Source organism: Contarinia nasturtii, unplaced genomic scaffold (assembly GCF_009176525.2).
Source record: "Contarinia nasturtii isolate CC-2019 unplaced genomic scaffold, AAFC_CNas_1.1 Cnas_scaffold_414, whole genome shotgun sequence".
Taxonomy (NCBI): domain Eukaryota; kingdom Metazoa; phylum Arthropoda; class Insecta; order Diptera; family Cecidomyiidae; genus Contarinia; species Contarinia nasturtii.
In genome coordinates, this window is record NW_022197768.1 from 186,933 (window position 1) to 250,960 (window position 64,028).

General features: G+C 33.9%; 6 protein-coding genes across 9 annotated transcripts; 3 read left to right on the forward strand and 3 right to left on the reverse strand.

The window, feature by feature from the left end:
- Nucleotides 1–2,274: 2,274 nt before the first annotated feature.
- Nucleotides 2,275–3,981, reverse strand: LOC116338832 (leucine-rich melanocyte differentiation-associated protein-like). Its single transcript, XM_031764340.1, has 5 exons — nucleotides 3,907–3,981; nucleotides 3,201–3,335; nucleotides 2,983–3,114; nucleotides 2,630–2,890; nucleotides 2,275–2,541 (listed from the first exon to the last, which is right to left on the reverse strand). Exons 2-5 carry the CDS (start codon nucleotides 3,242–3,244, stop codon nucleotides 2,289–2,291), a joined length of 690 nt encoding a protein of 229 aa, XP_031620200.1. The 5' UTR covers nucleotides 3,245–3,335; nucleotides 3,907–3,981; the 3' UTR covers nucleotides 2,275–2,288.
- A 1,304-nt stretch (nucleotides 3,982–5,285) lies between these two features.
- Nucleotides 5,286–7,143, reverse strand: LOC116338568 (ER membrane protein complex subunit 2-like). Its single transcript, XM_031763921.1, has 5 exons — nucleotides 6,975–7,143; nucleotides 6,408–6,816; nucleotides 6,174–6,330; nucleotides 5,979–6,074; nucleotides 5,286–5,904 (listed from the first exon to the last, which is right to left on the reverse strand). Exons 1-5 carry the CDS (start codon nucleotides 7,012–7,014, stop codon nucleotides 5,716–5,718), a joined length of 891 nt encoding a protein of 296 aa, XP_031619781.1. The 5' UTR covers nucleotides 7,015–7,143; the 3' UTR covers nucleotides 5,286–5,715.
- Nucleotides 7,144–7,464: 321 nt separating this feature from the next.
- On the forward strand, nucleotides 7,465–11,066 carry LOC116338805 (DNA replication licensing factor Mcm3). The gene is made up of 5 exons (XM_031764290.1): nucleotides 7,465–7,637; nucleotides 7,825–8,102; nucleotides 8,301–8,948; nucleotides 9,019–9,382; nucleotides 9,461–11,066. The coding sequence occupies exons 1-5, from the start codon at nucleotides 7,572–7,574 to the stop codon at nucleotides 10,592–10,594; spliced, it is 2,490 nt and encodes an 829-aa protein (XP_031620150.1). The 5' UTR covers nucleotides 7,465–7,571; the 3' UTR covers nucleotides 10,595–11,066.
- A 4,866-nt stretch (nucleotides 11,067–15,932) lies between these two features.
- LOC116338654 lies at nucleotides 15,933–24,021 on the forward strand. The gene is made up of 20 exons (XM_031764063.1): nucleotides 15,933–16,018; nucleotides 16,080–16,182; nucleotides 16,712–16,917; nucleotides 16,984–17,084; nucleotides 17,143–17,331; nucleotides 17,407–17,603; nucleotides 17,680–18,025; nucleotides 18,085–18,377; nucleotides 18,447–18,822; nucleotides 18,904–19,203; nucleotides 20,406–20,496; nucleotides 20,565–20,667; nucleotides 20,762–20,964; nucleotides 21,046–21,146; nucleotides 21,202–21,399; nucleotides 21,465–21,661; nucleotides 22,127–22,472; nucleotides 22,761–23,053; nucleotides 23,123–23,498; nucleotides 23,569–24,021. Exons 1-20 carry the CDS (start codon nucleotides 15,969–15,971, stop codon nucleotides 23,841–23,843), a joined length of 4,344 nt encoding a protein of 1,447 aa, XP_031619923.1. The 5' UTR covers nucleotides 15,933–15,968; the 3' UTR covers nucleotides 23,844–24,021.
- Nucleotides 24,022–25,274: 1,253 nt separating this feature from the next.
- Nucleotides 25,275–60,181, reverse strand: LOC116338691 (protein Wnt-1-like). Of its 4 annotated transcripts, XM_031764104.1 has the most exons (11): nucleotides 60,001–60,181; nucleotides 59,689–59,691; nucleotides 54,295–54,663; nucleotides 27,417–27,564; nucleotides 27,151–27,280; nucleotides 26,850–27,004; nucleotides 26,626–26,733; nucleotides 26,523–26,551; nucleotides 26,313–26,430; nucleotides 26,118–26,239; nucleotides 25,275–26,038 (listed from the first exon to the last, which is right to left on the reverse strand). In XM_031764104.1, the coding sequence occupies exons 3-11, from the start codon at nucleotides 54,387–54,389 to the stop codon at nucleotides 25,837–25,839; spliced, it is 1,107 nt and encodes a 368-aa protein (XP_031619964.1). In that variant the 5' UTR covers nucleotides 54,390–54,663; nucleotides 59,689–59,691; nucleotides 60,001–60,181; the 3' UTR covers nucleotides 25,275–25,836. The 4 variants fall into 4 exon arrangements, with proteins under 4 accessions (XP_031619964.1, XP_031619965.1, XP_031619963.1 ...); XM_031764105.1 differs by lacking the exon at nucleotides 59,689–59,691 and having other exon boundaries at nucleotides 54,295–54,632; XM_031764103.1 differs by lacking the exon at nucleotides 59,689–59,691.
- LOC116338692 lies at nucleotides 44,829–46,471 on the forward strand. The gene is made up of 3 exons (XM_031764106.1): nucleotides 44,829–45,933; nucleotides 46,013–46,229; nucleotides 46,392–46,471. The coding sequence occupies exons 1-2, from the start codon at nucleotides 45,336–45,338 to the stop codon at nucleotides 46,099–46,101; spliced, it is 687 nt and encodes a 228-aa protein (XP_031619966.1). The 5' UTR covers nucleotides 44,829–45,335; the 3' UTR covers nucleotides 46,102–46,229; nucleotides 46,392–46,471.
- Nucleotides 60,182–64,028: the final 3,847 nt, after the last annotated feature.

Sequence of the window (64,028 nt, forward strand, 5' to 3'; positions counted from 1 at the left end):
CGATAAAATTAATTTGTATGGGGAATATACGATACTAGTTCCCATCGATTTTAGGAGTGGCCTCATTTTAAACATTATTTGCTGGCGATAAACATCTGTTAGCAATTTTCGTATATTTTAATATTTTTATCGATTAGATATTGATGTTTTATTTTTCATACCAATTTTTGTGTCTATCTTTGTTTTTTTTTCGTATGTCAAATTTCCACGTAATACACAACCATCATGACTGATAGATGTCATATTGTAAAAACGCCATCTGGTGACGTGTGCGAATTAAAAACAACCGATATGAAAATTTAGTCAAAACACCATCCAACAATTCCATCTTTGTAATTACATATGTTGATAACACGTCAAAAGATGGCGCATTATTGTGCGACTTTTTTCTCACCTATGTTAATATACAGGGACTCATGGTGGTTGGTAATACATTGAACAAACAAAATTGAGAGCTTTAAGTTGAACCGATGCGAAATAGCATTGTTTGTACGTTTTAAATCTATATGTTGTACACGAAATTACTCCATGTGATTCAATCTGCTTACGAAAATAATAAGCCGAACGGTATGTTTTGAATGTGCGCAACATTTCCTTTCGACGAATATTTTTTAATGAGATGGTACTTAAGGTTTGTGAGATTGTAATTTTATACAGTGAATCAATTGTGAGATGAGCTTGTTATGTATAAAAGATGTCGTGCAAATGATTCATAGTCGAAATATATAGATATATTTTTCGGGCAGCATCATCAAATTTTTTGTTTCAAACAAAATGCTTTGCACGTTAGGCTTGCTGCGAGAGTTCTGTACCTCATTTTATAATTTAATGTAGAAGACATATCAATTTAGATCCTCTGCATGGTGCACATTAATGGCAAAGTGATTTCTTCTTTACACTCAATGTTTTCGCAATATATTAAATGTCCATATTTTATTTAAGACGATTTGTACATACATCACTCACATGCTCCGTGTTTCGTTTATTTATTTATTTAATTTTTCAATTATTCATTTATCTTGTTCAGTAAGCTATGCATGTTTAACCCAGGGCAAACGTTCTAATCAACTTCCACATTGCTAACGAATGAACACACGAGAACACACGATTGAAACGACAACATGATATCTCAACACTATGATGAATAGTGAAACTTTTACCAAAATTATAAACCTTTTTGAGTAAATTAAGGACTTTTTGATTTGAAATATGTTGTGAGGAGGTCGTATTTACAATTCACCACATTCTGTTATCTTGAAAAATGCGATAGTTTGTGTTTATTTAGACAGCATTCATCGTTTTTCATTGTAGCTAATTCAAATCTCTTTCAAAACGAGTCACACGAAAGGTATTCATATAGATTCAATCTTATATCTTGGGGCTTTCATCTATTCGTTCATTCAAATTTATACACAATATTCACGTCCTATTCATCATATATACGATTAAAATTTCTCGCCTATACCAGTGAATAAGGTGTATTTTAAACTGCAGTGTACACACACAGAGAATCGACGAAGATCCGAACAAAAGAGAATGAAAAAACATGCCATAGACGAAATATACACCAAATATACACCAAATATACACCAAATATATGCAGTTATGCACATTTATTTGCGCGTATTACAGATGATTTTGCAATATGTTATTACTATTTACAGTATAAATCGTATACATTTGAAGATAAAAGCCCCTAGTCTTATATATTACATAGACCCGCATGTGTAACACAATGCATTATATTTTAGAAGAGCCAATTTAGATTTAGCCATCTGAAGAAAGACCAAAACGAACCAAAATATTTATCATGATATGATATGTTATTGTTGGTAAAGTGCATTTATTTTAACTTCGGGGTGCCTAAGAATTGAACTAATGTTTTATATGTTTTTACTACAAAAAAATACATGTATGACATATGCAGTAAATTGAAAACAGCATGATATTCATGTGTATGACACTTACAAATGAATTCATACACCTTTCTTCCATAAATTGTTATAATCGAATCTTTGATAGAAAAATTGCCTTCACATAGACCATTTTCAGAGTAATTTTGTGTTTCAAGTCGATTTTCTTCGTACAAAACCCATTTTATTTTTAATCCAAAATTTTATCGTAAACCTTAACCTTAACCTTTGCTAAGTATGGAACAATAACATCTTACACTTTACCGTCCAAGATACATGTACGCTGCCATTGTTTTTGTCACTTTTTTTATACATGCTGAAATTTGTTCAAAATGTAGAAAGAAAGAAAAAATAAAAGGACGAAAAAAGTAACATTCAAGCTCCATCAAATTTGTAGGTACTTCGTTTGGGCACGAGTTGACCAAAATGTCGAATTGCTTTGGCATCATGTTTCAAAATAGTTGGCCGGTTTGTTATTTCACTCGTATAATGTTTGTGAAAATTAATGGATGCTGTTCCGTTGATTGCAAGCGAACTGACATTTGCTATGGCCACTTCACGTTGATCATCGGTTATTCTCGCATCGTCCAATACTTCCAAGTATGGTAAATTACCAATTACATACATCCTACAAATTAATTTGCTTTCTTAATTTAGTTTTGGGTGGGAAAAAAAATACCATGCAACCTCTGTGCACACTGAACGATAAAACTCACATGTAATCGTTATTTTCAAGCGATGAGCCACCATTGAATGTTGACCTTATACCAGGATTGCCCATTAGTGATAGTTGTTGTATGTTTGGTGTACAAATGTTTATTCGATGCACCCATTTTGCCAATTGTCTTATCCCGCATTTGTTCAGCCACAAAATGCGCACACTTGGCAAAAATGGTAATGTCTTTTCATTTAACGATATATTATTATCAAGAATTAGTGTGTGCAGTATTTTGAAATTTGATAAAAACATCAGATCTCTAAATTGTGTCGAACAAAGATGATTGTAGTTTTTTAAGCAATATCATTTAATGATGATAAACTTTGCTGCTTCGAATTTGTGTTTACATACTTGATATTATTGTGGCTCAAATCGAGTGTATGTGTTCGGAGTGCAAATTTGTCGGCTATCTTTCTCGGTATAGCGGGTAAATGTTCATATGCCAATGAAATTCGTCCGTCATCTTCTTTATATGTTAACTCACTGAATTTGGATGGATAACACGACAAAAACAAAATAATGATTATAATTGTCGTCAAGCGAAAAATATAGACAGAAAGGCATCATACAAATTCGGTTTGGATTTATAGGAATATGCCATTAAATCGTCCATGAAAATTTCATTATAATCGATCGTTGATTTGCAATCAATTCCATCAATATTAAAACTACTGTTGGCCAAAGTTATCTTCAACTGCAACAACCTTAAAATTGAAAATTGATGTACATACAAAATTACTAATCAATTGTGATACTTTAAAACCACAATACACAGTACGCACACAACAATTCTTCACTTATATCTTTGAATCAACGGAAATATTAATCCAATAAAATGATGCGGATTTTCAACCACAATGATTGTTGACGACAATATTGAAAATAGAATCTATTTTTATATAAATGAAATTCGTCGAATGGCATCTTTACATTATTTACACAGAATATGCATCGAATCGATATCGAATTGCAAGCACGCCAATTATCACCATCAGTTGCGTCTAATTAATCATCATTTGTGACCTTTTTTGTTTTGTATACTCTCCGTTTCCTTTAAAGTTGAAATTGTGGTGCCTATTGTTTACATCCACATCTCGACAGAATCAGTTTTTTTCTCGTTTCCGAGATAATCGATTGAATAAAATGAAAATAAATCAAATTATAATGAAGTGTACTTTGTTGATACCGATCCCAATATACGATTGAATTTCATTATGCGAATTTGAATTGTGTGTATGTGAGTGTGTGTACAAAATACAAATAACAACCACTTACTGCTGTGTCGTTTCACTGGAAATGAAATCGTTTTCAGTGTTTTCAGGTGGATTCGAACTATTTATACAAGTTTCATCCATCACGAAATCCATACGAGAATCAATATGTGAAACTGTAATAAACACAAACCAAACCAAGTCAACTCAAGTCAATAAACGACTAAAACTATGGGGACAATAGCTAAGAAAGTTTTGTCAATTTTGACTTTCAAACACGATTCCCTTTACATGCATTTCAGTTTACTTTATCACTTTCAAAACATTGATTGTCTATTCGGTTCTGCTTGCATTGATACTTGTTTTTATCGTTAATCAGTGGGCGTGTTATCATCATTTCAAAAAGCAAATAGAAATCCATTTGAAATAATTGCTTGAATTGCATAGAGAAAATCCACACATGAAATCCGTTTTTTTTATTACCTCGGATGCGGATGGTTATTGCAAACAATAAGCACACTCACATACCCACACACACATAATTTAATGAAACGATTTCGCAATACTTGAATCAAATCGAATGAATTGCATTAAAATAAATTGAAATCGCATTAATTGGCATATATGCTCCATTTTATTAGAATATTTTTCGAATTGAATTGGTTATTCGATTCAATTCGCTTTTTTCTCGCAATGATGTATATAACAGAAAATCTTATTAATAATGCATATATTTGGATTTAAATGTTATCTATTTTTTATTGAGATAAAAATCTGTAAATGGCACTTAGCGCCATCTGTTAATAGCATTTGGACATACATACAAAAATGTTCACAGACAATGTTTGTAATGCGTAACTGAGATTTGGATTTTCTGATGCATACATGAAAGATGTTTTTAATCTCTTTATTACTCATTTTATAAATTATTGAGCAATCATTAAATTTGCTATAGCAATTTCTGTACTTTCTTCAGAACTTTCACTATAATTGACGAAAAAAAAAATATTCGAATAAAATTTGAAGCGAACAAAAAATGTTTTTCTTTTCAAAAAAAATTAAATTTTCAAGACAATCAATCTGTTAAGATTTCTTAACGAAAAATATTCCATTACGGAAAAGTATTTTCCATAAAAGATTTATTTGTTCGATTTTAGCAATAAATTGTTCATTTTAAAAATTTGATTCGCCTGAATTTTGAAATCAATATTGATTTTCCAATCACTGATTAAGAATAATTACGCTAAACCAAATTTCCACACCCAATACATTTGCTGAAATATGTGCTTCATGACGTTCAGGTCGAGTCTTATATATTCAAAGCGATTTTTGATGTAAGTCAAATAAAACAGTTTTTAACCTTAATTGTATGTTGCACAGGAAAATCGTCGTAATTATTTTAATTGAAAATTCTTAAATAAAAATTAATGAATACAAAATGTCTGCGGCTCATAAATAATATTTAATTGAAAACGATTTTAAATTAAAAATTGTTGGAATTGTAGTAGTTTTGGTTGGAATTATTTCTAAACATTTCTATGTAATACTCAATGTATATTTTTGTGTTCATGGAAAATAAACTACACAATGTTGAAATGGATGTTCGACATCATCATTGATTATAAATGTATTCACAAAACTGAAACCACTTGTTCATTTATTATGTTGATATTCTAATAATTTTCTTTTGCTGAATGTTTTGGTCTCGAAATTAATTTTTGTTTATAAAATATTTGCAATTTAAATGACAATAAACTAGACGGTACTTCGTATAATATTTCTGTAATTGTTTTCGGGTGCTTGTGATTTATATGTGTCCCTCTCTGTGTGTGTTCGTAACTCGTTTGATCGTTCTGCCTCAATTCAAAAAAGGCTAGTTGGATTTAACGTCAAGATTTCCGAATGCATTCTCCAATGCTGACAGTGATACAGTGTTTTTTCCCTCCTCATCTGCTTCGCTATTGTACTTTGCTTGAATTTTTGTTAAAATCAATTGTGCCAATTTTTGAGCATCTTTTCGCTTATTCACCGATGATCTGGATCCACTTATTTGATTGCAACACTGTAAGATAATCAAAATATTATATTATTGAAGAAAATTCAAATGATTCGATTTGATTTCACAATAGAATATACCAAATATAGTCCATATAATGCACGCAAATTATTTGGATTCAATTTGACCGCCTGTGAATAGTATGTTTTGGCCAGCTCAATGTTTTCTAATCCACCCTGTGTATGCAGATAATAAAATGCATCGTTTCGTCAATAATTTAAATTAAAACAAAAAAGAAGTATAATTGAAATTGCTGAACAAAAAGACAAACTTACCATTGTGTAACGAATTTCTGCGATACGCTGATGGTACAAATGATTATGTGGATTATGTAGCAATAATTCTTCCATACAGAATGCTGCTTTGCCAAATTCACCTTCGGCCATATATAAATTGGATAATTCATGCCATGCTTCTTGGTCTGACATAAACCTGGGCCGAAGAAAATCAATGAACTTCATTAATGAAACAAGACTGTATAAAACATTTTGTCAAATTGATGTACATACAATTTTGTATAATCGCAAAGTTCCCGAATCGCCTCGGTATTTTTGCCTTTGGCTTTGTAAATGGCAATTTTTCGTTTTCGCGGCGCCGCATTCGTTTCATCTTGTGCAATAATTGCATTCAGTACATCTATGGCTTCATCAAACATTTCCAATGCTTCGAGTCGCATCGCTTTGAATTTTTGTACACGTAAACTGCCCGGAAATTCGTTTGATAGCTTTCGTATACAACTTTCAGCGATTGGGATTCGATTACAATCTAGTGCAGCAATGATCACTTGCTCAAGTACCAAATGACGTTCACCATCCAATTTATTTTGTTTTTCATCGAGAATCGTTTCCCACAAATGAATGATTTCATCACTTCGACGTTCATTGTCTTCGCGCCACTTACGGAACAGATCACGAACATCTGCAAGAAAATCAAACAAAAACAAATCGCATCTAATTAGCGTTTGTGGTACAAATCAAATGACACATCATAAATTATATTGCATTTGTTTAGCCTAAAAATGAGTGAAAAATGTCATGCAATCTATTTATATCGCATTTATTCCATTCATTACTCACCCGACCAACTCATATCATCGTGCATATAATCCATTTTCATTTAATACTGACTGTTTTAACAATTTCGATATTTCAATTGGAATTTTTCAACCAGTTTCAATCTAAAGGAAATTCACACGATAATTTATTAATAAAAAAAAATACAATGACAGAAATTGAACGACATGGAAACTGTCACGATGCTTGTCAAAACCAATACATCCATAAATACAATGCGATTCGCCAGAAAACCGCATCATATGACAGTTAATCGATGAAATTCTGGTCTAACATATCGAAAAAGGGTTTATTTTGCAATTTTATCATTTCAATTAATTATTCGCGCTGAAATAACGCAACAGAAGCATCTTTTTTGCATTTGTTTCGAAAATTCGACGTTTTTTCTGTATTCAGCAAATGTAACTCATTTATGGCAACACCAAATTTCGCGCTGCGTACACATCCAACTTCACCACGGTTTAAGTTTCCCGCTATTTTTGTATACATATGTCATATGCAACAAGCGTTCATTTGAATTGCGTTCGAATTGAATTCTTTTTAAAATTCACTCAACAAAATATACACATTTTACACATTCAACAACATTTTTTAACTACAATGGCTGATGAAGAACAAAGATTACGTGATATTCAACGCGAATATTTGGATTTTTTGGACGATGAGGTATGTATTTGATTCATTTAATGTATTCGATTATAGATTGGTTTACTTTTTGCTAATAGTGTGCGACACTGATTGAAGCGGAAATGTTTCATCAAATTCAAATTGATATTTATAAAATTATTTCAATCAACAATTTCAACGCAATGAATTTACTAATAAAATGTGATTGAAATGGTTATTAACATAGGAGGATCAAGGTACATACATGGTTTTAGTGAAAGATATGATTGCGGAGAAATCAAAGCGGTTAATTGTGAATATAAATGATTTGCGAAAGAAAAATCCAAGCCGTGCACAATCGTTGTTGACCAATGCATTCGATGAACAATTGGCATTCTCCAGAGCTCTCAAAGAATATGTATCGACACTTCAACCGAGCTTCGCCAAAACCTTTGAGGATTTCTTTGTTGGTTTTGAAGGTAGCTTTGGTGCTCGTCATGTTACACCACGTACATTAAATTCAAGGTAACATATTTTTTGCTAATTTTCAATGAGAACGATTTATATTTGAAAACAAAAAAAAAAGATTTTTCCTGCTAAGTAACTGCTGTGCTTATTTTTTTACAAAAGAGAATTCGATTTCCCCTAAAAAAAATTGTTTGGATTATAGTTACGTTACATTTCTCAATAAAATTTCATGTGTGTATTCCGTTTGATTTACAGATACCTTAGTAATTTGGTGTGCGTTGAAGGTATTGTAACAAAAGTGTCATTGGTTCGGCCGAAGGTAGTACGAAGCGTTCATTATTGTCAAGAAACAAAGAAAACGATTGAACGCAAATACACCGATTTAACATCATTTGAAGCTGTACCAAGCAGCTCTGTATATCCGACTAAAGATGAAGACGGCAATTTGCTTGAAACCGAATACGGTTTGTCTGTGTACAAAGATCATCAAACATTGACAATTCAAGAAATGCCCGAAAAGGCACCGGCTGGTCAATTGCCACGTTCCGTCGACATTGTCTGCGATGATGATTTAGTCGATCAATGCAAACCAGGTGATCGTGTACAAATCGTTGGCAATTTCCGATGTCTACCTGGTAAAAGTGGTGGTTATACAACGGGCACATTCCGTACTGTTGTCATTGCAAACAATATTTCGCAATTGAATAAGGAGAGTAATTTGAATATTTCACGCGAAGAAGTGGCTCAATGTAAAAAATTAGCCAAAAACAATGACATCTTTGAGTTGCTTGCAAAGAGTTTAGCACCATCCATTCATGGGCATGCATATGTTAAAAAGGCAATACTTTGTTTACTATTGGGAGGCGTTGAAAAGGTCTTGACAAATGGAACACGGTTGAGAGGGTAAGTGTTCACTTTCAATGCGATAAAAGAGAAAACGTATAATAATTTTAATGAATTTTGAATTTTATAGTGATATCAATGTTCTGTTGATCGGAGATCCTAGTGTTGCCAAATCGCAATTGTTGCGTTACGTTTTATACACAGCGCCACGTGCCATTCCAACAACCGGCCGTGGTTCCAGCGGTGTTGGTTTAACAGCAGCCGTTACAACTGATCAAGAAACTGGCGAACGACGCTTAGAAGCCGGTGCTATGGTTTTGGCCGATCGTGGTGTTGTTTGTATTGATGAATTTGACAAAATGAGCGACATCGATCGAACAGCCATTCACGAAGTCATGGAACAGGGTCGAGTTACCATTTCAAAGGCCGGTGTACATGCATCATTGAATGCACGTTGTTCCGTATTGGCTGCCGCCAATCCCGTTTATGGAAGAGTAAGAGTGTTTTTTTTATTTCTTTTTAATTTGTCGTTCGATCAATATTCAATGAAACCATTTTTTGTTCTTTAACAGTACGATCAATATAAGACGCCAATGGAAAATATCGGGCTACAAGATTCGCTATTGTCTCGTTTTGATTTATTATTTGTTATGTTGGATACCGTTGACAGTGACAATGATCAACGCATCGCTGATTTTGTCGTACGTATGCATCGCTATCGAAATCCAAAAGAACAAGACGGTGGTGTACTTCCAATGGGTGGCAATTATGCGGAATTTTTGACCACATTCAATCTACAAAACGAAACTGAAGGTACAAAAGAGATGCAAATTTATGAAAAATATGATGCACTTTTGCATGGTAGTTCGCGTACACGTTCGGAACAAGTGTTGTCGGTGCAATTTATGCGCAAGTACATTCATCTGGCCAAATGTTTGAAGCCACGCTTAACACAAGAGGCATCCGATGTAATTGCCAATGAATATTCACGTTTGCGATCACAAGATCTGGATGATTCACATATGGCAAGAACACAACCAGTTACAGCACGTACATTGGAAACGTTAATTCGATTGGCAACGGCTCATGCTAAAGCACGCATGGCAAAAACAATATCTGTTACGGATGCCAAAGCGGCCATTGAACTTGTTCAATTTGCCTACTTCAAAAAGGTTTTGGAAAAGGAAAAACGTAAGCGTCGTCGCAGCGACGATGGCGAAGATTCCGAAAATGACGATGATGATGATAACAATGACACCGAAAATACGGTGTCACAACCGTCTCAAGGAACACGCAAATCAAAACGTACCAAAACCACGGATGACACTGAAACAATGGACACCGAAGATATTGATGACACACCCATTGTACAACCAGTTGATGCTGGCGATTTGACAAAGCGTACAACACGAAAATCAATTGGTGGCCGATCAACGCAACAGTCAAGCGAAGGTACAACAACAACTGAATCAAGCACTGTTACACAAAATTACATCAGCCAAGATCGTCTAACGGTGTTCAAGCAAAAATTGAATCAAGCATTCCGCGATGTACGAGAACAAACATTGGCCATCGAAGCATTAACCGGAGCCATCAATCAAAATATCGAACAACCATTTAGTTTGGCTGAAGTTAATGCAGCCATCGATCACATGTCCGAAGCAAATCAAATTATGGTCGCCGATGGCATTGTATTTCTTATTTAATTTACATTTTCATATCGACCTTTTCACCTTTTTTATTATTTTTTTTAACTTTTGATTTGTTAGTGTTTCATTGTTTTAAGCATTTTTTCTCATTTTATCATCAAATTCACATTAAACATTAAGCAATAAAGGAACTACCGATGAACAAAATTATGTACTTAAGATTATCAATAGCATAAATTCAACAAATTGTATCATTATGGATTTTTTTTGAGCTGCATATGACAGGTCTGAAGGCTTGTGTTCACTTTACAAGAGAAGTTTTAATGATTCAAACTATCAAACCAACTCCAATCCACGATAGCAGTATATAAATGTGTGATTTGTAAACTTTTTGACATTCAAAAACCAAATGACACCGATGTATTTATTCCACTTTTTCGTATCTTAATCTCCGATTCAAATTAATCTGAAAATGAATGTTCATATAACCATTATCCGAATAAATAATTTTGTTATGAAGAAATGAAAAGAATTGTTTACATTTTTCTTTTTTAGACTAATTAATATCACAATTTACCAAAGTATTCAATTTGGGAATTTCTCTAATTAAAATCTTTCTCTATTATGCTATAGCCACTTGTGCATAATGATTTGGATTCTATTGGAGAAACTATGCGAATTTAAAAGTTTCGCATTCAAAAATATTTAACTTTTATCTACATTAATCAATTTATTTATATTTCATCACCAAACAATGTAGATCAATTGCATGCAATTAAATTGATGATATTTGCAAGACTTATTTGTATGGTGACCGATCTGAAAATAGTTCCAAAAAGCGGTTTCATTTCGATTTCAAAGAAAAATTCATACATCGAAAAGTAAGCGAGTTTCACGTTTCCAAAATAATGTGAATAATTATTTGAAATATAAAAATTCATTTCGAAAAAAAAAACAATAAAAGATAGCTTAATGAAATTCAATTACATTTTACATTAAGAAAATCACTTTCAAGCTGGTACATATCAAAATGTAGGTCATCCGTCAGTCCGTACAAGGTAATTGGCATTTTTTCGCATTACAGAAAACTAAGACGGCCTAAAAAATTATCTATAAATGGTAACATTTTTCTAAGCAACCAAAACAAGTATTTTTTAAGTATACATTTAAAATTTAACGAACTGCGCATTTCACAAAATATTCGAGTTTCACAGTCGCATTCTTACTCATCAGCTGTTCACATAATTTTGCAAGACTGAAAATGAACAAATATTTCACACCGTGTCTGAAAAATCTACATTATGGAGATTCCATATGTTGCCGCTGCTGTCTCAGTGCCTACTCAGTCCACTGATGGGTTCGTACAGTCAGCCTCAACAAAATCGTCGCAACTAAGCAACACAAATCACTCTCTCTCTCCTCCAACGACTTTGGTGTGCAATGATATTTATTATCAAAATGTTCGTGGCTTGCGCACCAAATCAAAACAATTTTTCTGCAATTCGTCGGCATTTGCACATTCGATTGTTGTTTTAACGGAAACATGGTTGAACCAGTCTCATTTTTCGTCAGAATTCTTTGACAATTCATACCATGTTTACCGTAAGGATCGTTTTGAGACTGGTTCATTGTTAAGTCGTGGTGGTGGTGTACTCATCGCAGTCACCTCAAAACTAACATCCACCAACATTGTATTCGATGACACAAGTGAATTGGAATATGTCTGCGTTAAAGTCAGCATTAATACAAAACTCAATGTATTTATTTATGCTGCGTATATTCCGCCTAACTCACAGCCGGAAATATACAAACGCCACTCGATTGCCATAAGCCATATTCCATCGAGCCCAATTGACACTATTATTGTATTGGGAGATTTTAATCTACCCCTTGTCAATTGGATTATGGATGACGATGAACATAATGTTCTCATTCCAACTTGCGTCACTCCACAGCATGCGGCGGTTTTTATCGAAGACATCACTGCCAATGGTGTCTATCAGATAAATTCTATTCGCAATGCCAGCAATAAACTGCTCGATTTAATATTTACGAACGATTTCACGAACGTCGAAGTTTCTTGTCCACCGCCTTTATCTGCCATTGATGAACAATATCATCCACCTATTCTCTTGACGTATGAATGGCACATAAATAACTTAACTCAAGAGCAAATTCCAACTAGAAACTTCCTTAAAGCCGACTACATTGCAATGAATAGGTACTTTGCCGAAATCGATTTTTCCGAACACTTTTCAAATAAGCCTCTTGACCATAAAGTCGACATTTTGCACCAAATTATTGACGAGGCGATTGAAAAGTTCGTACCTGTTCGAACGAAAAAGATTACATCGAAATGTCCGTGGAACAACAAGCAACTTCAGTCTCTCAAAAATAAAAAGAACAAGGAGTGGAAAAGATCGAAGTCAACTAACAATGACTCTGACTATTTGCTTGCGCTTGAAAATTACAGCAAACTTAACACGGAACTGTACAATTCGTATGTCGACAAAATGACTTCTTCATTGAAGTCCGACCCTACATCGTTCTGGCGTTTTGTCAACACGAAGAAAAACAGTGACTGTGACCCAAAATCGTTGCATTATGGTGACAAATCATCGGTTGATAAGATGGAGCAAGCTGAAATGTTTGCAACATTTTTCAAAAATAATTTTGCAAATCAACCGTCTCTAATTCAATCGACAGCACAAGCGTCAACTCAAACAAATTCTTCCGTTGACAATTTCATTCTTAACGAATTTTCTGTTTTTGACGAGTTACTAAAAATTAACTCTAAGAAAGGCGCAGGACCGGATGGAATTCATCCAATCCTTCTTAAAAATTGTGCTGGCTTATTATACGAACCGCTGTCAATGATTTTCAATGATTCGCTTTCCACTGGACACTTTCCTACGAGATGGAAACGTTACAGCGTTGGACCAATATTCAAAAAGGGATCACGTTCTAACGTTGAAAATTATCGGTGCATTGCCAAATTGCCAACGATCGCCAAGTTTTTCGAATATTTGATTAATTTGGAGATCAGCAAGATGGTAGCCGATAAAATAGTTCCACAACAACATGGTTTTATGAAAGGTCGCTCGACTTCGATGAATCTTTTAGAATTCCTGCACTATTCTATGAAGGCAGTGAACGAAGATAAGCAGGTAGAAGTACTTTATACTGACTTCAGTAAGGCATTCGACATTGTTGATCATTCGATTCTTATTTCAAAACTACGAAACTTTGATCTGCCTCCTAACTTAATCGAATGGATCAAATCGTATTTGTCAAATCGTCGTCAATTCGTGAAATATGGGCAAATGGAGTCAAGTGAGTTTGTCGTTAACTCAGGAGTTCCTCAGGGAAGTCACTTGGGCCCCACCCTATTTCTGCTTTTCATCAACGACATTGTTAATTCCATTAAGGATGACGACATTTTTATCTCTCTGTTTGCTGACGATTTGAAATTGGCAACTTCAATCGCTAACACCAATGACTGTATCAAACTTCAAGTTGCAATCAATAAATTAAAAAATTGGTGCGAAGCAAACAAACTTCATTTAAATCTTGACAAATGCTCTGTTATGTCAATATCAAAAAAGAGAGATCAAATCGTAAGTTCCTACTCTTATGGCAGTCACAAATTCAAGAGAGTGAGCGAACAAAGAGATTTGGGAGTTATCTTTGACAACAAACTTAACTTCATCAAACATATCGATTCAATCGTGGCTAAAGCAACATCAGCACTCGGATTCGTAAAGAGATTTTGCTACGATATTCCGGATGTCAATACTCTCAAGTCATTATATTGCGCCCTCGTACAATCAATCTTGGAGTATGGCTGTTTGGTATGGCTCCCGTACCATGATATACACAAGAACAAAATCGAATCGTGCCTGCGTCAATTCTCAATGTTTGCTCTCAAGGAGTATCCAAATATTTCAAATGACTACAGGATTTCATCGTACAGCACTCGCCTAGGCAAACTAAACATGCAATCACTCCAAAGGCGCCGTATCAACGCATCAATTCTATTCATTTTCGACTTGATGCAAAATAACGTTCACTGCCCATCACTGAAGACTGAAATTGCCCGCAATCAAAATGGACGTAACTTAAGATGTGTGGAGTACTTCAAAATCAATGACAAGAACTTCAAAATCAATCCATCAGTACCAATCAACCAAATGTGCAAAATGTCAAATAAGGTCCACGAACTATTTTCAACGCAATCAAAACGATCAACTTTCAAAACTCGACTTTTAGCCTTAAGCGATGACCATTTTTCTAACTTGTCATTGGTGTCTAACTATAACACTGTTTTCTTTAACGATCTAATGTGATACATTGTGATTTTTGTAAAGATGTAAATTATTTATTTATCCAATTATTTATTTAATTATTTATTTATTAATTATTTTCTGACTCATTGTAACCGCGTGCAATTTGAAAATGTTTAGTATTTATAAGTGTTTTTTGCTGTTTGACAGTAATTTGAACAGTTTACTATTAACTATTTAGCTATTACTGTAAGAAGTAGCTAATTAGTTATTAGAAATCTTTATTAAAAGATGTGGTTTTTAACGGTGATCAGATGTATACCAAATGTGTATCATTGATTCATACCTTTTTCCCACCAAACAAATGTATAAAAATTATGTACAAACTCAAAAGATTCAGCCAGTTTTGGCGGTGAATAAATATTATTATTATTATTATTATTGATTTACAAAAAAAATATATCAAAGGCTTCACACTGAATTTTAAGTCATGCCATTTTGAAATTGTTCAAGGCGCATTTATTCGCTAGGGGTTTTAATGTTCAAACTTTTACTATTATCACTACAAATAGTGAAACATAATGATAACAAATCTACAATGTGCGCAAATAAATGTGTATAAAGATGTATAACTGCATAAATTTGGTGAATATTTCTTGCATGTTCCATCTATGGCATGTTTTTTTCATTTCCTGTTGTGCGGACTTTCCTCGATACATTTTAAAATATACAATACGTCTTATTCACTGCTACAAACGAGAGATTTATGTCGTGTATGAATAAGACGTGAATATCATGTATAAAATTGTATGACCGAATACATAAAAGCCCCTAGTTTATTTGCTCAAGAAATTCGAAATCATTAATTCAATTTAAACAAATTAATTAAGAGCAATAATCGGCTCCGGTATTGCTTGTTCAGATGCGACCTGCGGCATCCAACCAAGTAAAAAAGTAAACATTGCTATATCTCTGTTGGTAACAATGGTTGGTAATAAACACAAAGGTGCATTCATTGTTAAACATTGCAACAATTCGATACCAGATATCATAAAAAATATTATCATATATATATATAAGTGATACGTCAATTGGCTCATGTCACAATCAAATTTCGTTTGTGAAGCTGTGTGAATCTCTCAGTAAAAATGTTGCCGGAGTTGCGAATTGTGTTGATTTTACTTTCCATTTTTTATTGGTACGTTGAATTAGACATTTATGCTCATTGAAGTGTTGTTAAAAAGAATTTCTATCCTTAGTTGTGCGGGAGATAAAATATACGATGAAGCAGTAAGAAATACGGATAAATATATGATTAAAGATAAAGAATTATACAAAACAAGGAATTGTCCACCCTCAAATGTAAGAGTAACAATTTAGCAATTGTCACATTTAATTAGTGTTGGATACATACATGGGCATGGTTGATATTTAAGCAGGCAATATATTGAATTAACTGGTCAGTTGAGCTGACAGTACGTTAGCCAGCTAAATGGGCTAAAACAATAGACGTTATTGTTTTAATGATGAATCACTTTTCTTGTTTTAATAGAAGTGATTGTTCATTATAACAATAACTTCTATTGTTTGAGTCCATTTAGCTGGCTAACGTACTGTCAGCTCAACTGACCAGTTAGTTCAATATATTGTCTGTAATTTAAGGAGACCCAAAAAAATTCGAAGAATTTTTCCATAGGAAGAAGGGGGTTTTCATTCGTCTCCAATCAAAATCGAAAGATTTTTTCTCATTAAAAAAACCCTAGAAATCAAAAGAAATGCTCAAGTGCCACCTGGGTAAAAGCTCAGACGATTTAGGGGGTTATCTGTGCCCATGTTTAATTGGATGATATAATCAGTTGTTAATTGTTTAAAAAAAAAATTGAAATTTCAGTATATGTATTCGTTTGCACTTGAAGTTTTTGGACCAACACCCGAAAATAGGGATGCAGAAATTTTGGTGGAGTACCAGCGATTACTGAAAAGATACGATCAATGCAAGAACGAAACATTTCAACATTGCTTGCGTAAATCGGGAAAAGACATTCCAAAAAAAGATAAATGTTTAATTTTCGATGGTGTTTGTGATTGCAATGAAAAGTATGATATTTTTACAAACATTCACTACCCTTGTACTTTTTTCACATTAAAATTTTTCTGATTCAGATACAGTAAACTCGATGGATCTTGTAATAATTTGCAAAATCCTAATATGGGACAGTCCAGAACGACATACAGTCGAATACTTGGACCAGTATATGCAAATGGTAAAAGTAATTTATTTTTAAGTAATTAATTATATTCACTAATAGAGATCTTTTAAAGGTATAAATGAAATTCGACGAACAGAGAGTGGTCATGAGTTACCAAATCCACGAATGATCGGAAATTTAATAGCAAAAGTACCATTGCAAAATGAGAATGATACTTATGAAATACCAAATGTTTGTGGCTTATTGTTGACACAACTGGCCGCACATGATACAAGCAGCCGAAAAGTTGTAACCATGGAAGGTTAGAGAATTTGAAATAATCTCTAATATATACATAATCCTGCATTTAATTAATCAAATAATATTGATTTTTTAGGCAATAACAGTTACGGAATAAGTTGCTGTAAAGCAGATTACAGTGGTCCTGAACCTCGGTCCAAACGTATTCGTGGTTGCATACCAATCGAGATACCGAAAAATGATCCATTTTATGGTCCATGTAAAATTCGTTGTCAAAATTATGCTCGAATGGAACCGACACTTCAAAACAATTGTGCAATGGGTTATGAACATGTAATTACGTGTTTACATCTTAATAACACTGAAATGTTCGAATTATATTAAATGTTCGCCCTTTTATAAATTCTAGGCAAATTATGCAACCTCATTCTTGGATTTGGATGTTATATATTCAACATCACATTCAGAAATGCAACAAATGCGTGCACATTGTGGTGGACGCATCAAGATGTGCTCGGATAATCTTCTGCCGGAAAAAGATGGTCAATTGTTTGCAGGAGACTTTCGTTATAATCAAACACCCTTTCTTGCTATCATACATTCACTTTTCTATCGTCTGCATAATAACATCGCCAAAGCATTAGAAAAACTCAACTCATGTTGGGATGATGATAAATTATTTTTCGAAAGTAGACGTATTACGATTGCATTCTATCAACATATTATCTATAACGAATGGTTGCCGCTGGTTTTAGGTGAACCATTTTTAAATATAAAATTAATTAAAAATCAATTAAAATACCGCTTTTCTCAGGCAAAGAACGATGGTTTTCTTACAAGCTGAACACTGCATCACATTGTGATAAATATAATCGTCACGTCAATCCAACGACACTGATCGAGTATGCGCACAATTCCATGAGATGGTTCCATATGAATGTTCCGTCAAAAATGGATTTAGTGAACTGTGATGGTAAACTGGAGGAGAGGATACCGTTATCTGATACATATTTAAAACTTGATTTATTTAAACACAAGTACAATGAATGTTTGGGCGGTATGTTGAAACAAAAGCAAAGAATGTATAAAGTGGGCTACACAAATCAGGTATAGAGAATTGAATTAAGTTTATTAAATTGCAAATCATTTATTTGATATTTGAAATTTATACTGCAGTTAAGGAACTTAGCCTTCAAGCGGCCATGGCATGGCAAAGAGGTTGGCGTTGATATATTCGCTATTGATGTTATGCGGGCTCGAGATTGTGGATCTGCTCCATATATCGCCTACTTTCCAAAGTGTGCGTCAGTGGAAATTACATGCTGGGACGATCTTAAAAAGTATTTTGATCCAAATAATTTGTTGACCCTGCAAACACTGTATGCTAAACCGTGTGATATTGAATTATATATTGGAATGCTTTGGGAGAAGAAAAACGGAAATGAAATGGGAACAATTGCGGGATGTCTTATTGCAGAGCAATTTAAGAACTTTAAGTCCGGTGATCGATTTTTCTACTCACACTGCGATAATCCGCACAAATTCTCAAAAGGTTTGCACACAATCAAATGTATTATTTAACGTTTTTTTTGGTTTAATCAATTTATTTATATTTTATCCCCAAATTATGTAGATCAATTGGACGCGATAAAAAAGATGACATTTTCTACGCTTATTCGCATGACAACAGATCTTAAAAAAGTTCCACAAAACGGTTTCATTTCAATTTCAAGAAAAAATCCATACATCGAATGCCACAAAATAAAACCAATCGATTTTTCGTCTTTCAAAGATCGATCATGTCATTCTTCGTCTCATTCAAAATGTCATTGTAGCTCACCATCATCATCGTCATCGTCATCATCATCATCATCATCATCATCGTCATCGTCATCATCATCATCATCGTCATCGTCATCGTCATCGTGTGGATGTGGTTCTTGAACAATCTACCAAATGTTCTATTTAAGCATTTGGATAAAAAAAAAATATCGTTAAAAAATATATATGTGTTTGAATTTCACTTTATTTATTGAACCCTTCTTTCTCAAGAATCTTATCGTTTTCCCTAAAGTAAAAACTATATTTCAATTCATATGTGGTTCTACGATACGGTGCAAAAAACTTATTACCATTCCTCGCGCCATCTCATTTCCTGAATATGGTAATCATTTGATTCCTGTGTATATCAAAAAGTCACACGAACAGTAGTGTATATCGATTCTAATGATATCATTCTCGGTTGGATAAGAGCTTGATTTGACGACTTATAATAAAGGCTAGAATAAAGGTCTCGATATTTGATGGCTGAGGCAGCTTTCTAACGATCAACGTGACATTCATCTCTGAGTCCTTGTGCTTAAATACATGAAACTTAAATCTTTTAACAAAATTATAATAAATAATGACTTAAATTAAATTAGTCAGTTCTCGTATATGCATTCAAACGTTGAAATGACTGCTCAAGTGGCACAAGCTCTGTAAGTTTAATATATACTGCAATGGTATTTATCAACAGATGTCTCAACGCTTTGTACTTCTACACGTTCAATTTGATACTCAAGTTGCAAACGCTTTTTAATGTCTGCAAGTGTGTGAAAATCTTGTGCATTGGTGATTTGTTCAAAATATAATGCTACCTATAGGCTATTAGCTATAGCTACAGGCTTTGTATATAGTCCAAATATTGAGCAAGAATAATGTGGTGAATAAGTTTGTATGCATAACCATTGGACACATCATTTTTGCAATTTATAAACAAGTATTTCCCGAAGTGGCGTAAAAATCTTCATGTATTAATTAACAAGAAAAAAAAATGATGAACGTTTCTCAACATTTTGAAACTCTTGACGCATTTAATTACTGAAAAGCAACGAAGTTATCGATTCAATTAAATAAAATGAGGGTGTATCCCAATGGTTTCGTTGAAGCAGATGTGCCGGGTATTGTGCCCTTGAGCAATAATCAATGTCAATTAATTTCTTAAAAAAAAAAAAACAAAATAATTAAATTTTTTTGAAACAGAAATAAATTTCAAGACTTGTGCAAACTGTTAAATATTGCAAGATTTTCGACGCAATAAAAAATGTCATCATCGATATGAATAAAAATGGTGAGCCAGTGTTGGTCGGTAAGACAATTCAACTTTAATTGTGATGCTGTATCTCTCAGTAAAAATGTTCTCCGTGTTAAAAATCATTTTGAGTTTATTCATAATTTGTTATTAGTAAGTTGAACTAGATATTTATGATCCAATAATTGTTTAGCTAAAATAATAAATAATGAATATCACAGTTGTTCCGGAGATGAGAACTTGGAAAAGGCAAAGAAAAATGTGGCAAATCAAAATGCAAAAAATGAAGAATTGTACAAAAAACATAATATTGGACCATCAGATGTAAGATAACTTATCATTATTATATGGTTACAATCACAATATTAAATTATCGTTGGTTAATAATCGAATGTATTTCAAAATGAAATTTTTTCAGTATATGTTTCTTTTTGCGCTAGAAGTTTTTGCACCAACTCCAGAAAATGAGAAAGCAAAAATTTTATTAGAATATCAACACATCGTAAAAAGGGACGGCCGATGCAAGAAACAAACATTTAAAGATTGTTTGCGTAAATTGGCAAAACACCTTCGAAGAAAAGATAAGTGTCCGATTCAGCATGAATGTGATCCAAAAGAAAAGTAAGATATTTTGATGAAGGAAAAAAACGCTATATTTCGCCACATTCTTCCGTTAAGCATATTCCATTTTGAATAATTCAGATACAGTCGAGTTGATGGGACTTGCAATAACTTGCAATTTCCGAATCGGGGAGGTGCTTCAACATCTTACAATCGTTTACTTACACCAATTTATCCCGACGGTAAATTTATTCTTCAAATCAAACAAGTTTTCCTTAATAGACATACACTTTTCAGGCATAAACGAAATTCCACGAGCTGTATCGGGTGAAGACTTGCCAAATCCGAGAATAATGGGAAATTTATTATCGAAAGCAGATAAATTCAAAGAAGACACTCATACTTGTGGTGATCATATAAATAATTTTTGTAGTGTCATATTTTGCCAATTAGTCGCACACGATATAGGCAGCCGAAAAGTGGTGACCATGTTAGGTTCGGATATTTAAAAAAATCTGTTAAACCATGTCTTGTTAATGATCCAATCTTTTAATTTTCAGGAAATAGTAGCAATGGCATTAGTTGCTGCAAAAAAGATTATAGTGATCGTCTACCGCCACATGAAAGTAATCCTAGTTGTATACCGTTTTCATTGCCAAAGAATGATCCATATTATGGTCCGAAAGATATCCGGTGTCAAAGTTTTGTGCGAATGCAAACGTCACCACATACTAATTGTACAGTTTCTTTTGAACAGGTAATATGGATACTTTTTAGCAGGGCACACTGCCAGATAAATTTATCGAATGTGATGAGTATCATATAATGATCTCATTTTGTTGTGATCTGCACTGCAGAGGCACAATAGGAAATACATGGGCATGTAAGTTGGAGTCTATATGCTCAGCAAGAACCAAATTGAAAATAAAAATTCTTGCCGATGCTAAAAAGGGGATTTTCCTTCCACCCGCATCAAAATTTAAGCGAATAGAACATTCAGATTTATACGCTATCTTCGCCCATGTATGCCACAGAAATATTAAAATACACACGAATATAATTATACGATTTATCCATCATCATTATTAAATTTATCTCATGGTATGCCCGAAATTTTTCAGGGGCCGCTCCTGAGAGCGTATAAGTACAAACGACAGAATCATCTAGGAGCGGTGCCCATAAAGCGCTCTGATTAAAATGTTAAACTTTTCACAAATACCAGGAAAATGAGTCCACGTCGTACTTGGATATGGATATTATTTATTCAGTAACTAATGAAGAACTGCAAAAAATGCGTGCTAATCATAGTGGTCTCTTCAATTTGAGTCCAGGGAATATTCTACCAATAGTAAATGGCAATTTAACTGCAGGAAATTTCCGTTTTAAACAAACCACCATTCTCGCTATCATTCATTCACTCTTATATCGTTTGCACAATTTCATTGCCGAATTATTGGCAGCAATCAATCCGTGTTGGAATGATGATAAATTATTTTTCGAAAGTAGGCGCATTTCAACTGCATGCTATCAGCATATAATCTACGTTGAATGGTTGCCACTGGTTTTAGGTGAGCTATTTTTAAAATTAAATCTAGTAACTTTTATGCTGGATAAAAATCAAAGGGAAAATTAGTACCAAAATACCGATGAGTATTTAAATATTGCGGAAAGTACCGAAAGTACAAAAAAAAACACCGATACCATCGTTTCATTCATTGTAATATCATTATATGTTTTCCGGTGCTCTTTTTGGTACTTTCGGCAATATTTTAACATTCGTTGGTATTTTTGGTATGTTGATACTAATTTGCCACTTGATAAAAATAAATTAAACCGTTGTATTACTCAAATTTCAGGTAAAGAACGTGCTCGCTCCTTCAAGCTGTATACTGAAATAAATTCCGATGAATATAATCCGCGCATCGACTCAACAACAACGAACGAGTTTACACACTGTGCTTTCAGATGGTTTCATATGAAAGTTCCGACAGACATTTTTGAAGTGGACGATAACGGTAAGCTAACGGGCAAGAGAAAGTTATCTGATACATATTTGAATCTTGATTTACTTGAACCCAATTACAATCCACTTTTGAGTGGTATGTTGAATCAAGAACAAAGAATGTATGAAGTTGGTTATACAGATGAGGTGAGAATTAAGACAATTGCTGGCATCCATTTACGCTCAAAACAATAAGCGTTGAATTTTTCTTTGCAGATCAGGAACAAATTCTTACAGAATACATTTCGCGGTGAAAAGGTTGGCTCCGACCTATTATCTTTTGATATTTTACGAAATCGAGATTGTGCCGTTGCTCCCTATATTGAGTATTTTCCGATGTGTTTGTCAAAAAAAATCAAATGTTGGGATGATCTTAAGCCATATTTTGAGGAAGAACATTTGAAATTGCTGATGGAAATATATGAAAATATCAAAGATATTGATTTATTGATTGGAATCCATTTGGAGAAACCATGCGGAAATGAAATGGGAGTGATTGGCGGATGTATTGCTGCAGAGCAGTTTAAACGCTATAAATTCGGCGATCGATTTTTCTACTCACATCGCAATAATCCATATAAATTCACAAAAGGTTTTCATTTTAATTATTTTGAATATTTTTTTTATTTTAACCGATTCATTTTATTTTCATCGCCGAATAGATCAACTACATGCTATAAAAAAGATGACATTTTCGAGACTGATTTGCATGCTGACTGACCTGAAAATAGTTCCAAAAAGCGGTTTCATTTCAATTTCAAAGAAAAATCCATACATCGAATGTCATAAAATAAAACCAATCGATTTGTCGTCTTTCAAAGATCGATCATGTCATCCTTCGTCTCATTCAAAATGTCATTGTTGCTCATCATCATCATCGTCATCGTCGTCATCGTCATCGTCATCGTCATCGTCATCGTCGTCATGTAAATGTTAGTGTCCGTGTAAAGGACAATTATGATTTCTGCTGATTAAACATTTTCTTATTTTCTACACAATAAAATCCCCAGAGTATTGCGCAGTGCTGCTGCCATCCACAGCATATTAAAATTACTGAGAATGCATCGTCCGTCGCATGCGAAGGTACGTAGCAGTTTTTACATCACCGCGAACAACAATACATGCATTGTTCTCTATACAATCGTTTGAATGTTTTGAGTGACATAATCGTGAAGAGAACAATGCATTCATTCTTGTTCGCTGTGATGTATAGACTGCTACGTACATTCGCATGCGACGGACGACGCATTCTCAGCCAGATATGCTGTGGATGGCAGCAGCATTGAGCAATACTTTGAAAATCCCATAAAAAAAGAAAACTCAATTCGTTTTTTTTTTTGTCTGTATACTTTATTGTGAAGTAGCATCGGGGTCATATCTTCATACGATAATTCTCGTTGAAAGCGATTAAATTTATTATTTTACATCATTTATTAAATAAGAGATTGAGTTTGTGTGTTGAAGCAAACTTAAATTTTTTTTTTACTTTTTCTTTTTCATCTTAAAATTTACTATATTAACAATTTATGACTGCATAATAGCGTCAGAGAATGAAAGTGAGAAATGAATATTGTTTTTATTTTTCATACGAAACCAGAGGGACAAACATATGGATAAAACTTTCTTTCCCAACAAATGTTTTTCAGTAACAGTAAAAACATTACCACTGTTGTTGATGTATTACGAACGAAATTGGGAATGGCTCATATTTAAATGAAACGTTTGTTTTGAATTCAAAATGAAATAATCCGTTGAAACTTAAAATAAAAGAAGATATTTCCGAATCGTTTCAGCAATATTGGCCATTCAAAACATGAGATAGACCTCCTCATTTTTGTATGAATCAAAATGAATTTTAATTTTACACCGCATGCAAAAATAGATCATATGGTTGTTATCGTATTTTTTTTTTACATTAAGCAGTCAATTACAATTTATGAATTGTATTCGTTTGATTTTAACCATAAATGTTATGTGTTTATATACATAAGAAAAATGTTTCATCAGTTGATCCTCTTTATTATTAATATTATAATTAAAATTACTATGTAAATTAAATTAAATTATAATAAATGCTATATCGAATTAAAAAGAAAACAAATTTAAACGAAACTAAAATTCATAAATTACAAAATTTCCATAGGAAATTTTCGGCTTTGTTTGGTCTACGATAAATGTTAAATGCAATGAAATTATCGAGTTTAAACGAAGATAGGTTGAATGTAATGAATGAAAAAAATAATAATTAGAAATTTAAAATGAAAAAGTCAGTCGATGATTTCAAATAGACAAAAATATGATTATCGTCGAAGCTGAATATGCATATTAAATAAATAAAACACTAACAAATTCTATCAATAAATATCCACGGTTATTTGCTGCATTCAAATGTTTCGCTTACAGCTTATTTGTTTTGTTTTGATTTTTTTTTGTATTTGTGTGTGCATGTGTATTTTTGTGTGAGTGAAAAAATGCTGTTTTTTGCTGTTTCTTTTATAAATAAACTATAGTTTTAGTTTAGTTAGACTTTGAGCTTATAATATGTACGGATAGTTGTAATAATAATTATTATTATTAATCGTTTCTTCACTGACTACGCTTATTGCTAGATTTCTATTCAGTAGAGTTTCTATTCGACGGAAGGGAAAAAGTCGTTGGCGGTAAAAATGGCTATGAATAAATACATTTATATATATATATATTAAAAGGTTCTCTTGGACACTCTCTACATTCATTGCTTTTCAATTTGGACTTGTTTACTTAGTTTAAAATATAAAAAAAGATTCGGTGTATGTGTGTATGCTTTTGTTGTTGAAGTTGTTGTTGTCGACATGCTCGAGCATGATCGTTTTCAATGTATAATTCGAGGAAATGAGGGGGCGGGGGCGGTTTGTATTCGCACTGTACTGGCTTACTGTTTCTAATGTGCTTTAATTGCAAATGTGCTCCTCCCTCCGATGATTGCACATCTCACATTTAACATCACAACACCAGACAAAACGGCATTTGCATTTCTCTTCCACATACCGTATTCGCGTTTGATGGCCTCGGCCGCAGCACATAATTTTACATCCATCGATACCGGGTGATGTTCGATTACACAATCGACCTTTTGTACCCAAAATGCCCAACCTTGATGAATATAACAATTTTCAAATGAGACTTTTTTTTCGCAATCATTAGAAAGAACATTCAACAATCAAACACTTACTCATCGTCACGATCGCAATAGTCGGGCGAATCTTCTAAGTAAACTAAATCGGATTTGATGAGCTTTTTATATTGTGGATCACGTCGACGCAACTTTGACACACGACCATCACGTTCGATCAACTGTTGAACAAAAAAAAATCGAACGAATTGAAGTTAATGGTTAATTATGCTTAAAGTGAATTTACATTATTACCTTCACATGAGAGGCACCATCGTACAATTGACCCAATACTTCACCAATAGCACGTAAAGCTGGTAAACGTCTCCAGCAAACTCGAATCGAACAAGAACCCGAAACACCATGACATTTACTGTTTTTTTAAAAACAAATATATCATTTTTTGAAGAAAAAATTATTATAAAAAATGCTTTTTGTTTGTGTTACAGTTTTACAAAATCTTACCAGATCCGTTGCATGCGCGATCTCAATGCCTATAATTTAATTGTTTAATTGAAATTAATTTCGATTTTAACGAGAAATTCTATTTATTTCTTGTAATACACACCCTACGACCAGCTTCGTTATTGTGTAAATTCATCAAACCGGAGGCAGTCTCATTACTTTCCTGTGAATCAATGAATTTTCTCGAAAATAATACGCCATAGTTAACATCCTACGTGAAAAAAAATAGAGAAGAGATTGAAATCAATTACATCCGCAAGCTTCTTTTCTTCAAGCATTCGGCATAAGATGAATAATCGCATAAATTGTGATTGATTTAGTTCAAACCTCTGAGCAACCACCCCATTGCCATTTGCGTTGCTTTCGTCGAATGGTGTTATCGCATGAGCATTCGGTTAGGTCGCCTCGAGAACATGCACGCGTAATGGACCATGCAAGTGATGCTGCATTGATGGCATGTATATAAGCTGTTTCACGACTCTCTAAACAGCCGCACAGAAACAGCAAAAGAAAACACAACGCAAAACGAGATTAGAAAAATATATATATGTAAAGATATTAGATTTTTTCCGTTATTCACGGTCGATCGGTGTGCTTATCGAAACTAATTTGATCTGTGTGTACTTACTGATGCGCATAACATCGCCATAGATGTCTTGAAGATCAGACGATGGTTGGGATGTTGTGCAATTCCAACGACTATTTCGAAATTGATGTTGGCATTCCTCTTGACCCATTTTGGCACCTTGTACAATTGCCTACACAATGCAGAATCACACGAAAAAAAATATATGTGAACAATTATATATGATTTTGCAAGCGAGTGCAATGGAATATTGGTATTCCGTTTAAAATTGTATTTTGCCATTGGTTTGATTATTAGTTTGAACTTACAGCGAATACTCGTGGACTGCGAGCGCACATTCGACGTTGTTCATTAGATAAGTGCAGTGCATTCTTACAAATATCTTCATGATTATGATGCATAAGTGCGTTCGGGTCAAACAATCCCACATTCTGCAATGCATGTAATCCCAAATCCCTATACAAATGGAAAATGAAACAAAAAAAAAGCGAGAACGAGAGAGAAAACAAGTGGAAAATTAGCGAAATGAGAGATTGTATGCATTTGTACACGAAACATATTTAACAATTTTTCGATAATTTCATTCAATTAAGGCGTTCAAGCGAATTGCCATTAATTCAACAATAAATCGAATGAGTTGTAATAAAACGAAAATGGATATATTGACAGAAACACAAAGGAAGAATGAAAGACAATACTTATATATATATACAGAAAATTCATCGCTTTTCAGTAAACAGATGACAACAAAGAATTTATATTCATTCCCATAAAGAATCTTTCGGTCGACCAAATGGTCGTATTTGGTTTGTACACAGTAAACTCTTAATAAACATATGAATATAGACAAATCTATAAAAATGCGTGCAATAAAACAAAAGTTCTATGAATTTTTGTCTTCGTCGTTTATTCACTTATTTTACAAATAGAAAGAGAAAAATTGCTACGCGAATAAAAAAAGAAGAGCAAACAGGCAGATAGATAAAGCAAACCAACAAGCAAATGTGGTGCGAGTCATAAACTAGGCCAAAATACCAATATAGTGATGAATATATTCGAACTCAATGAAGATTCAACGCAATTTAACAACATATGCTTCGGCTACAGCTTAAATAATAATGTTCATGAAGACAAGAGACACACACCGAGAGAAAAGAAGAGGGACGGGAGGTAGGTAGGGAGATTCGAAATAAAGACACATTTTTCACGGGTCATAAACGGGAAAATGTTAAAGCACAGCAAATTTTCAAAATCCAATCAAAATCACAGATTGCCAAACGAATATATTTACTGGACAGAATGAAATGTGGTACGCGTTTATCGTTTTTTTTCTTCAGCTATTAGTTTTTGTCCACGATCGGTCATTTCGTGCATTTGTATAAACAACACGATCTCCAAATATGATTTAAACAACGCGTAAGCGGTATAAAATCATAAAATACACACAAAGACTGTTGTGTTAAATCAAATAAAATATTTTTTTATGGAATTTACTCGCGTACTGATGTCATTTGCACAATAAACATTAAACACGACTATTAAGTTCCGAGCAAATTTTGTTGTTTTTTGTTGCTTTTGTGGGTGAGATTCTTGCAGAAATACAGACGCAAAAAATCAATCTGATGACATGATCAAGTCATTTAATTCATGGATAAAAAATAAAATAAAATAAACAACTGCGGTCGTTCGAGTTAAATGCTTGCATCGGTTGCGAACCAGCAAAATGAAAAAGGTTTTTGGTTTAACAAAAAAAAAACATGAATCGTACTCATTTTTTGCAATTCAATTTTTTTCTATGCTCGAAGCTAATTTTTAAGCAGCATAACGACTACTTTCAAATCATAATCACAAGAATTGTAAATTAATTCAGAATGCTTGGAAATACATTGAAAAAGAGGCTGAACGATACAAAATTGAAATCATGTTCAACAATCACCAACGACATATTCAGTCATTTTGTTCGAAATCCAAATGCATATATGAAGAAAAGATGAGTGTGTGTGTGTGAATGCATTTTCTGCCTCTTGGATGTGAATGAATTTGACTCTCCTGTGTTGCCGTTGCATAGTGCATTTTCTTTGGTGATGGCAAAAGGCAAACGATTAGACTTAACATAACCGATTTTTTTTCTTCATTACATACAGCAAATGTATTTCAAACCCTTTGCATAATAAGGTCCATATCATCTCTCAAATCACAATCGTTCAACCACTTCATACGGCATTGACTACATCCCACAATCACTGCTCTTGCATTCATTACCCATGTTTATTTGTTATTATATTGTGTTTTGTGCTCATGTAAGCGCTTGCATATACACATACAATTGAAGACGTACACTTCCGCTCTTGTTTTGCCCTTCATTCAGTTTTCGATAAGCTGAACAGAACGGTGATGAGGTGGAGCGCGAACTGGGCGAGCGCACTCATTCACATCAATTCGCAACACACAAGAATGATATATAATGAATAAATTTACAACGATTCGTAGCAGAAAAAAAGTAGCGAGGCGAGCGAGAGAGAAAAAAATAAAAACGAAAAAAATGGGGCGCTGAGTGTTTTTTTTTTTCATCCAAAGAAAAACAAGAAGCCAGCTCATTGGGCACAAAACGTTGGTAATAAGTAGCTCACTTGAGATGAGAAATTGTTTTTTCCCGTACAATTGCCTTGTCACTACTTGACAATCACAATGTATGTTGTGTCAATGGCAGCAGCGACGACGAGCGTAAGGGTGGAAATGCACATGAAAAGAAACAAATGGTAATTCACAAACATATAGATAAACGGCGAACATATTTTAAACATCATCACATCAAAAATGTGAGCAGTGATAAGATCGAGAATATCTTTTTCGCGGTGTACCCAAAAACTGTCTGGACATACCCAATTTTTGACACTGGAAATTGCATCTTAATACTTTTTTATTATTGCATTTCTTACTAAGCTATCCAACGTGAATCTACAAATAGGACATTGGAGCTATTTTCATTCTCTAATTTTTTTTCCACAAGAAATCTTTGTTTTGAAATGGTATTCGGTTAAAATTGAACATAGATGGAGGTAACAGCTCCAAGAAAGTATTTATTTCAGAATTGTTCATTCAGTCTCAATCAGAAACATAACAAAATGCGAGTAAAGTGTTCAGGGGTTCCCTGATTTAGGTCACATTGTTGGGACCAAATGTAATCGATCTTAATCTTATTCCACCAAAATGATCAAGTTGAGTTTGTGTCACTTTTACTTTGTATATTAGTTATTTGTAATCATTTTGAAAGTATTTTCCTGGTAGAAAAATCGATGTAGAAAAATGGTATTGACGAACCATGAGATGCGAATGTTTAAACAATATTATTACTCATAGTAATTTACTATGAATTGCCATCATACAATTTCACGCGTAAATTCGTCTGCATTCAATTGTCATAACAAAGATTGCTTTGACATTAATATTACTCAAAACGTCCTGTATATCGAGTATCAGCAAATATTTTATTGATATTTACAGAGAATTAGCTTTGCAAGCCAATTTTTTTGTTCGTTTGTATTGACTCTTCAGCGACATTTTCCCATCGGCAACATCACAACATATTTTATGAAATCTAATATTTGAACAGCATGACTAGCGTTATCGCTTTCGTCAAAACAACACAGCGAATTGAAATGTCAACCAGTTTGTGTGCGTTTCCTTTTCAAAAAAAAAAAATAAAATAAAAAAAAAAAACAAACGAGAACAACAAACTATTTTCAACTGCAAAATGCATTGCGCTATGTTTCTGATCATATCATTACATACATATGAATGCTTCGATTTCAAATACAACATTGTAATAAATGATGGCTATTTCGATAAAGCAATTAACATTATCCATATTTCTTGCTGTAAAATGTTTGTACAGCCGCAAGAGATAATTAATAAATACATTGAATCGCAGTGTTTTTTCTCTCTCGGTGCGTTGTTGTTCAAAATTCGAACAGCGAAAAAAGTGTTATCGATGAATGCGTCATACTTGTAGCCAAGTCCATCTTGTGATTATGATTGCAACGCCAGTGCACATAATAATGATGTTACGAGTGGAGACACGAATATATATGAATCGTTGCGGTGAAAACATAGCTCTTATTTTCTTCAACATAAAAATGATTTAAAAGAAACAAGCAAAAGTACCGAATAATATTTCAATATACTAACGGTCCGAATCATAATGCAACATGATTCATGTTGCACTATTATTCGGAACGTGTAGAAGTGTTGTTTCCAATTTGCGCTTGTTCAAATATTCTTTGATATTAATATTTTGTTTCTATATTATTCAAAAGAAAATATTTAATGGGACTTCATCACGGACAGCTCATTTTTGTTGATATTGTTGATTTGTTTTTGTGTACTCTATACTCCGATAGAAAAATCGCAAAAAAAAGAGCTTCGCGAGTACTTGAATTGATCTGAACACATTGGATCAGATCGGATCCAACTACTCTACAAGATTCACTTCCATACTTTGAAGTATTATTTTGAAAAAAATAGGAGCTTTTTTTCGTTGCAACGATTCAAATATAAATGTGTGTTTCTGATTAAGCGAATACGATCGAGTGTTACGCCTACAAAAGTGCATACGGAAGGCAATACCCGTGTGGCCGTAATCATTTCGAATAATGGTAAAGCAATGGCTGAGGCAGTAGCCAATGATAAAAACGCTCTTGTTTACCATTTCACCAACAGACACATATTGCCAGACAGACAAACCAAACGCCAAACGGCGCAGTTCATGATTTTCTCTTCACAATAATTAAAAATTAAAATATCACTTTTTCTTCTTCATCTAATACTTTGACGGTTCGATTTTTAATATTCAATATCATTGAATTGACTGAGAGCAATTGGAGGGAAAAATTGTGTGTATGAGAAATAGAGAGCGGGAGAGAGAGCATGCGAAGCAAAAAAAAAAGAAATTCAGTTGCACTATCTCGGTTGGCTAATTAAAACTGAGTTTTCCTTCATTATTTGTGTAATGCGCCGCAAACAGGAATAAATACAAAGCGAAAAGTCCAACAACAACAACAAAAATTGTTTTCAATCTAACAGATATCATTGGAAACAGATCGTCGGGGAGGTCGCAATTATTTCATTCACAATATTATTCGAATATACGTTTATCAGTCGCATTCAGTGTAAGCCGGTCACTTTTTCACCGTGTTCAAATGTAAAGAGTGAAAGACAAAAAAGAGAAACAACCGTGTACTGTGTAAATAAAATGCTGCTGCAGACCGTTTAATTATTACAATTATGCATTTCAATTTATAAAAAGTAATTATGCTCGTTTTTTTCCTCCTTAAAAACGTAGTCTTGTACATTTGATCCATTATTGGAATGATTTGGTGTGTGTGTGTGCATGCATGTGCATACGGTTTTCTTCAGTTGTTGTCAACGTGATTGTCAACTCAGTTGACTCAACTGTAAGTTGGCGAAGAGTTTTTATAAAATGTCACTAAAATCAGTTGTCAATGTGTCAATGTTCTCCAGTCAACTCTATCAGTCCGTCGCATTGTACAAAGTAAATGCGTGTGTGTGTATGTGCATTCGCGGCAACAGAGATCATATTGAAGGTATTACAAATGTCGAATGGAGATCGACTTGGATACATCAACAAGAAGACAATTGAGTAAGATATGAATTTTGAAATGTTCGCTCGCGATCGTATAAAGAAAAGAGAGAAAAAGTAAAGAGAAAAAAGCGTCTGACACAGCAAAAAGGCATAAATTCAATCAACAGTTTGCGTTTGCCTTTGCGCAAGCCGAGAGAAGAAGAAGAGAAAATAAAGGAAGAGAAAAAAAAATCGTATATGAGAAGACACACCGTCAAAGATAACGACTTTATTTGTTGTTTCAATAACAACATTAACACACTATTGCTAAACGTTGAGCATGTTTTTTTTTTGTTGTAACTCTTAGCCGATGCAATGCGATTAGCATTTTCTCATTTTTCATATTCCACTAGAATGCAATAAAAACGCTAATAACTTTTGATAAGAGAGTTATTAAAATGAAACCTTTTGCTACGAACAACCCAGTCAGCCAATACAATCAATGTTTGAACATTTTCATTTTTCACTTGAAAATCATGTCAATCGTCATCGAAAATATCGTGGTATGCGCCTTTTTTATAATTTTATATTAATTTTTCACTGTGAAATATCGTATTTTGTGCTATTGCTGTTGCATTTGTCGCAGCCTGCTCATGATGGTGCATCACTGGAGCGCAGTTTTTATGAACATTTTATGCTTGATGCGTTGCACTCAGTGTGCTAGGATGGAATGAGGAGAAGAGAGAGAGAGAAACTAACATGGAATTTAAAACAGAATATATTTGCGAGTGGCCGTTTCAATTCAATTGGATAAATGGAAAATATGATCAAAATAAACACGAAAATGACTTGTTTACGCATGATACTTGTTTAGCGCACCACTTATAGAGACAAAAAGAGTTTTTTTCTTTCAATCTTTCCGTTGTGCTTGTTCTCTCATCCTCTCCCATTCTCTTTCCCTCTGTTCTCCCTCTTCTCTCTCTATCTCTTTCCATTTTCATTTAATTACTCGATCGAGTAGCAAGACAGGTAATTAACTGGTTGCAATTAGAGATGATCGTGTGTGGGGGTCAAGTGATTACAGAAGATTTAATAATTAATTTTCAAGTGACATTTTTTTTCCAATAGCTAACTAGATTTCAGCTGATGCATTTAGATAATAAAATGCCTTCTATCTATATGCAACCATTGACTATTGTTACTAGCGAGAATGTTCGAAATGATACGATGATATTCGTCTGTATTATGTTCTCGAAGATTTGAAATCTTGGTTGACTTCATTCGAGACATCTACTTGAGTAAGAAGCGAAAAGAAAAACGTTCCAAACATGAACATGAATATTCATAGAGAATGTGTTTTTCTTCATTGAATTTAACACTGATTTGATTTGCGCTTGAAGTTACTTACAGCCAATACATCTTTTCAGAATTTCTTTTATCGCTTTTTTCGCCTCTTCTTGAACACTTTCAATAAGTATAATGCTGCTGATCTTGCATCAAAACTTTAGCACATTCTTTCTCGTTCGCTGTTTAGTTTTCAACGATCCTTAAGGAATTTTGATGTGCCATTGTTGTGGTACATTCACATTTAAAAGCGGACTGAATTATGATGCAAAGCAAAAGAAAGAATGACAGCGCGGCAACAAACCATCGCAAAAATTATGATAGATTGTTGACAGTTCAACAATATAGGTATTACTATGCAGTATGATTATTTACTCTGAATTATGGGAATATAATACACCGACATTATTTTGCAAATACAATAGAATTGCGTTTCGTTCAAACTTTTCTCGTTTCTTTCAGTAAACATCATTCTCCACAACTTATTTATCAATTCGATTTGAACAAAAAAAAAAAAAACCAAAAATGAAAACCGAAAAAATGTGTGAATCGTCTAGCATATTTTTTGTAAATCTTTATTATACTTGACTGCTACAATAAAAGTTTATATTTTATTGTCAACGATATGTAAAATTATTAAAATAAATTACTAGAAAAAAAAAGTTGATATCGTTGACTTGAACAAATCTTTTTTGATCATTTCTATGATGCTTAACCACAATGTTTCGGTAATTATCTAATTTATGTGAATGTAGTGAATTCGCTGTAAACAATCGGAAACCTTTTTACCTCTTTCGATTTAATAAAACCAAACTCTTCTTCTTCCATTGATTTACGACCCATTTTTAAACGCGAATAAGACGATTGAATCTTTTACGTTTCGATCATTTCCCGCAACGCAATCTTCTTTACACACAGAAATATAATTGTTTGTGCGTCTATTTGTCATTTCTTTATTTTAGTGTTGTTCTTTTTGAAGTTATTGCACTGATCTATTTTCGATTTGATGGTTTGTTTTATTTTTTTTACATAATCATTTGCGAAACACATGCGTACGCATGAAATGGCTTCGAAAACGATAACTGAATGATGTCGGATAATGAACATTGTAAACAAAATTGCGACACAGACAGATTTTAATAATCTTTTCTATTTCTTTCTCAACAATTTTGTTTGCGGTATATGTTTGCATCGAAAATCAAAGAATTCAACAAAACGAACAAGACGAACGAGTGTAGAAGATGAATTTCTTGAAATAAATCAATACAGATTCTAATTCATATGAACTGAGTTGAAAATGGATTGAAATTCGCTTGTGATGTTCTTTGTTCATGTAACAATTTCTAGTTTCTAAATCATTTTATTTTATTGTTATTCTTATTTGAGCCACGTTTTTATGATGTATTTTAGCGTGTAGAGTGTAAATTACATTTCATCAGGTCTCTAAATTTTCAAATGGATTTATCGGAAATAAGCGGTGAAATGAATTTCCCAACAAATGTACACACCAAAAAAATTGTTTACACAAAATTCAACATGCTATGAATACTAACAACAACAACAACAACGCACACCAAACAAATCTCACAACGATGACGATAATCCGTCAACAAATGACGAAGAAGTGTGTGAGCGTTTTTTTTTTGGTATAAAATTAAAGATGAAAGTTCTTTTGTAATTATGCCGATAAATAATCAACGTTTTATGTACGAACGTTTGTGCTTGTTGTGTAAAATCAATTGATAGCGGCGGTGATGATTGAGATGTGCCTTTATATCAATTAGATTTATGTGCGATGTCGAGGAATGCCTTAATGGAAAACAGTGTGAAAAGCATATTAAAGTCAACATTTATGAATTATTTTTGAAATAGAGACCGGCATAAAAGGACCTTTTAAGAGACTAGTTCATTCGAACGATGAAAATTCATTAAAAACTGAATTAATGTGAAAGTTTTTCAGGTTAAATTTACCTCTGTCGAATTTATCAATATGAGGTCTCGGTATTGTGAGTATATCATATAGAAGGCACAACAATTTGAATGCATTTTAAATTGATTTTATGACAGAAAAAATATCTTCAAACGATGTGAACAAAAAAAAATTCAACAGTATTGTACACGGCAAAACATCAATAACAACAATCCAACAAATTAACAGTAACGAAATGAGTTTTGCACTATGATTTGAATAAATATTGACATGACCGATTTGCTACCGGTGAAATAGATTAATTCGTAAATTAGTCAAATGTTAAATAGAATATATTGATAAAACACCGAACAATATTCGTGGAATGAGAGAGAGATATGGTTTTGTGCATAGGTTGGCGTGGATGGGAAAAACAGAGAGTGAGATCAATGTGAATGTTTTGTATTTGATTTTGTTGAGCACATCACATGGATCGCATTCTATGCATGTAAGACAATTTGCAATGAAATGGAAAATATATGTATAATAATAACTTGCGGCATTTTCTCTATTTACAAAATCATTAGCTATTTTATAAATATTAGCGATGGGGCATCAAACCAAATGTAATCCATTGTGTAAATAGATAATGACTCCTGATTTGTTTGTGCATTTCGTTGTGTATGTAAGTGTGGGTGTGTACGTGTACGTATGCATGAATGAGAGAGTGCCCGTATTCATCTTCATTTGATATTAAATAACAAATAATCTTAGCAGTCTTTTGTATGAACCGTTATTACAACCACTGCCACCGTCATCGTCACCACCGCCACTGCTATTGCCAATAGTGTCGTTCATAGCATTCGATCGTCAGTAAGTGAATGAAACATCTCTACTCTCTACAGATATGCGTAAAATGTTGGCAAGATTTTTTTTTCATTCCAACTCCCCCCAACTCTCTCTCATTTTTTTTAATTCCTACTTTTGAGTATGAGCTAAGGTTCATATAAATTTTTTTTCTCCTCTCCAACATAGTAAACATAATACTCATTCATATAAAAACCATTTGAAATCTTTTACTTGAGTAAATAATAATTACCGGCGTACACATATATTAGCATGTACAAACTTTGATAATTTTACACAAACATACATACGTATATATCGGATTCAGTGGATTTGATACCGACACTGCGTATACATACATTGCGTACTCATACACTGTCATGATTGTTGAAGCACGTTGTTTGTTTAATACTGTTAACATTCAACTGTAGCGAACGTGCATTATCAATTGAACATTAGAAGCCTGGAAGCATAAGCCCCAATTCATAATTCTAAGGTTTTTTTCTTCTGGTTTTCAGTTTAATATTTGGCACGTACATATACGTATAGTGAACTATGCCGGAAGGCAAGAAGAATGGTATACTCTTCAGATACAATAAAAAAATATATATAGACACATTTTGTGGCTTATATTTTTTCTCTTTCATTTGCTGAAATTTTATATTTTCATATCAATTTTATTGATCAATTTCATGTGATTGGCAAACCAGCTGATGATGATGTAAGTTCCTTTTTCTTGTCATCGCTTAAGATTTGATGCATAAAAATGGCTGATCGCGAAAAGAAAAATGTCTGTTTCGTTGCGTTAATATGTTATGTTAACTGAGCACAGTACTTGTCATCATTGGTATTGCAAAATCCAACCTCTTGCCGCATTCTTTAGAAGTGCAATTCACAGTTGCAAAGAATGGCTTGCACAAAGGCAATGTAAGATGATAAAAAATAACCCACCGTTCACTCAAATTCAAGCGCTCGAATCAGAGCACACTTCTTCATTTTCTTTGTGTGTGCCCGTGTATTATACACATAATTGGGTATTTACATGAATGTTTGTCAATTGAGCTTGAGTATGCTCTTTTGTTTTGAACGGCTGTGAATGCAACAGAGACAGAGTGCAGGATGAACATGAAAAAAAATGTGAACATTTTCGTAACGAACGGGAGGGAGAGAAGAAAACGAGAGAGAGAGAGAGAGAGAGAGAAAATCAGCAACATAACCTTATAACATATTGCTATTAATCACAACCCTTCGCATTTATTTTTGTATTGCAGTGTGTTGTTTTCTAGTCGAATTTCGTTTTGAATTCTTTCCGCCAATCAGAAATAAAACATGGATTTTGATGAACGGCAATAGCAACGACATCGACACGGCTCGAAGCAAATGGAGCAAGAGACAAAACAAACGATAAATAATAAAACTCAAAATCCACAATTCCCTTAATTATTTCGTGAATATTATGCAAATGAAAATGCAGAACAATATCTATGCCGATATATGGACTGTATGTGCTGATGTTACACGGTCGAATGTGTTGAATATACGAATAACATGAAGTACATGAAACGTATGGTAGCAGAATACTGCAAATCAACATTAGCCGGTAATTCAATATGTTTTTTAATTAAATAAAGCAAACCTTGATCACAAGACAATGTTCAGCCATTGAAATATCAAGTGTTCAAATTTCATACATGAGAAATATCAAATCATACACAAATTCACTCATATACAACATCAGTATTAACATAGTCTAAATGAAGTCGTCAATTATAACCAGCAAAGAGAAGAGAGAGAAGAGAGGAAATAATAAGTGCATCGTATTGCTTTTCGGGTATAGAAAGTATACATTCACCAAAATGGTAAATGTTTTTTTTTTTATTCGGCTTTGTTCCTTGCATCGTCAATTCAGCCAGAAAGGAAAAACGTTGGGATCATCGAAGCAACTGAGGGCAAAAGAGAAAAATATACGGAGAGAGAGAGAGAGAGAGAAAGATAAAAAAGAAAGTGGGGAGGGATTTCTATGCATTTATTCATGCAAAGGCGACGTCGTCATCATTCGTCTGGCCATGAAAAATCTTGAAACGGAAAGCAAAGATTACGGAAAAATCCCGCGGGAGTTTGCGCGCACGTTTTTATTTAGTTTATATACATTTGCTCTCGCATTGAGTGTTGATAGGCAATAAAATAATGGAGCCAATGAATCATAAATTGCAGAGTCTGGCCATAAAATAGAAACACATTCCAGTTTAAATGAACTTTTTCTTTTTTCTCTTTGGTTTATATGGTTGCATATGGTTGTAAATGGTGAGCATCATTTTTATCATTCGTTCGAATAGAAAACGACCATATTTTGGGATCTCATCGAATTTTTGGTCTTTATCACTGTGGCCAAGACGCGATTTATGCGGTGCGATAACGGCAACTGCTTTTCAGAAATGATATAATCATCAAATTCAGTGGCATTTGCTGAAATGTCGCGGTTTTTTGTTCGCTTATTGTCCGTTTCATTCGATTATTTCATGGAAATTGCAAATGTGTGCGCGTTTGAGCGCATTGTAGGACCATTTGGTAAAGTGCTCCACGTGTGTCGTGCATTTCTTTTTTTTATTTTATATGTGCTTGAGATATTTCTTTGTTACTCGCCGAACAGATCGCTCCCTTTGAAATGCACATATTTCGGCTCCGATTTAATATCGTATTCGTTCTTCTTTTTTTACTACCTTTATTAAATGCTTTTCCACCCAATCATTAAAGCGGTTATTTATTATGACATGAAAAACAACTTACTGACGAAAAATAAACGTGGACGCTCGCATTTCTTCACCCTCCATGCAACACTCATACATATAAGTCGGCTGCTGTTGTTGCCGCTTCAGATACTGGAGTTGAATGTATGCTTGTATGATGTATATGTGTGGTGCGCGTTAAATCGGGTACGTCATAAGAATCAAAATGAGATCATAACTGTTCCGCAGAGGAATTGACTGAATGTTCAAACATCCAATGATAGTCCAAAATAAACAAAGTACACGCGAGTAAATATTTAATTGGCACTACGACAACCAACGTTATTAAACATTCTCAATACCATACCAAAATTCGTAACTGCTTTTCGCATACATTTTGGATACATTTTATTTAGCAAATAACATTAAACGTTGCATTTACAACCAATGTGTGTGTGTGTGTGTATTCGGGGTATGCGGAATTTTCACTTTCGATTATACGATCTCTGGGCGAGTATCCAGTGTAAATGCCATAATTTAAAACGATTAAAAGTACATATTTATAATTATAAATGTACGATGTTGCGAACGTATTTCAATAAAAAATTGTGTTTTTCGATTAATCATCAACAAAGACAAATTACATCATGGCCCAACGATGGCTATAAATTGAGATTAAATAATATTCAAACAAAAAGATGGAATGTGACGCATTTAGTTTTTCTTAGAATTGGTTTTGCATGAAAACGGGCAATAAAAAGAGGCAAATCAACCCTAAAATCATCGAAAATTAACGTTCGCGCACACAAACACCGCTTACCGGCTGCAGATACGGGAAAAAAATAAAACCACTCCCCATTGTACACCATGATCACATCATAGGAAAAACTCATTAAATTCGTGTGTTCAATAAAAATGGTGTGTGTGTGTATGCGAGCGTTAAATGTTATGTCCAGCCATAATATTCGTTCACAATGGTATCGCATAAAAACGCAAATGGTATAATTTAAAAATTACTTTAATGAAAATCAACGACACGACTCAATAGAGAAATCGAGTTGAGGTGAGTGAAATGAGAGGAGAAAAGAAGAAAAAACAACAACAACAACCTCGATGGTTAACACTAAAATTACATGTACCAACCAAACAGAAAGTTTCAAAAGCTGAAGGTAGATTTTCTATAATAACAGTTTCGATTTTGAACTGGTGGCATAGCAGTTACCGTTTGTCGAATGAAATGATGATGATGGCTGGAACAAGAAGTGAAAACTGTTGAGCGAATCTATTCAGACCACGGTGTATAAATGCATCGCAACGAAATACAGACAACGAAAAATTGGCAATGAAAACCAATCAAATTGAGATGTATTCCGGGCCATAAAAAGAATTTCAATCCTCTTGCAATGTGAGCACAAGCAGAGAAAATGCACCAGAACCATAGACTGAGAGCAAAAAAAAAATACGCCACGAACAAGAAAGAACCTACGAAACTTTGAGCATTCATGAACGAAATTCAAGCAATGGAATACAACAGTAAAAGAACGAAAGAGAAGAGAAAAAAAACACGAAAAAGATAGAAATTTATATTAATAATAATAATAATAGTTTGTGATAAAAAAAATACGCCAGAGTAAAATCAATTTAAATTTTTATTAATGGAGGGTATGGAAATACTTTTCAGCAGTTAACGTTATGTTTTACCTCACTTGAGGTTCAGTATCGCGCCCGCACTCACTATTCGATCCAACAGCGTGCATATAGAAATACATCGAACGCATCACACACTACTTTGATCCAACTGCAACTTTGCTCAAAGCCAATTATTGTATATAGATACACACTATGGTGGATAGTTCTTCTTTTTTTTTCATTGTTTTTTTTTTCGTGTAAAAACATGTGTAAAACTTAATGTAAGCAGCGCAGAGCAAAAAAAGAAAAGTAACGACAATGATGAGAGCGAGAGCGAGAAGGAAAAGCATAACAATGATAATAAAAATGGGCACATAAGATGAACAAAACGTTCTGTCGAACGATTTGCGGTTTATGTACGTGTGGGTTTGTGCAATACGATACACGAAAGACATTGGGAAAAACGAAAAACAGAAGCACACCGGAAGACCGATTCAATGAGCAACATGCAGAAAGAACGGAGAGAAGAAGAAGAAGAAGAAAAAAAACCGTCGACACACCGCATTTTTCGTACAAACCAAATAATCGAAAAAGAAACCCCGAACTCATCGAAAACTTATACGCATTGAATGAAAATTGATAGACGGAGAGAGCGAATAAAACCGATAAAATGCATACCCGAATACCGTGCACACTGGATACCCGAACGAGAAATGCAAAATGCGAAATTTCCTCGTGCCAGAAGTAAGCGGCAACATTTCAAATATGCAGCTAAATGACAAAGTAATCAAAAGAAACATGGTGGTTGTGGATAACAGCCAAACGATATCAGCATAGGACACACCGGTTAGAGAGACGGACAAGAACAAATGTCATAAAAATATCGCCAAGAATGAAAACGTGGTAAAGCCGAGCCGCATCAAATGTGGTGAACGGAGAGGAAGCACATTTTTGTGGTGATGCAATCGCCCGAACTTAACTCGTGTATGTGCACAATGTTGGTGGGTACGCGTCATCTTACTGAACCATAAGTAATTGAACAAAGATTGCCATATAAAAAATGACCACACTTATTGGCCGTGCATAAATACACCTTGGAGATTTGAATATTTCTTTTTTTTCTCTTTATACGATTGGATGCATGTTCATAGATCCAAATTGAACAGGCCAAACTCGAAGTCAAACACCATAAACTGACTCACCGGTAACGCATGGCCATTTATTATGCAATCCAAATGAAATCCAGCATATTCGTACTAACGACACTCATACATGGCCATGGATCACATATTGAAACCGATGTAATCGCTTGCGTTTTTTTTTTTGAATGAAGAATGAAAGGGATTCGAATTCAAACACCAAAGTTTATTCGGCATGCTTGCATTTATTCGAATGCTTCTCCTTCTTATTATTATTGCTGTTGTTCTTTTTTGCTGTGGGTATGTTCATTTTTAACATTTTATGATTTCATTCGAATGAGTCATACATGTGGTTGCATCTCAGTGGAAATGAGTCTATGTGGAAAATTCACATTTGATGGTCTAGTGACCAATTGATGTTCTTACGTATGCTCCCCATTCAATTGAATCTCAACCCGATATGTGATTTGCTTTTTTTACGTTATATGGTCTATGTACGATTATAAATTGTCGAATTTTTGCGAAAAATTCTTAAGTTCGTAATAGATACACGAAATTGATTAAAAATTAATCAGTTTTTCATGTATATTGTGTACATTAGGGTGTTTCCGATGTTTGTAAATGAGAAAATGCTATTTTTGAATTCAAAGAACACAGAATTCTATATTATTTAATGGCATTCATATAACAAAGCGATTGACAATGGCACTTCCCGAAGCGAAAAAGAAATATGAAACGCATGAAGTTTGAAGTTTTTTTTCTTTGTCGCTTGCACATATATAGACTCTATTCGATTGCTTTGATAACTTATTGTTGCGATTCCTTTGAATTCGATAAATAAACAAAATAAAGTATTTATGTTAAACGCATTTTCACAATCGTACAACAAAACTCTGTGTAAGCAATTTTTGGCCAGTGAAGTCGGTATATGATTTGAATCAACATTAACACACAAGCAGTCCATACAACACATTAACACAAAGCAGTCCATACAGATTTGAGTATATCCATCGCGACAGGCTAATAATCATGCCGTTTCGTTTGCTTGTTAGTGTTTACACATACACAAACTGTGAGTCCGTTCATTAGTTCAGCACACACAATTTCCTTATTCAAACGGTTTATAAACAAAAAATGTGTGTGTATAGGAATATTTTTTACATCGGAATGCAGTGTGAGTTGTGTGTTAGTCGAATGATCTGTCACATTTTAAACGTGGTGAAACTTTTAAGAATCATTGTTTTTTTTTATTTGAATTTGCATTCCTTGCATAATTTCTATGCATTCGATTGTTAAAGTGCTAAAACATATAATTTGAATGTGTCGGCGTATTTTGTATTTGTTTTATGCTTTCGAAGGAGTTAATTTCACTCTGTTGATGGTTTTTTTATGAATACAACAGATTCAACATTCGGATCATTGTCAATCGATAACTTGCAAGAGAGATATTTTCAGTGAAACTTGTGTTCGATTTTGTTTTGTTTTGATATCAACAAAACGTTCTCAAGCTGAAACTGCAAATATTTCGATACAACTTTGGACTGTGTTAGTGTGATGTGCGTTCGAGAGAGTTCTTTTTCGATTTTGAATATCACTTCAGTCGTGTCCATCAATCAGGTAAGATCAAGTGTTAATTCTATCTCCGTTTTATGTGCTTTCTATTGATTCATTTACAAATTGCACAGTGCAAAATACATATGTGTGATTTTATCAGTGTTTTTATAGTAAATTGTGCGTGTTTTTTTTTCTATTTCGTTGCAGTTCAACATGTCGACAACTGGTGAAACATCGGCTGCACAGGCGAAAAAGAAACGATATAAATATCAAACAAAAAAGCAACAAGAGGAGGAGGCCGAGGACGAAAACTTCAATGACAATGGCTTATTAGCGATAAAAATGCGCCTCACAACAATTGTTCGGCCGGAGTACCATGATGTTGTCATACATTGGATCGAAAAGAAAAGTGTCATGTCAACAAAGATCAGCGTTTTGGCGTCATTGTTGTTCCTTGACAAAGTGAAGTCCGCGCAAAACAATCGCCAATGGGACTTTTTCACGAATAGAATGTATGTTAACCAAAAAGGAAAATTGGTTGAAAAAAATCGTGCCGAAGATGTGATTGAGCGCTGCTTTTATGCAGTTTTGCAAAAGAACAAAGAAAACGAGGACATGGAACCACACATTCGTCATTTTGTTGAGCAAGGACTGAGCCGAGACAATCAATTTGCCTGGCCAAACAACAATTATTTCGGCAACATCATGAAATCGTTATGCCAAAGTTATACGCGCCAATTGAAAACGAATCAAACGACACATGCAAAGAAGCGGCTGCGAAATTATTTGCAAATGAGAGCTTGGCAGTTTAATGCAGTGTCAACCGGTTTGAGGTTCGATAAAAAGGATGTTGACAATGCAATTGATTGGGCGATTCGACGCTATGATGCCATTCGAGACACACATCAGAATGCACCTCTTAAACGATACAAAAGAAAGTTGCTGCTTGACATGGTTCGTGCAATTGTGGAAAAGGTTGGTGGACTAGCGAATTATGACAACATCAAGCAGTTCTCAAAAGGCAAATACTGGTTCAAAGCAACTGCAATGTGGCTTGTCATGCAAAGCGAAATAGATGAGTTTCACAATTGGGCGCAAGACAACAACGTCACAATACCGAAGATCAAAAATCTGTCTGTTGTTCCATTGCCAGATTATCAGCGAAAGGCAGTGTTCATGTGCAATGATGTTTTCTACAGAATGTTGGCAGAAGAGAAACTCCTTCCAAAAGTCGAAGGTAAACAAGTTACCGAAACATTCATTCGCGAAAACAAAGAACACTTCTGGAGCCAAATATTCGATTTTGACAAAATCAATCGAATATTGAAGAAAAACAAAGAGTTTCATTATACTATTGTTAGCAACGGTGAATCAGTATCGGTATTGTATAAATTGTCAAAACAACATCTTCAACGGTTGCTGGATGATGACATTGTGAGAAAGCGATACTTGGATGGAACGTTTGTTTATGAACTGGGAATCGATCCGGGTATGAAGACATGGAATGCGACTGTCCGAAGAACCATCAGTACTCGCAAAGAAGTAAGTATATATTTTTTTTTAAAGTCGATGAGTATTTTACATCACAGACATGCGCAAAATGTGGCGGACGATTCGATCCAAACACCAAAAGCAACCGTTTCAAAGTTTGTGAAAATTGTGCACCGGTGCCAAATTCAATCATGGCTAACTTTTTACCATCGAAAATCGTGGCACAGCTCAGCAAACGGCGTTTAAAGTATAACAAAGTTTATATTGAAGAGAGTTTGGCGGTATCTCTGGCTCGAGGTGAAATGACTGAGCATGATTTCGACATTATAGCTGATCGTTTACTGTCTAAGGTGGCCGTGTATCCAAAAAAATGGCAAGTAAACGCAGTGAGTGGTGTATTGGAATATGCTGACGTCAAAGTCGATCAACAACCACATGCAGTTGATGATGAAAATGCAGCGGAAATCGATGGAGAGGTCGCTCAACAACCGTGTGCAGTCGATGATGAGTGTGTGACGGAAATCGATGACAAGCAACAACCAATGATTGTGCATCAGACAACTTGGGATCGTGATATCGTGGCCGCCAAATGCATTCTCATCAAAGGCATGTATATAAGAAATGGACATTTGCATATTATAGATGTGTTATGTCTGTGTTAAATGACATTTGTATTTTTTTATAGGACATTGTAACCTGTTTGGACTGGATATCCCGCTAACATTGCAGAGACCACGTCGACAACAAGCAGTTCAAAATAATCAACAGCCTTAAGCATAACCAATCACCATTTTAACTCGAAAATTAATTAAAAATTAATATTGTAATTTTGTTACACTAACTGAGACTTGACTGTTGTGTCTCAGCATTTCGAGGAAGTACTATCAAGGCTCTGTTTTTCTGTGAGTATTTTTCATTATTCGATTGCATTTATATATTCAGACGTGACAATTGTTTTTCGCTTCGGGAAGTGCTACCATCAATCGCTTCGTTGTATAAATGCCATTAACTACCATAGAATTTTGCCTACTTTGAATTAATAAATACCATTTTTCTATTTACAGATATGGGAAACACCCTAGTGTAGATAAAATTCAGAAGTGCGTATACAAAATGAATCAATTTATTAGTATGTTATCGTGTTTCACATTCAAAATAAGAATAAATTCGATTTGCACAAAAGGAATCAGTTTATTAAATATTCATAAATCATTGTGTGTTGAATGTGATGTGTTTAATCTTTAATGTAAACAAATAAACCGACTTTCACTCTTTATCTGTATATGTAACATTGTCATTGCCATTGTTTTTTGACTGCTTTTTTATCTCTCTCAATGTAATCGGGTAATCGCCCTTTGCTCCCAAAATAAAATGTGTGAATGCACTTTTGTGAATATATCGGAAAACTGTTTTGCCACTCTTTACATTCCTTTTTTTTTATAGTCGCGTTTGCCTATTTTGGCGGGGTTCGTGGTTTTTATTTCCAACGAAAGATGAGCGGAGGGAGAAAGAATGAGTGTAAGCAATCATTTTCATTTGGCAGGAGGAAAATGCATAGGAGATTAAACAACAACAGTCTCTCACGTTCATACGTCGTCCACATACCACGTAACAAAACCAGCGTATTATTTATCATTTGACGGTGATGTTTAATTTTATTAGTACGACACAATGAATATTTAATCGGATCTAAAGTCGAAGTGTACACAACCACACATTGTCAAATTCTCGTCGTTCGTTCGTTCGTTGTTGTTGTTGTTGATTTTTTTGTCACTGATGCTTCAGTGTTTATGGCTTACATTACCCCAATACATCTTCTCTATTACAGTTTACATTGTGGTAAATTTATCCACCATTAAGAAGCATACAAAATGCGTTGTATTGAACAAACGAAACATCTACAGCTGAGAAAAACGAGAACGCGATATACCAGGAGAAAAACAAAGCACAACTTATGCATCTTCACAATCGATCACACATCAAATTTCCCATCTCTTTCACTTTTCATTTTTTTTGCCAATGTTTGCATACATTCCGCTTTATTTATTTGCTGTCGGCCATTTTTCTCTCTCGCTCTCTCTATTTCTCTTCTTATCATACAGTATGATATAGATTTGCTTTCGAATCGAATATATTACGCTGTACATTTATTTATTGCCGACGTTGTAATTCTGTGATACTTTCGTCTTTTGTGAGTCCTTCCGAATATCGTATCGTATTGTTTCATTATTAAAAAAAATTGTTGCTCCTAAAATGATGCCTTGTTAACCGAAGGCAAACATTGAAACACACAAAGAGAGATGAGCACACAAACCAAAAAAAAATAATAATATCAATGTCGAGGGGTTCGATATATGTATAACTTATTGATAATGCGAATATGGTTTTTGTCACAACTTTTGCTGCGCTATGCATGTTTTTGTCTATCCTCGCGACCCCTTATATTATATTCCATTATTAGGGGGGCTTGATTCTTAAGCTCTTTTTTTATTTATTGATTGCTTTTGGTGAGTTTGAAGCTCTTTAAAAGACGAATATTCAAATCATTAGAAAAAAACTGGTCATTTGTCGTAATTGCCAACATAATTTTGCTACAAATTCTTGATAAAATTTTCAAACATTTATAAAGATTGACATTCTTTGGATTGCATTTTGTCTAGAAGGCATACACACTCTTCAAAATGAACACATTGGATGAGATGATTAATAGTGAGTAATCATTTTTTTGATATTTAAATTCATTTTTTTTCATCGATAAAATCACAGAAAATCTGCACTGCTTGCTTTTTTCAACCTTATGTCAACTGTTTTCAACTTTATGTCAAAATCGTTGAACTCTAGCAATTCAGACTTTTGTTTATTTCTATTCTTATTTTATCTAAACAATTGTGTCTAGTTAGAAAAGAATTTCGCATGGTATTCACGTGTTTGCTGTTAGTTTTGATGAACGTTTTCATTTTCATGATTGTCTACAATGCTAATAAACAAAGTAATGACTGAACCCAGGTTCGTTTGTATAATAAAAATAAAAAAGAACACAAAAGACCAAATGAAAATGCTGAGCATCAAACACGTCGAACACGTTTATACAATTTCGTTAATCCTTATTAACTGCAGTTTTTATTTAAATTTGATTGTCCGACTTTATCATGCTGCTTTTGCTTTGTTCCTTCCATCATGTTTATTTAATCCATTGAATTTTAGTGACTAAGTGTCGTCTTGTCTGTCTGCCGATGTAATTGCATATATCATATGCATCACATCCGTACGCATTCACGCACATGTTAAATGAATATAACCGAGTAAGAAGCTTCTTAAACACTAACCATTTCAAATGAATATATATGGCCTTTTAATCGATTTCAAATATATTCATTGGTTCGCCCACATTTTTTGTTACTATCTCAAGAGATAACAGAATAAAAATCGACCCAACAAAAAATTCGAATTTTATGATAATTGTTCCATATTGAACAAATCTATTAATTTGATTCCGTTTAATGCCCGATTTTTGGATGAATGAGAAAAAAACGCATAAAAAAAATTCGGTTATAAAATCAGTTGGGCGTATTGAAAACAAGTAATCCGTCTTTGGGTTGTTAACACGATGCGACGAAAATACATATATACATGATAATACAAAACGAACAGAAAAAAAAACAAGACTCGACACCGTAAATTTGTTTGTTTTTGTGAAGCTTTCTTCGTTCAAAACGTGTGCGCCCAACGATCTTAAAAGAACCATACCAAATTCCAAAACAATAACAATAACATGGATTCGAGCACATCGAATGAGTGAAAGAGAGACAGAAATTTATGTATGTAAAAAAAATAAAAAAACTACATACTTATGTCGCTTGCACACGACTGAAACGTAATATTACATGAAAAAAGTACACCATAATTCAATGCAAATATTTACGGATATACATTTTTTCCATTAACTAATGAATTTTCAAATCGTTTTGTATCGTTGTCGTCGAAGTGGTCGTCGTCGTTATTGTCGCCGTTGACATTGCGTCTTTATCGTGGTTGTTATATTGGTGGCGATGACGGCAAACCATGCGTTTACTTATCGAATACAATATCAACTGAGAAATCGAGTAAAAAGAGCATTCAAGAATCAAACACTAGACAAATTGCACGAAATCATACAAAGATATAAAGAGAATGACAACGATACACAAACACTATGGATGAATGGTTCACTATGGGGCGTGCGCGCGTACACACTCTCACATACGTGCTTCGCGAAAACATATCGTCCGGAAGAACATTAACTAAATCGAGTCGAAATTGTGTGACGACAAAAAGAAGAATGAAAAACCGTCTCGAATTCGATACTGAATTTATTCGGATGATTTGGAAATGTACAATTCTAGCTAAACAGATTCCCGCGCGATTTGCCACTTTTTCTGGCGACCCGTTGTTGTTAGAATTTACTATGTATTTTTTTTCTTTCTTACAAGTGATAAAGTTAATTTATTTAAATGTAATGCTCTTCGACTCGACTGATAGTGTGCGGTTGGAGTATTTTCATCTTCTCTGTATTATTATTGTTGGACATTGTCTGCTAAACTAAAACATACGAGACCTCTGATCTGTGAATGCTGTAACTGAATGTCCTTTTCCTTTATGCCGCCTCAAATTCATCTTAAGTTATTCAAAGAACGAACGAACCACGTCTCCGATTCCAATACATAATTTCAAACGCAAATAAAATATGGCATTTCGTTTTGGTTTTTCTTTCTCTCTCTCTCTCTCTCTCTCTCTCTCTCTCTCCCTCTCACCCTTCTATTCTTTCTTTTTCTCGCTCGTTAACATCACGCATAATTTGCAGCTCATTGCAAATAAACAAAACGCAATCGAAATAAAAACAATGCCTTTTGTCTACTACATTTCAAATTTACGTTTATTTTGTGCAATCGTTTTGCTGCAATGCTGTCTTTGGCCAATCGAATGGCCATTAAATGAAATGTTCCCTTACACGAGAATACCAACGTATCAAAGAAAAAGCACCGTTTATACAAAGTGAGAGAGAGAACTAAAACGATTGGTGTCGATGACACAAATGATCGCCTCCTTTGTGTAGCACAATGGCTATACACTCTCGATCATACTATGCTCGAAACTTTACTGTAGTGAATTGTATTTTCATTTGAGCATATATAACATTGATTTCGATTTATTGGTTTTAATTTATTTGCTATCCGTTCATTTCATTTCTCGAATTTTTTTTATGAACTTTTTCGATATAGTTTTGTGTGCGTGAGCATGTACGCGAACATTGACTAATTGGAACTGCATTTAACTGAGAGAATGCGTATGCGTTGTTTAATTTGAAATGTTTACGAATCTATATAAATTAGCAGAATGTTTACTTTTATTTTTATCGTTTATTTCCCACATTTTTCGGTCTCAATCGGTTGGATTAACTTGTGTGCGGTCGTTTGGTGTTGAATGATTCCATAGTAGAATGCTCGACAATGAGAATGAGATGGAATAATCTAACGCTTTGCTACTTGCGCTCATACAGACAGATACGGTAAGTGAAGTACACTGTGTATAATTAACATTCTAGCGAGTAATATTCATCAGTGCGCGTCCTTAAAACACAATATCTGCATTGAATAGTCCATGTTTATTTATCATTAGGCGGCTGTTTTATGCCGCTTACGTTCAAATTTTAAAACAATCATTTCGAAACTGAAAGAAATTTCAATGTTCTTTTTTTGTTCCATTCTTTCTCTCTACAAAATTGATCGGATCATGGAAATGCAACAAAAGGGAAAAAACCCGACTTTGAATCTCTTTGAATTGACTCAACTCACACACATACACACACAGACTTGTATCACAAAAAGTAAATGAAAACTCCAACCAAAGGGAACAAGAGTAAACTGAAGCGCACAATATTGCTCAACAGAAAATGTGAAAAATTCAGAGTTTGCTTTTTTGTTACTGCTCTCTCTCTCTCTCTCTCTCTCTCTCTCGCTCTTTCTCAGCATATTCACCAAATATTTTTAATTAATACGTAGCAAAACACTGAATTATTTAACAAGATGAGATAATAATTTCCACAAGTTGCACTCTAGAGTATATTGACAACGTTTTTGCAGACGATTCGCCAGTGGTGATGGTGATCAAACACTACACTGCAAAATAATGAAGAAAAAACAAAGCGAATCAAACCACAAAAGACAAATAGAATTTCAAACCGTCCAATGAAGATGAATGTTGGAAGTGAAAATACCACATAACACCGAATTGAAATGAGCTGAAAATAGCATCGCACGCATGAATATTTTCTATACATGTACATACGTTCAGCATCGAATCGGGTGCACAGTGCGCAAAATAATGTTTAAATATTTAAATAAAACATTTTTCTAGTGTATGGAACTGTGAATTTTTAATCACAACCACCATTTAATCAATTTCAGATTCACGGTTTTGCCCTGTTTATGAGGCCATTCACCACCACCACCAGCCAACCAAGATGCTTTCGGGTCTCAAACACCGAATTTACTTTTGATGAGTGCTCTTTTCCGGCTTTTTTCATTCATTCATTCTCTCTTCCGCGCGCGCGCTCTTTTTTTTCTCTCTCATTTTATCTGTATTATGTCAAGCCCAAAATTCAAAAGAGAATGCATAGGATGTTCAAAACGCACACAACATGAACTGATGATGATGGAGCTGAATGAAGGGTGTAAAACAAAGCAAATTCTATTTTCAACAAATTGACTTTATGATGATTACATTGTTTCCGTTGTTGAAAATGTATGGTTTACATTTCCTTACATATCGTAGCCAACCATTTTTCTATGTATTTTTTTTCCAGTTACACAATATTCTGCTATAGTCTACAGTCAATATAGATGTCTTCGTTCCATCAGTGCAAATAAAGGAATAATAGACCAACCAGATAGTTAGAGAGAGACAGAGAAAGTTTGGAGCATATAGTTTAAAAAAAATGACTTTAGAATGATTGCATATGGGATGTGTCGTTTGATATTATTAGTGCACCTTTATGAGTGTACATGCATACTAGACGTAATCTAAGATTTAAGCAAAAAAAGCGATGTTTTTTTTTTTCAAAAAGATGTTTACAAAAGTTGATAGGGATATTTTTTTAAATGAATACATCAATTTCTGTTGTTGTGATTTTTGCCATTGTAACACCTTCTCCATCTATCTTTTTTTTATCTCGATTGACTTCGTGCTAAGCAAATATTTAATAATATGTCATATAACTGACCGTTCATAATGCATAATAAATGTCCAATTAAACTCTTTCATTGGCATGGATTCGCGAAATGAAGTAATCATATCGTTCAAATTCAATGTGTAAACATTGTAATTCAATTCAATATCTCTGCTATCTGGCTCTTCATAAAATTCTTGATAAAAAAAAATTCGTTGTTGTTCGCGTTCGATGTGCTTTGAAATCATATAGAATTGAGTGGTTTTAATCGATTTTTATCACCTCTTCACTTTGTCATTTATATTGACTTTAGTTGATTCAATTTGACTACCAATTAGAAATTGATTTATGTCATTAAATGATCATCAATAATAATGAATAGTTTGTTTTTATTTATGTATTATTGTTTAACTCGATGAATTTGTTTACGGAATGTGAAAAGTTTGAAGTAATCGAACATTGTCAAGCAAAATTTGAACTCTTCATTTTTTTCTACTTGAAATTGTTGTTTATTATCTGAACCAAAAAAAAAATGGACGTCATAACATACATACATAACAAAAAATGCGTTAAAAACAAAAACAAATAAAATATGTTTTTTTTTATCTTGCATCATATAGAAAGCAGAATTTGATTGCTTTTCGGTTTTCGTCAAATATTTACTTTAATTCCATTGAAGGAATTCCGTATTCTCGTTGCCCCATAAAGGTATTAAAATTTAACATCGATTGCCGAAAATGCACATACGGTCCGAAAATCCATAATTCGTTCTCTCAAATCGTTCATTTTTCGGTTCGATCGATTGAAAACACACAAACACACATACAATTCGTGTAGTGATCTATACTCACAGGCAATAACAATAATAATAATGACAAATACAATAAGTAAATAAAATCTACGGATATTTTAGCCGTATCAATGGTTCTTTTTTTTTTCAGATGGAGATCAAACATATTATAATAGGTTTAATAGTTATAATAGCATTGTTAAATAATGGAAGAAAAATAAAACAGAACACGGGCTATGGAGGGGAAAAAAAGAGAAAATTCAGCTCAATGTCATATACACAACCATAAAACTATTTATTCACTGCATTTTGATGGGTGTTTCGAATGGTGTTCAGATCAAAATATAACGGGTAAAGTTGACAATCTGATTGAGCAAACAACACACAAACTGATATATAAAAAGAGATAGACAGAAGTAGCGAAAGAGGAAGCGAACACGAAAAAAAAGGGTTTAGATTTTCTTCAATGACACCATTTAATGGAATCAGGTTTTTATTGCATTTTAAATCGGATACATTCCGATAAAAACGAGCTACAGCATTCAAAAAAATACGAGATAAAAAAAATTCTTACAAAATATTCGTTATAAAACGCCCCATTCAAGTCGAAAAATTATCGATATTCGACCGGATACAAATCAAAGAATTGAATTTTTTTTCATTCAATTGTTTTAAAAAAACGAAACGAGAGAAATACGTTTTTTACACGACTATCCAATTGGATATCGCAATGGGGCTAATTGTATCGCATCCAAATACACAATAAAATTAATTAACTAATTGATAATTAAGTATAACTGACATTTGAACGCATTGTGTGCGCGTCCAATATAAAGTGTAAACAAAAGCAAATCAATTAAGATGCAAACCAAGACGAAAAATGAATGAAGAATGCTCAAAACAAAAGGAAAAGAAAGAAGAAAATGAAAAATAGCATCACAACTAATCGTAATAAATTTCCATTTGTACTTACCACCAACTGGCATATGCGAATCCCATACAAATCGTTATTAGCAAAGTGAATGTCATCAACGGTGGAACGTGATTATTTTTTTTCGAACCAATCATTGTAAATTATGTGTTGTATAATTTCTGTATGTCACAATTCTCTCCTCTCTTTTTTCTCTATCTCTCTCTCTCTCTCGCGTTCCAAATTGTTTTTTTTTTTGTGTGCGTGTGTGTGTTGATGTGATTGCCAAGAATCAACTGTTGATTTCCAATTTTTCTGTCTTTTATTTTGATTTGGTTTTCCGTTTTTATACTTTATCGTTTTCTTTCTTCACTCGGCGGCTGTCGCGTCCGTTCTTCTTCCTTTTTATATATCGTGGTTGTTATTTTTATTCTTGTTATTCAAAAAATAAAATAAAATAATAGACGTCTCAATAAGTGTTGGACATATGAAATGCAATCACGGGCAAACGTGAAAGATTTTGTACGTTTTGATTTCTACTTATGCATTTGGTGTTTCATTCTTTGTATGCGTATAGTTTTGTATGATCGAATGCACGTTGTTTAACTAATATTGTTTAATTTGTGGAAAAGTGCAGAAAATAACATATTCATCGATGAAAACATGAGATCATATGTGTGTGTGAGAGCGAAGGAGAGCGAAAAAAGCGTCTTAACTGAATGTTTTTTTTTTATTATGTGAATATATGATCGCATACACGAAAATATGTTGCAATTGCGTTCAAATATTCTCTTCCTTTGCACAGATTGTGTTATATGTTATTTGGTTGTCGTCACTTTGCACGTTTTGCGCGTCTATTTTCCGATTCCGAAAGTGTTAGGAATTTTATTTATTCCTTTTTGTGTTCCCTCTCTGTGTACTGTTTTTCCTTTTATTTATGCGTAAAATGCAGTTGTGACTGAATTTCGATATGGTTCTTTTGCTTTGTGGTCGTTGCTACCGGTTGCAATGTGTTCGTATCAACTATTAATATCAATATACACGCTGGAACAGAAAAAAAAATGTTTTGTACGTTAGTGTGTTTCGTTCGTGTGATCTTAAATAATCTCGATATTTATGTGGATAATTTATTGGTGTGATTGAAGAAGCATACGGAGACGGTAATTCTTCCTTTATTTGCTCTCCCTTTTGCATTTCACCAATTACTACGGATTCTTATTCGCTTTTTTTTACATAATGTTTGATTTGCCTTCGTTCTTGTTGTGGCAAGTAAGTTTTGTTTTAAACAAATGCTGAATTTACTTGGGAAAATCAGTGTATCGGTTATTGATCTGTATACAATATCAAAGACTATTAATAGTGTACTAATAATTTCTTAGCAATCGGTGATTTTTTATATTTAAAGCATACCGCGACCACAAACAATTACCAAGCACACCATTTTATTTATTTTTATTAAACATAATTGACGTTTCTTTTCCTCTAATTATATTATTTTTCTATTTGCGCCAGTGAAAATTTTCAGTATAATTTCTTCAGTTTGTTGCTTGCATCCAGAGGCTGTGGCAGAAAAAAAATATGACGGAAAGAAACGGTTTTTGCAGTCGATTAGCATCCATTTGATGCTAACGGATTGCAGCAGTTTATTTTTCTTTCTTTGTGCTTTTAGGCTAGACTCTGTGTAATGAAGATCCTAACAGCTTGAATCGGATGCTATTTAAGCCGTTGATATGTGTACACCAAATGCATCGTGCTTCAATGCAATGTTCCAAAAACTAAGTAGCGAATAAAATGTTCATCATGCAACAGATCAGAAGGAAATGTTGTTCCATCTCTTCTCTTTTTTTTTCTATTATTCAAGATCAAAAGAAGACAACAAAGTCATACAAGACTTTGCGTACTAAGTATAATCATTTAACAGCTGAACAAAGCAAACGATGTCTATTATATATCATTTCTGTTTTATATTTTTCATGCTACGCATTCGCTTAGTGTGCAACGGACGCGTAGCGTGACAACTGATGTTTGAGATTCATGGGCTGCCGTCACTGATGTGTGTGTTTTTTTGGTCTTATATTTTGCGCAATTAAATCATTGTGATTTCTAATGAAGTTTAATTGGACAAGAGATATTGGATGGATAATCATTGGTCATTGAAATAAATGAAGAAATTAAATGATCAGCACACGTGGATGCTGATCGGCTTATCAATCTATCCATCAATCTTTTTTTTTTGCAATTGATAGAGATGTCAATTTTTATGTTTCGATGCTGGCTTCGATGTGTGATTTGTGGTTCTCATTTATTTCTCTGCGGTACATTGTACAAAAAGTGCACTTTACAAAGAAAGTCTTTGTATAAATTACAGAAATAGAAATGCACAAAAATACATTTGAAAAAAAAAAAACACAGAAAAGAAATGAAGAGAGAGAGAGAGAAACAAAAAAATGGTTGTAGAGCGATTAGAGGCCGCCGCATGATTCAAACTCATCATTTCAGCATTCAATATGCATAAAATATATGAATCGATGTGCAAATGTTGTGGATGTGTTCTTAGGCCGTGTTCGTTTTGAACAGTCGAGTGACAAGCGCATACTCTCTTTCTTGCAAAATGAATGTAATGCACACGGAGACACACACACACAGTGATCAGTATGTGCTGAATTTTGTAATACAAAAGACTGCGTCGCGTTTGAACTCGCGACTCTCTTCTTTTTGAAGAAGTGGAAAAGAAGATCACAACATCTGGTTGAAATGTATAAATTACTTGAACATGAACGGTTTTGTGGCCACACCACAAAATGATCAATAAATATGCAAAAGTAAAAAACTTACTGTAAAAATACACGAGATAAATCAGTAGAATTAGAATGCACAGTGCAATGTATGAATTTATGTGTGTGTGTGTGTGTGTGTATGTATGTCTCAGTAAATTTTAATTTACATCGTGGCAGAAACAGAACAGCAACATTCTCATCAAATGCACAGCAAATCATCTGAACAAATCTGTGTTTTGTTCAATTCTATTCAGCTTTACTTCTTCTAAGAATAATAATCAAGCAATACATCACAGATGCCGGCCGTTCCGCACTAAACATTTTGTCAATAATAAAACAAAGCATCTCAATGAACACCAACAAAATCAGATGCAACAACAAACTTGACAAATTGTTATTTTTTCTTTTAAAAAAAAAGAACACTAATTTAAAATAAAATCGAAACGTATCCATTATCAATCTGAAAGATTGAAACTGAAATCTCATTTTATGACCAAAATCACGGAAAATCAACTTCCTTTCGTATCGTTTTCTCCGTTTTTTCTCATATTTACGTTATCCGGTAAGTGTCTTAATTGCCTGAAAACAATTTCAAGCGAAAACATCAAGATCTCCATGTTGCCCAGCACGAATACCAGTGAAGAAGCGTTTCACATTGGAAACATACTCACACACACACACACACACACACTTAAAAACGCAACACCATTTGAATATTCAGGCAGGAATTTTAATGGAAGAAACTCGAGATTAAATTGACGAGAGCGGCGAGATTTCGGAAAAGTGCAAAGATCACGTAGGTGATAGTCGACAAATTGATTTATGTATGTACATATTCATCGTGCTGATGTTGTTGTTGCCTTTAACATATATAAAAGTCAATTTATGGAAGATCGTTCGCTTAAAATTGACTGCACTGAATTTTATTTAAGTGGGACAATGGCGACTAATTGTTCTTTTTAAGCAATTTTCTCTTTGATATATTTTAATCCATATTTTGCGTGTTTAAATGCCACGATAACATCAACGCTGAAATATATTATAATTGCAAATTGACGCTATGCCAAAAGCAAAAGACACTCTTTCTTTTCAATCAAAATTGTCTCGTAATAGACAATACACTGGCTTCTCAGCTCGATGGATGGTTTTGAAAACCGAAACAAAACACACAAAAAGACAGTCAATATTATTTAAGATGCGCTTAATGCGCACTGTAAATTTATCACTGACGTGTGAATCGCTTCATATTTCTATATTGTTTGCCTGTGCACAAAAACCGATTTTATTGCATTAAAATATTTGCATAAAAACCATTTCGACGTTGCGGTTTGCTTGGTTGGTTGCTTCATGGAATCGACGTGTGTCAACAGTTGAATTACAAGCCGTGTCATGTTTGCGATAAAAGAGATGCCTTTTGGTTGCAACATCTTTTTTTTGTATCTCTGCATTTTCTTCTCATCGTCACGAATGGAACGATGATGATACTCCATGGATGAGCATGTTTATGAAGTAAAATCAATTTTTCAAAACGAATTCCAATGATTGGCATATTCAAAGTGATATAATGAAATCTTTGTCATTTTTTTAGTCTTTTGTTTAATATTTTAATCATCATATTTGGGTTTTACGCGCCTAATAAAATAATTTTTGTTTGCTATAACTCCTTCTTCTTGTCGAATTTGGCACGAGCATAACGATGCCTTTGATGAAGGAGAAAAAGGCTTATTTGTCATTATTATTATCGTCGTCGTCGTCGTCGTCATATCATCAACGAAAAGAATGGATTTATCAAAGGCGGTCTTCTAAAAATAAATTGGAACAACGCCGTGTGAAACCGGTCGAATTTACGCCGCCGCAATTAATGATTAAATTAATAATTTTTTTTCTTCATCTTCTTCATAGTTTGGTTCAATTGCACTCCTTTCCGTATTCGGTCACAGTGTGCGTGGAACAAAAAAGCGCAATGGCAATACAATTAACTAAATGCAATTATATACCTGTGTGTGGATTACAAAACACATTTATTTTCCGCAAATTGAGAATCAATCGGAACGATGAGACGCTGTAGATCGATCGTACAACAAACACATCATATAACCAAATCAACTTCAAAGGAAGAGAAACGCATAAAATAGCTGCGTAAAATTCAATTTCAATTTTCTGATAATGATCTACATCTGCATGTATACAGTTTTCAGATCAGATATGCTTGCCGCGTCATTTTCCATTAAAAATTTGAAGCGATTCAACTGGTTGCAACTTGAAAATCATACAATTTTTTTTTCGCTTTTATACTTTGTTCGCAAGGACAAAAAAAAACAACAACATAAAATAAACCAAATTTGACACTTGAAAGAGTCGCCGATGTTTTTTTTTCTGTAGTTTTCGCGTTTAAAGAGAATTTTGTTTGAGCTTCAACTCCAGAGCCGCATTTATGATGTTACAGGATTTGAACATCACTATTATAAAATCATTGTCAGAAACGAAATAATACTCGGCATCTGAATCAGTTCGAATTAGATACATTTTTTTTAATTATATATTTCTTTGAAATGTTTATTGTCCGGGTAAACGATATGAACAAAAAAAAAATAACGAAATTGAAAATTTAAACAAAATTTAAAAAATGTGTATTGTATTAAAGCAAAACGAGAACGGGAGTTAAGGAGGAAGAACGAACAAACTGAAATAAAACCACATCAATAGCCACCACACATAATTCAGGATTATTAAATAAAATCAAAACAAATATTCACTGTTTTCGTTAAATTTTCTTTTTGATTCAAATAAGGATCGCAATAACTCTGCATTTTAAACATTTAAAATATAATTTTTTTTTGTATCAAACAATATTTTAAGCTATAAAATATGCATCTATTCGTTTTCTTTCACAATCATTTATCGATTTTTTTTTTTTCAAGTTAAAAATATTAAAAAAAACGAATAATATAAAAATTGTGTCGCCTTTTTTTCGTTTCAAATGCACACATACTTTTCGTTTGATTTAGATTTGATTGAGTAAACAAGTGTTAACTGCCTGAATGTGACTTGAATCTCGTTCAAAAACGATATTCGTTAAAACAAAAATCCGAGACCACTCGCAAGCACAGCATTCGTTAAACTGAATCCTCACCGAATAATGATTGTTTTCGTAACCGAAAAATCAAATGCACGCGCGTTTACTGGATAACAAGTAAGATATCTGTGCTGCGTTGTGTCGTTGTTGTTGGTGCTGCTGTTGTTGTTGTTGTCGTTTCGTCTGTCCCACTCTGAGACTATTTTGCTTTGGGTTAGAGAGCGCGCGCGATTCTTGCACACACATCAGTATGACTCTCCGTCTCTCGGATAAAATGTGCTTTTTGATGTTTCTCTTTCTCTCTCTCTCTCTCTCTCTCATTCTCTCTCTCTGTGTCTCCCTCTTTCCCTCGCTCTAAGCAGCTCAAAAATGTACGCACTTTTCATGGTGTATGCGTGGATAAAGAGTCGAAAAGTTGTCAATAGTTGAACATTGAACACACACGTATACATATGGAGGCGCGCGCGTTTGAAATGTTTCATTCTAGGCGAAAAATGGTTTTTGTTCTTCTCTTGCAACCGCGATTCCCGGCTTGTTTGTTGTGTTTTCGTTTGCTTTCGACTGGGTTAAAATAGCTTAGTTCGGCCGCTCACAATATGCTTGCACATTTCGCTTTTTTTTTTACTTGAACGGTCACGAACTAAATACACAAAAGCAAAATGTAATGTGTTTTGAGCGTATAAAATATTTATAAAGCCACAGAGCTCTATATCTCTCGAGAAAAAACAAACCAAGAGACCGGGACAGAGAGAGAGATAGAGAGCATGACAAAGTTATTGCCGAACAAAAAACCCTTTCTGCATTTCGATAAAATGTTTGGTTTTTCTCGCTCACTCGCATTCCGCACACACTGAACACGGCGTGAAAAGGTAGTACGGGAGCAACAAAGAGAAAAATTTGCTGGTAAATCATTCTAGAATGTGTAAGCAGTGGCACAGCAATATCGAACACCAAGATAGATTGTACGACACACCATATTGGCGGTTATCAGTCGATAGTTTCAGCGGTGCCGGTGTGCATCTTATAGAAATTTGATAGGATGTTTTGAATCTACGTGCAAAATGATGATGGCTACTATAACACCACTATCACGCCGACCTGATTCTCAATGTCAAATCGTAGACAGACATTCACATGTTAAGCATGATATAAGTATGCGCTTGAAAAAAACATCTATATACCAGTGAGATTATGCGTTTGTTATTATTTTTGTATGTATAATTTCAAGTGCTAGAATTTTGTCTTAACGTATTCAAGTGTTTTTGTTGGCCAATGCATTGCGCTGCATTGTATGCACTTTTGAAACTTCGTATGAAATCATATCTCGCTTGAGTTGAGCAAGAAATGCGCGATTGCATTATGCAAAGAATGCAAAACATTTCAACGAATGAAGAGAATTCAAGGAAGCAAACTGTTGCTAAATTCTCTTTTAAGATTTTCGCCATTTTCCGACTTTTTTTAGGTGTTGATTTAATTTGAAGCTACACCGACCAACCTACCGATAAAAACCGCGGACCGCGTACGAACGCGTGCGCGCGCGTGTGTGTGTATATGTGTGTGTTTTTAAACAACTGCAAAGAACAAAACCAACCACGCACCCATTGAAAATGACCAACAGAAGGAGAAGATCGTTAATTTGAAATCGATGTGCGTATTTGCTGCGTGTGCTGAACACAATGCATCACATCAATACGAACGCAAAGCTTATATTAGCGGCATTCATCGTTTGATCAGCAAACCATGTTATTATTTTATTTCCGTTCCTCTGCTCTTTCATTCTGGTTGCCCGTTTAGCGAAATCACGTTCCTCGATCATTTCGCTTAAATATTTCGATATTCACCAGTTCGTTTTGTTCCTCTTTCTTCCGTTGTTCTTTCTCTGTCTTTCTTCGGTTTGTACATCGGTCCGCAAAACAAGCTTAACTTTTTTGTGGTTATTTTACTCATTTCACCATGTAGTAAAGAGCAAAAAAGAAACACAAACCATATTCGAATGGTTCACTGCTGTTGGCTGCTTGCATATAACCATACTATCTTTTGCTTTCATTATTGCTGTTTCTCTTTCATTGTTTTTAATCGGCACAGACCGGCCACAACACATTTAAAACGTCGACGATGATGCATTCATTGATGTCCAATCATTTTATGATCACTTGCGCACATTTGTATCTTGTGTGTGTCTGTTAGTGTGCAGCAAAAGCCTCGAGGGGAAGATAATACTTCTACCGGTGTGTCAAAGATGCTACTGATGCTGCGGCTCTAGAAAAGATGAACAACAAAACCAAAAATGAACGTGCGCTGAAGACACAGGACACAAGGTTGTGAGAAACAAATGGGCGCATCACACTCACAATCGCCTAAAGAAGTGCAAAAAGCAACAGAATTATAAAAACACTAACAAATTCACAATCCGAACGAAGACAGAAAGGAGACACACAGAGAGAGCGAAACGATAGCGTGATACAGTAATATTTTAGTTTTTTTTTATTACATTTAATTGGAAGCTGTAGCGGCGTCTTTTTTTGATATAGTTAAAGGAAATCACACACACACACACATGTTGGTCATCAAAGTGTGGCGCATTAAATGAACGTGTACACTTTACTCAAAAGCGCGCGTATTGATTTTATCAATCATGTATTTCATATGTTGATTCGTTGTAATTGCTGTAAATACAAATAATGTTTGATCGTTTTTGTTTTCAATTATCAGCACAAGCACTTCTACTGCCACGAACAGAAAAACAATCAAAGGCTCAGACCAACTGGTCAGTTGCTGCCATCAACAGTTACTGTTATGTAACTAACATTACTCCGACCACATCCGCACGTGTATTTACAAAATCAACATTAAACTTTAAAATAAAAAAAACTGTTCAAGAACTAAGGGTTACCATGCCAAAAAGAGAAAGAAATATAAATGAAATTAAAAATCAAGTTTTACTATATACAGTATAAATACAATGATTTTTATTTATTTCGATCGAAATGTATATTAATAAAAATCAAACAATTTGTTAATTTTGGTCCAAAACTAGATAACTGGCATCATTACATTGTTTAAAGGTTGAAAAAACGACCCGACCCCGACCATATCAAAAATACATTTTTTTGCTCATTTTTTTGACTTTCAAATGAAAAAAAGTGTATAAAGCAGATTATTTTGGAATGGTATGCACCATCATTTCTAGGGTAATTTTTTTGCGCTGAATCCGAATGTGGCATTGAAAATACTCAAAAAATAATTATGAACCAAAAAGTCGCAAAAAAATCATTATTTTTTGCAAACATTTAATGAAATTTTGATTTTTCGTCGGCGGTCACTCATTTTTAAGGCTTGATTCGGATTTAGCGCCCCAATTTACCGCGAAATTTTTATATATTTTGACAGTCATTATGGTATGAATAGTCATTTTTAAGGTCAATTTGGGCGCTGAATCCGAATCAAGCCTTAAAATTAAGGAACCGCCGACGAAAAATTAAAATGTCATAAATTTTTTGCAAAAAATTGATTAAAAAGTGCGAGTTTTTTTTGTTAATAATCATTTTATTAAGCAATTTCAATACCAGATTCGGATTCAGCGCAAAAAATTACTCTAGAAATGATTATGCATACGATTCCAAAATAATCTGCTTTATACACTTTTTTTCATTTGAAAGTCAAAAAAACGAGCAAAATAAGGTATTTTTGATATGGTTGGGGTCGGGTCATTTTTTCAACCTTTAAACAATGTAATGATTCCAGTTACCTAGTTTTGGACCCAAATTAACAAAACCGGTCGGGGAACAACAATTCGTTCAGATAGTGAGATTTGGGCCACCCTAGTGTAAATATGTTTCAAGTAGCATGGATCGACGGCATCATCACAATTACCACTTGGCGGTTCATCGGGAAGAATGCCATTTTCGTCAGGTGCAACTTCGTACAGGGATGGGATTGTGTCA

Bases quoted from the DNA above. Each gene is read 5' to 3' on its own strand.
- LOC116338654 (XM_031764063.1), top strand. From the start codon at position 15,969: ATGTTGCCGGAGTTGCGAATTGTGTTGATTTTACTTTCCATTTTTTAT. The intron at 16,019-16,079 runs GTACGTTGAATT...TTCTATCCTTAG, and splicing joins TTACTTTCCATTTTTTATTG to TTGTGCGGGAGATAAAATAT. The intron at 23,054-23,122 runs GTGAGAATTAAG...TTTTCTTTGCAG, and splicing joins AAGTTGGTTATACAGATGAG to ATCAGGAACAAATTCTTACA.
- LOC116338805 (XM_031764290.1), top strand. From the start codon at position 7,572: ATGGCTGATGAAGAACAAAGATTACGTGATATTCAACGCGAATATTTG. The intron at 7,638-7,824 runs GTATGTATTTGA...TTATTAACATAG, and splicing joins TGGATTTTTTGGACGATGAG to GAGGATCAAGGTACATACAT. The intron at 8,949-9,018 runs GTAAGTGTTCAC...TGAATTTTATAG, and splicing joins AATGGAACACGGTTGAGAGG to TGATATCAATGTTCTGTTGA.
- LOC116338691 (XM_031764105.1), bottom strand. From the start codon at position 54,389: ATGATTGGTTCGAAAAAAAATAATCACGTTCCACCGTTGATGACATTC. The intron at 26,552-26,625 runs GTGTGTATTACA...ATTAAATTATAG, and splicing joins ATAACGAAGCTGGTCGTAGG to GCATTGAGATCGCGCATGCA. The intron at 26,431-26,522 runs GTAAGATTTTGT...TTAAAAAAACAG, and splicing joins TCGCGCATGCAACGGATCTG to TAAATGTCATGGTGTTTCGG.
- LOC116338832 (XM_031764340.1), bottom strand. From the start codon at position 3,244: ATGGACGATTTAATGGCATATTCCTATAAATCCAAACCGAATTT. The intron at 3,115-3,200 runs GTATGATGCCTT...ATCCAAATTCAG, and splicing joins TATAAATCCAAACCGAATTT to TGAGTTAACATATAAAGAAG. The intron at 2,542-2,629 runs GTGAGTTTTATC...ATTAATTTGTAG, and splicing joins CTTGAAAATAACGATTACAT to GATGTATGTAATTGGTAATT.
- LOC116338568 (XM_031763921.1), bottom strand. From the start codon at position 7,014: ATGAAAATGGATTATATGCACGATGATATGAGTTGGTCGG. The intron at 6,075-6,173 runs GTAAGTTTGTCT...CTGCATACACAG, and splicing joins CAGAAATTCGTTACACAATG to GGTGGATTAGAAAACATTGA. The intron at 5,905-5,978 runs GTATATTCTATT...ATTATCTTACAG, and splicing joins CATTATATGGACTATATTTG to TGTTGCAATCAAATAAGTGG.
- LOC116338692 (XM_031764106.1), top strand. From the start codon at position 45,336: ATGGAATGCGACTGTCCGAAGAACCATCAGTACTCGCAAAGAAGTAAG. The intron at 45,934-46,012 runs GCATGTATATAA...ATTTTTTTATAG, and splicing joins CAAATGCATTCTCATCAAAG to GACATTGTAACCTGTTTGGA.